Consider the following 71,368-nt stretch of genomic DNA (forward strand, 5'->3'; position numbering starts at 1 on the left):
AAGGTCCCTCCCAATTAAGGATTTTATGATTCTGAGTAATAGACACAGTGCAGAATAATCAAATTCAGAAATAAGTAATAGATAATCAAGTGATCTATATTTAGGGAATTAAATCCAATTTAATGGGTAAAAAAACAAAACCCCCTAACCTTTTTTTTTTTTTTTTTTTTTTATATATGTAATTGTTTTTAAACTGTTTGTACATACGCATTGAGAGCAATCTACGTCATCAGCAGATAGTGCTTCTTTAGAACTTCCCAAAGAAGAACAAGGAGAGGTTGTTCCATTTTTGGAATATTTTCTATAATTTTAACTCTCTTCTGATTTTTTTTTAAATAAAATAGTGATAAAACTCATATGCTTGGTTCTCAGCTGTTTGCAGTTGCATTTTTTTTATAATGTGATTTTGCTGGGAAAAACAGAAACAAAAGATAGATTTTGTTCCCTCTAAATGACACAAAAAGAAGTTTTAAAAAAATCAAAAGATAGACATGAGAAAATACAGTACCATTCAATTTACTTTTAAAAGGGTAAAAGGGAGATCTAGAATATTAGGCATCTGAGTAATTTTCTTCTTACATTTGAAGATATCAGTAAGATCTTCCTAGTAAATAAAAAAATAGTAACAATCAAGGCAAATTCTGTACTGTATGGTATTTGTGAAAATAATTATTGCAAAGAGATTTCAATTTTTGCTTGGTAATAATGCAGTAAAGATGATAAGTTTGCAAAATCTGTCTCTCACCTTCTTAACATTAGGCTGCAGAAGAAAAACACCCTTGTAGATTTATGGCTAGTCTAGTGAATATTTTTTCTTCTCAGAATACTGTATCCCTAAGTACTTTCTTGTTCTTTACTAAAAGTAAATATACATGAGGATGTATGAAAAAGTATATTTTAACATAATATCTAAATGAGAAGTACTTGAAGTATAAGTATCATAAAGTGTTATAAAGATCCATGGAGTTAAGATTAGCAACACAATTCTAGGAAATGTTGATATGAGCTAATTGCTTGTTCGGTTTATGAAACGATCTGCATCATACCTCTGTAATTCAGTTCAGGTGGCCTCCTGTACGACTGCCTTATTTTCTTATAATATTTCAAACGCCTCTAATACCCTAAATTGTATATCTGAGATTTTTAAAGACATAATGATGTATCCATTTTCTTCTAATAATTGTCATTTGGGAATGCTGCTTTCATGGGAAAAAAAAAAAATAGATATAATAAAAAAAGATTATAGGACAATATTTGATAGATTGAATGCTCCAGATTTTCATTCAGTTTTCTGATGTTGAAGTTTATATTTAATTTCTAGGGTAATTTATTACTAAGAATAATATCTTGCAGTTCAGTTTAAAAAGATGACTTTCTGTTCTTGCAGATGTAATTAAAATGAATTACTTAGGTTACAAGGGATCATTAATATCTAGAATTTAATGACATTTTTTGTTGGATCATTAACAATTGGCACTTGCTGCAAATAACTCCCATAAATGTGCTTTAAGAATGTCTTTTATGATTTAGTCACCTTGTATTCTTTAGAGTGTCTTGATGTTATGCAGTGTGACCTGTGACCACGAGTTCTTCGCAGGAACAACGAAATATGGAAATGAAATGCAACAAAGTACATGTAGAAAACACACTTAAAGAAATTGTACCACATTATCCTAATGGCAGGTAAAAAAAGCCAACCCAAAGCAATTGACAGATATAATGTGATCAAAAGATGCTGTGATGAGAAGAAAGTCATTCTGTTGATAGAACAGGCCCTAGAATATACAACACATAGCCACTCTCAAACAAATAGGTGCGGAAATTATTTTAGCTTGATTTCATTGTCTTTCATCCTTGCCCCATTCTTTTCACGCCATTTATTAGAAAATCCTAAAAAGGACATAAAAATCCTAAACTGAGAGGAGAGAGGGAGCAGGAGGAGGAGGAGGAGAGGGTGGGGGAGGAGGGAAAACGTGGGAGAAGGAGAGAAGGAGGAGGAAGAGGGAAGGGCAGGGAATGAGGGAAATGTGTCATCTGAAAGCCAGTTATCTTGATCTAAATTAAATATTTAAGTATTTCAGATGTCTAAAACCAGAAATGTGAAAATTCATTGCCTTGCTCCTAGAAGAGGCAAGTAATAGGCATGATAGAGCTGAATAAAAAAAAATCATTAAATGAACTATTTGTTCTTGTCTCTCCTGTTGACCTAAATGGCATGAAATAATGGAGTGAAAATCTTGTTTTCACACTGATTCAACACAAAACCATTTCTAGCTTTTAACATTCTGGAGGAAAGGTGTGATTTTTCCTGTCATCTTTCTCTTCAGCTCTCTAGTTTATATATATATATATATATTTTTTTTTTTTCCTGGTTATCTACTATTTATGCAATATGTAAATATAAGTGCTCAGTCTATTTCTGTAGATTGAAAGACAGATTTCTAATTTCTCCTGACGCTTTGCAGAAAAATATTATATTTATCTTTGCTGAAAACTACAGCAGTGTATGTTGTCTAGGAGTCCATACTTCTTCTGCCTTACTTTATTATTCTTCTTCCTACATTTTAATGCTATCTCTACTGCATATGTTTTCTTTCCTGTTGGGAAGCCTTCTGTAACAAAGATGATCAAATTTGTTCCTTCACTCTTTCTATCTTTGAGGACTATACCCTTCTATTCAGACAATGGCATTTGATTATTTTAAAAAGTGAAGAAACAGCAGACATCAGCTATTGATAAAGAAACAGATTTATGTTTCAATGAATAATAGAATATCCCAAGTTGGAAGGGACTCACAATATTCATCAAGTCCATCTCCTGGCTTTACATGGGACCGCTCAAATCCAAACTCTGTATCAGAATCAGTGGCCAAACGCCCCTTGAACTGCAGCACTTGGCACTGTGAGCACTGCCCTTAGGAGCATATTCTATGGCCACCATCCCCTGGTGAAGAAGCCTTCCCTGATATCCAGCCTGGCCCTCCTCTGATGCAGTTTCATGCTGCTCCTTCAGGTCCTGTCCCTGTCACAGAGAGCAGAGTTCAGCGCTGCCCCTCCACTCCCTGTGAGGAGTTATAGGCTGCCACAAAGCCTCCACTCAACTCCTCTGCTCTGGGCTGAACAAACCAAGGGACCACAGGCACTCCTCCCTCATACACCTTGTTCTCCAGACCCTTCCCCACCTTCATAGCCCTACTCTGAATGCTCTCATATGTCTTTATATTGTAGTACCCAAATCTATTTGAGGTGAGGCTGCACCAGCTCAGTAAGCTAGCAATAGTCTCTTAGGGCACACAACCCACTGCATAAGCTATTGGAGCTGGAGAGCTGCATTTTGGTCCAGTGCTGTATCCTCAGGTAGTGCACCAATACATGAAATCCAAGTTATATCCCTAAAGGAAACTGCACAAGGGCACTTCACTTAACAAACAAACAAACAAAGTCTGTAGGGTATACTTTTCAGTGAATTGTAAAATAAAACTGTGAGGTGAGAGCAGCAAATGGTTTATGGTATGTAATTACTTACATTCTTGAAATAAACAAGTTGATTAGGTAGGATATAAAAAGAAAGATTTTATCTGGATATGATAACCTAAAATCTGAAACTAATGTGGACTTTTTTTGTTTGTTTGGTTTGGTTTCTTGCCTTTCTCATGTGTTCTTTTTTTTATGACTGGAATAATGTAATCTTATTAAAAAAAAAAAAAAAAAAAAAGAGCCTGAGAGACTGAGATTGTTACAGATCTTTCAACCATTATCTAAGACCTAAATTCTGTCCATGATAAGGGCAAAGGACTAAAAGAACACTAACTGGTCTTGCAGCAACAAATATTGATAAGGGAAAAAAAAAACAACAAAACCACCAAACAAATGATGAAGCAAACAAAGAAAACAAACAGAAGCAACAACAAGCAGAAGAGCACATACAAGTGAAAATCTGTTCCCCTCTTAGTTTCTGCAGTCAAAATATCAGATGCTATCTGTCCTTCCTTTGCTGGACAGGCCATCTGGAACAGAGGAAATGAGACTTGAATCACCAGCAAGTATGATGTACTCACTATGCATCTTGATAAGCAGATCTGAATACATTACAAGTGGAACTAGAGAGCTGACAGTTCCAAAATGATAAAAAGAAAGGTTTTATTGCCACTTTATTTCAATAATAAACATTTCCTCTTTTAATTTGCTGTAGCACAAAATTGATTTAATAGTTATGCATAGCAATATATAATAGATTGGTTTTCATTTGTTTTTTTTTGTTTGTTTGTTTGTTTTACAGCAGTTTTTATATCAGTAGATACCTGAATAAAGATTTGAAAGCATGTTTATGACTAATGGAGGGATGGGATGAGGTGGGGGGAGATGGGGAGTGGGGGGGGGGGGGGGCAGGAAGTGCTTGTCTGCTAGTGGTCCTATCCTGTCTGTTGTGAGAGATTAACAGTTTGCTTTCAGTGCTGGTTCAACTTATCAAGGAATCACAGAATGGCCAGCATTGGAAGGAGACCTCAAGTATCATGAATCTCCAACTCCCTGCCACATGCAGGGCCACCAACCTCCCCATGTAATACCAGACCAGGCTGCCCAGGGCCCCATCCAATCTGGCCTTGAACACCTCCAGGGACGGGGCATCCACAGCCTCTCTGGGCAGCCTGTTCCAGCACCTCACCACTCTCACAGTTAAGAATTATTTGTTTGTTTGTTTTTTAATGAAAGACTGAAAAATATGTATTTGCCATTTAATTCCTGATCTATCAATGAAACCTCTGTGAATATGAACACAATAAAGTTCACTGGATGATAGCAAGAGAGTATTTTCATCTCTTTCTGCAAATCCCCTGTGCATTTAGGATAATGAGAATGGCCTTGGAAAATTGATAGGTTAGTGTCCCCTCTTAGAGCATTTGGGTCATCTGGACTCCTTCTAAACTTAGCAGAACATAAGGAGCTCTAAAATCATCAGCTAAGGATTTTGAACTACTAAGCCACTCTGAATACAGAAATAACCACAATGAAAGAATGATTTTCAGGAAACTAAAGCTAGAAACTGTTTTCTGCTGAACCACAACTATTTCAAATTATAAATAATTGATTTTCTTTATGTTTTGGAATTATTTATTTTCAGATGCTTCTGTATCCATAAATACATGCATTCATTTGTTAACTTCTGCATGAATTGAAGAGAACACAGGAAAAAGAAACTGAAACTGAAGAAAGAGAACAGAAGAAAGCTAGGCAGTAAAAATAAAACTATCTGTGAAAGTAAAAATATCACATCACGTCCACTGAAAAGCACTTAAATAACAAAAAGAAAAAGAAAATAATTAGAAATTTTAATTATTAGACTGCATAGATGGTGGGCAACCATTACAGTGTCGGTTGATTGCCTTGTGCGTAGTTTCTCCTTTTCATGATGTTGATGATGATTATTTTTAAGGGCGATCAGCTGGAAACTATGGGGAGTACCCAGTAAGTAAAAGAAATAAACCGCATGCAAATGGTTAAAGTGCTGAGTTCAATGTAAATCTCAGTTGTTCTAAGTATCATAACAAGATGCGAGGGAGAAGAAAAGGTAACAAAGAAATAAAGACAGAAGGGTTCTAATTTTCCAAATGATACTCAGTACCTTGCATGTTTGGAGCATTCACTGGAATTTGTAGCTACTGTTACAAGTCTTAGGTTGGTGTTTCTTGTGTCAGGTATATCAAGTATCTTTCCCTCCCGGAAGCTCTCATTTTCTCAAGCAGTAATAGTAACACTGTTAGAATCTTCGATACTTTAGTTAGAAATGGTTTTCACCAGCAGAAGTTGGAACTCCAAGAGGTTGGCACATAGAGGTACAGCACAATAACCTTCTAACTTTCTTTCTTCTGGGAAATCAGCTGCAGCTTTTTCAGATGTTCACTACCGAATAAACAGGTGATGTGAAAGGCTATTTCTTTTTCAGAATACAGATAATTGAAATTATGCCCAAATGGTCTTGCAATCTTTGTCTTGGGAAGCAAGAGAGGTGAAAAGCTGGGGAGAGTTCTGTTTTCTAGTTGTTTTTTTTTTTGTTTGTTTGTTTGTTTGTTTGTTTGTTTTTATGGACGGAACTTTTTACTTAGATCTGGGAGAAGTTCAACCCTGGAAAGTCACTTTACACAGATTCTAAGGGATTTTAAGTTATAAGGAAATAAATCGTGATTTTGCAATTAGAACAACAAGCAAAAACAGTCATGGTCAGCATCACTGCCTCTACACAATTGTTGGTAAGCAACTTTTGAATGAGGTTGTGAATGAGTGAGAAAGCATTTATTCATTTTTAGCACTGCCTTTTTGTATACTATAATTAGAAATGAAGCAAAACAATATTTTAGTAAAACACTAAACTGTATTATTTAGCTTTACAGAAGACCAATGGAATTTTCAGGGGACAATAGCCTTTATTTCAGCTCTTAGGAGGGTTCAAACTATTTAAACACTATCTCAGAAACTAGACCAAGCCTTGTATTGAGAGCTGAATAAAGCAGTGAAATTGCAGCTGTCAACTTTGCTAAACTTATCTGTGACTTTTGCCATTTCTAAATGAGATCTCAATAGAAACATCTGTCTTCTAAGACGTAAGACTCTGCTGTCCCTGAAGTCTGTTTAACAAATTCTGATTGCTTTTTTCCTAATTGCAGCAGAAAGAGTGGGGCCAGATTGTTTCTATTCATATGTACAAAGGAATTGCATCTCTAATGATAAGATTTTAGCCATGAACACAAAGCAAAGTCCTCAAGCCTTCCACAAAATCAGCACTGCAGTGATTAACAGCCGAACCACATGATGTGGCTCTATATTCTGACTTCTAAGACTCGAATTAAATCTTCAAAAGTGAGGTTAGGGAAGCAGTCCAATGGTGTAACTTTACCTACGCTCTACTCTTAGGAAGCCTTGATCACACTACCTTTTCAAATGATATCATGCAAAACACTGTATTTGCTGCCTAAAGAAATAGTTATATCCACAGCACTGAAGTTTTTAAATTGTTTAATCTCTTGATTGTAATCCTTACATTACATATAAACGCTTTTAATATGCAATGCCAACACTAGCTAAGACTAGTTATGCCAAAGCAATGACTGATTATGTGATTCTGGGTATTTCATTTTCCTATAGTAACAAAGTAGTTAACTGAGGTTCCTTAAAACATCAGCAGTCAGTAGCATCTATGTTAGTTACTTCTTACTCTCTTCCAATTATGTGAGAAAGTCTAAAAAGCTACTTGATGGCATTTCCCCATCTATACAAATGCTCCAACTAGTGTGACAACACAGGAACGTGTTCTGTGGCTCAAAATCTGTGTTGCAGATGCAAGTGCTAGGCATGTACAGTCATAAAGTTAACTGCAGTGTAAAGATACAGTAATTACTTATAAGGACATATGATAGCTTGAGAAATTTATCTTCTGATATTGTTGAAAGACTCAGCTATATATCCAGAGATCACAACCAATTCTTTTGAATGTTTATCTTCCTTTATTTGCCTTCTTAATATACAGAATTTTGTTAGTGATTGAAAAAATAGCAAATGCTCCTACATGGCTTGGAGAAATTGAATGAACACATTTACATTGTTGCTGGAAAGATAAGACAGAGAATAATAAGATCATCATTAAAGAAGTCATCAAAGTATAAAATTTACAAAAGCTACAGGACATCAAACTTCAGCTCTGCAGAAAAGAGAGTCTGTAAAACATTCTTGTTCTGTAGAGGAAGGGATATATATCCGTGCAAACAGAATCACGCCTGCTCCCAAAACTCTGAAACTGCCAAATTTTTGCCAAGTATCTACAGTTAGACACTCTGCTGCAAAATTAGGGCAATGTAAATTGAAATGCTTTGAAATGACATTCTCAGCATCAGAAACGTTTTCCAATGAAAGTTTTACCAAAGCTGGTGTGTTCCAATGTTTTTGCTTTGACAAACTGTTCTTCTTTTCTGTCGTTGGCAGAAAATTCTTCACACATTCATAAATGGGAGTATTTTAACTTCATTTTTGAAGTTTAAAACTTTTAAGCCCCTTAACTACACACTATTTTCTTCCCAAAAGGTATTACTACAGCATATAATAGTCTAGTATTTGTCTCTTGACTTTATAAAACTGGATGTTTCTAATTGACAGCACAATTTCACAACTTTCTATTTATATAAGGATATATAAAAAAATAGTATATTATTTGTCATATAAGAGCCGGGCTACAGAAGAACAAAAAAATAATGAAGAGGTGCAGCCAAAATTGAGATGTCTCAAAGGCTTGAAATGGCAACACAAGGGCGAATTATTTCTTGCTTGGTGGGCCCATGATGCCTCGGGCCATCAAGGAAGAGATGTGACACATAAGCCGGCTAGAGATCAAGGAGTAGACTTAACTATGGACACTATTGCACAGGTTATCCACGACTGTGAAACATGCACCATAATTGAACAAGACAAGAAGATAAAACCTCTCTGGGAGGAAGGGCGATGGCAAAAGTATAAATATGGGGAGATATGGCAAGTAGATTACATTGCCTTGTCACGAGCCCACGATGATAAACATTATGCGGGTGTCTTGAAACATAACCTGTACACCACGCTACCGCCTGAAACACCATATTAGGTCTCAAAAAGCAATTCCTCTGGTGACATGGCATTCCAGGAAGAACTGAGTCACGTAGTGGATCTCATTTCAAAAATTCCCTTGTAAATACTTGGGCCAAAGATCATTGAATGATAAAACGTGCTGTTAAAAACTATGTTGAAAGCAATGGGTGATGGAACATTTAAGCACTGTGAGAAGCATTTGGGAGAAGTCACCTGATTGGTCAGCACCTATCTACCTGTCTATCAGTCAAGATGGTCCTACCAAATCCAGCTCCCTGCATACTGTAGAGGGAGATAAGGTCCCTGTAGTACATGCAAAGAGCATGTTGGGAAAAGCACTTTGGGTCTTTCCAGCAAGTCATGAGATTGTCTCTTTTACTGCTTCTTTCTGTAGTGTGTGCTCCCTGGCTGTCTTGCCTTCAGCATTAGAGTGAGGCCTTTGATTTTAACATCTTGCTCCCATTTATTTGCTTTATTAGCTTCAACCCCAATTAATTTGTATTTCTTCTATTAATTAGTAAATTAACTTTCCTCCTCAGATCGCTACCACTTTTTTTGTTTGTTTGTTTGTTTGTTTTTTCCCCCTCTTTGTTCCCTTTCTGCTTCTTCCCTCCCCCAGCTCCACCTCTGCCCTATTGGGGCCTGTTGGACCGTTGTCCCCCTGTCATGGACACAGACTAGAGATAACACTGTGACATTATTTTAACAATATCACTTTATGGCTTTTTTTCATGAACATTTCAAAAGCAACCTCATGCTCCAAAATGTTTTTTTTTTTTTTTTTGTTTTTTTTTTTTTTTTTTTCCCTTCTGATTCTTAACTATTCGTGAGAGAAATATCTTTAATTTGGATTACCTGCAATGTTAAAACAACATGAGACCCAGGAGTGAAACCCTTCATGAAAACTAAGCTTTCATGTCACTTTTGTGTGTGGTTGTGTAAGGAGCTGTATGGGACAGCTCTACAAAGAAAAAAGGTTGTGATTTGTAGACTCAAAATTAATAGCATTAGAAAGAATTGCCTTCTATACTCTTTGCTAAGCTTGTCATGGAGGCTTTTTATAAGAAATGGCATCTGGATCTACTTAAAAGCAAAAAAGCAACATCAACTAGAAAAATTAAATATGAGTGAAATATGAACTCTGTTGCTATCTGCTACCATAAGTGCAGATAACAGAAATGAAGGAAATAAAAGACACATGATGTATCATTTTTTTTCTTACATTTGTGAGAGAATGCATGTGCATAAGTTCCTCTTGCTGAGTAATACTCTCAAATGGCATCAACTACAACATGCAAACTAATTTTTGAATAGAGGTCTCAGAGGTGATAATTAGTAAAAAATAAGTTTCGTGACCAACATTATATTAGCAGAAAAATTCCAACACATTCTCTTTATAGTTGCAAATTGACATTTGATTTAATAATGGGATTTTAACTTATGTAATGAGGTTAGTGCACATGAGCCCAATCTCTAGTACTTTACTCTAGTTCTCAGTGTGTTTTGGCATGAGCCTTATGTGTTTATATGCCACAAAGAGAAATGTTAACTTTTCTCGTCATGTCACCCTGTAACAGTGTGAATTAATCCTTGAAAATCTGAATTACCCTAACCTCACACAGACTGAATTCTCTTGAAACTCTCAGGCAGGTTCTTGTGCTTCTTACTTTGAGACTTTTACCTGAAGGCATTTTAATTGTTTGACGGTGCAATAAGGATTACATAGAAACTGTTCCGCGATATTTCGAAATGCTGCTGCCCTCCAGAACAAAATTTCATTAAAAAAAACCCATCAAGCTGCTATGTCTAAATAAATAAAAAGCAAACAAACAACAGAGGTACCAATGAGAAATACTAACAAAGTAACTATTCTCCTGCTACGTGTCATATTAATAATAAAACCACGTTATACTCGTTTATCAGTTTTTATTGCTGCAGTTTACAAATACAGAAAAGGCAAGGAACAAAGCTAAAGTTTGGGGAATATTTGTTGAGTGGAAGAGGGATCTTGCAAACTTGTTGTTGATGTTGATGGGTGATGAACTACCGCCCACGTCACTCAGTTGAACTGGCCTCGCTGAAAATGAAGATAAAGTATCAATCATTAGAAAGCAAATAAATACGATCATTAGATTTTAAAAGCTGTGTATAAGGAAGAGGCAAATGTTGGTACAAATGACTAAACCTGCAGACACAAGGCAGACAGAATGCAAAAGCTGCAAGATTTTTGTTCTCCTTTACTTGTATCTGTTGTTGATAAAATCTGTTTTAAACAGATAAATGACAAGAAAAGATGTGATAGTCATGCAGTGTTTCTGTCTCAGTAATAACACAGGAGAAGGAAGCGGGCAGTTGAAAGACAAATTAGGAATTTTTATCAGAGTGGAGAGACAAACTGAAGACATAATTACATTTAAAAATGGAAATAGCTAGTTAAGAGTTAAAGATGGGAATATACTTCATTCACAGAACAGCAGTAAGAAATAACATGAACATATATCAGTAAATGACCAGGAGAAAAACAAACAGAACAAACAAACAAACATTTTAAATTAGTGCCACAGAATGTAGAACTGCATGCTGTATGGACAGCGCATTTGTACATGTATTGTTGTAACTCCTAATTCTAACAAGTGATTTAAGCACAATACCACCTTCTATTTCTTCAAATAGCAGAAATATTGACTGAGATCCATGATATTTGTGTCAGGAGCAGATTTCATACTCAGTGGGAAAGCAGTTTAAGATTCTTTTGCTAAACTCAGTGTTTTCTGGTATTTCTTTCCGCCTGCTGTCTCACAGTACCCTACGTCCACCATTATAAAGCCACAACAGTTTGTGGTTCTCACTGAAATAGATTCCATGCCTGAGTAGCACACACCAATTAATTTCCAACCCACCTAATGCACCTTCTCGTGTTTGGCCTCTTTTAGTTGATCAATTAGAGCAAAAAAGTAAAAGAGTTCATATATCCAAAGACAGAGAAAGATGTTAGCTTTAACATGTAAAGTGGGTCTAATTTTTATTGTTAGCAACGGTTTTGTGCTTGGCTTTTGTAGGTACTTTGTACCCTTCTCTAAAGAAAGGAGCTGAAATACCTGATGCACAGGATGTTCTTTCCAAGATAACAGAACACTGATAACTTTTGGTGATAATGTGAGACCATTCTGCTGTGCAGGTATTGATTAGTTTTGTTTCACTCATGTACTTTGCATAATATTTACTTAATTGGGTAAAATCTAAGACAGTTTGGACTAGAAGCGTTGAAGAAAATTTTCATTACTATGGCTTTGAAGACATTGTTTTGTTTTGTTTTGATTTCAGTTGTTACTCTTGTGAAATCTTATTTGACTTCGTATTTTCCAATCCACTGAAAATTCACTTTTAGATCATAAGACTGAAAATGGCAATGAGGAATGAGAAAGTTTCTTTTAAAATATCTTTTCCAGAGTAATTTAAATGAAGGACTCTTCTGTGCAAATTCAATTGCAAGATGAAATATGGTAAAGAGCAATATACACTCAATTGAATTTCTCCTTCTTACTATAAGTACATCCCAAGAATGTGACTTATTCAAAGAAGTGGTCTATTTATTGTAGAGTAAGCTTGTTACAGAAGAAAGAAATATTTAAAGAAGATGGAGTGTGTTTTAAGAATTGTTTTCAGAGCAGGTGCTTGGACCTAATCATCTACCTCAACTGTGTGTGAGTCATGCTGCAGGACGCTACAGGAGATTCAGATTAACACGATACATTTATCTCCCAGAATTCCATTTTTATGTTCTTTCACATATATCTCTATTTGTTTAAGGTATTATTCTTGTGCTCATCACAGTAGAGTTTAAAATCTTGCAAAAGTGCACCCAGCAGTCAATACAATTAAAACAAAATTAATACTGCTGAGCTGAAGATTTGACACTTGCTTTTAGATATACACAGCCAGTGATCTGTACATTACCACTTAATATTTTTCTCCACTTTCCATGAAAGTTTGGTCTAATCTTAAGATATCAAGTACTATGAATCTCACTCTTATCTCTGACAAGATTCTGGATTCTTCTAGTTGCCATTGTATTGATATTCTAATGTCCTTCTGTATAGAAAAAAAATTCTAAACCAATATCAAAAACATTAATGAAAGTGAAATACGAGAGAAGCATTGCAAATTCTACTTTAATGTGAGATAATAACAAGACATAAGGATATAGTATTATTTCTACATTTTTTCTTCATGAAACCAAGTCCATGTCTATACGGGCCCTCTGTATATGCATCTGAAGCTTCAAATTTAAATTGTGTATGTATAAATTAGTTCAGTGTTGTATTTTATACTCCGCTCAATAAAGCAAATGACATAAATCAAGTTGCCTAGCTGCTACAGGCATTTCAGACAAAATGAATCACTCAATCTGTCCATCTATCTGATACGCATTGCAACAACATTCGTCAAATTATGGCTTGTATCATAACTAGTATGGCCAGAGCCGGTTGTCTCTCTATACTGAACACTGGTGAGGACACGCCTTGAATACTGTGTTCAGTTTTTTGGGCCCCTCTCAACACGAAAGACATTGTGGCCCTGGAGTGTGTCCAGAGAAGGACTATGAAGCTGTGTGGGGTCTGGAGGACAAGTTTGATAGGGTGAGGCTGAGGGAGCTGGGATTGCTCCATCTGGAGAAGAGGTGGCTCAGAGAAGATCTATCACTCTCCACAGCCCCCTGAAAGGAGGTTGTGTTGAGGCATCAGCATCTTCTCCCAGGGGACTGATGAGAGGGAATGGCCTAAAGTTGTACTAGGGGACATTCCAGTTGGACATTATGAGAAATTTCTCCTCAGAAAGAGCAGTGAGGCAGTGGCACAGGCTGCCCAGGGAGGTGTTGCAGTCTCTGTCCCTGGAGGTGTTCACAAACCATGTGGATGTGACACTGAGGGACGTGGTTAGTGGGCATGGTGGTGATAGCTGATGGTTGGACTAGGGGAACTTAGTGATCTTTTCCTACCTTAATGATTCAGTGATTGTACTGTTAGTACAAGAACTGTTCCAGAACAGGCAGAGCAGAATTCTCTCTCTCATGGAAACAATTACTAGGAAATCCCTGTATCTCTGCTGTTCACTAAAGTGTCAATCACAAAACTCCTCAGTGGTTACAGATTACTAGTGTGTACTGCATTCTACTGTAGTGAGAAACGTCTAATTTCAACATCTAGCAACACTGGGCAGCAATTCTGCGTTTCCATTCTCCTCACCCTACACCTGATGGAGCCGAACACCTTCAAGCAGCAGATCTGGATGCTTATGCAATTCGACTCTGCTGCTCTTCCGGCTGCCCGCCAGCACCTTGGCACTCGCCTCCGTCAGTGGCGGCGCTGTGGGGAGGAATGGCGCTGCCCCTTGTCACTTAGCAACCCGCGGAGGCTGCTCACTAATGCATGAAGAGGAGTAGAGCACCGGCACGGGGTCGGACAAGGCCCACACAGAAGGGAGCAGCGCCAACGGTTCTTCCCGCTCTGCCGTCACATGACACGCACAGGGACCCTCGCGGCCCCCGCCCGGGCGTTACAAGAGCCAGCCCGCGCGGCAGCCAATCGGGAGGATGGGTTCACTTCTCCCTCCCCTCCCATTGGCCCGCGGTAGCAGCAGCAGCAATAACGCGGCGGCATCGTCTCTCCGTTGGGTGCGCGCTCGCCGCCGCAGTTCTGCAGTCCGCCGCTGCCGCGGCTCGCGCACGCTCCAACCGCCGCAGTAGCCGGGGCTCGGCGGGGCGGGGCCGAGAGGCTGCAGGGGCTGGGCGCGGAGGTGGCTGTCCGCCGGCAGCCGGGATGCTGCTGCCGCCGCCGCCTGCGAAGAGGGAGCGGGCGCCTAGCGGCGGGAGCGGTCCCCGAGCCCCGCGGCAGCGCTAGGGGACCCTTCCCGCTCAGGCCGTCGCCTGCTCGGCTCCGCGAGCCCTCCGCCGGGCGGTGGGAGCGGCTGGAGCGGAGCGCAGCCCTCGCCCCCGTCCCGCCGCCGCTCCATGGGAGGAGCCCACCGCCGCCCTGCGGGAAGCGCGGCCGCTGCGCGCCGGGATTGAGGGGAGCGGGCGGCTCTGAGACGGCGGGAGGATGCCCCTGTTCCGGAAGGTGCTGCGCGTCTCCAATCGCTCCATGCTCGCGTTCATCTTCTTCTTCTCCTTCTCCTCCTCCTGCCTCTACTTCATCTACGTGGCCCCTGGCATAGGTAAGCCGGCCCGTTGTTGGGGGAGGGGAGGCGGGCCTCAAGGACCCCCGCTGTACCCGTGGTGGTGTGCGGGGCCGGACGCGCTGCTGCTAACCCCGCATCTTTGTTGTGCTGCCCTCCGACGCTCTAGAAGGTTCATCTGGCGTCGCGACGTGGGCAGTGCTATTCCTGCTTGCCAGGCCAGGAAAGTGAGGTGAAAACGCTTCTGGCCGTAGCGCCGCGCTGTAAGCTAATGGCAGGAGGAAGGAGTGAGCCGCAGGGTTGCCTGAATGCATCTTTTTAAGGCAACAGTAGCTGCGTAAATCCGTTAAAACGTTTGTCGTTTTCTTCTGTCAGTGGGATGTCTTCAGAGGCTTTGCGCTTGGTTAACTATTACCTTTGAAATCGCTGCTGCAGTGGGGAGATGAGTTATGTGAGAAATGCTGCGTAACACAGTTGCAGGTCTGGGTCTGATAGGGAAGCAAGCCACAGGACTGGTGCTGTGTTCTTAGCTCACTTGTGCTCTTCCAGGGAGGGCATCAGGCTCTTCCTCACTGGACGAGTCTTTCAGAACTGGCTTGTGTTTCCTGAGATAAGAAATACTGTGTGTGGTGCTCTGTGGTATTTTGCTGTGTGGTGTGTCTATTGGCTAGGCTGTGCTTCCCCTTTTTCAGAGAACGTTGATGCTATCTCTTGCACCTCTCCGGATTTGTCAGGGCCTTCCCGAGTATCTGTAATGCTGTCTCCCTGTCATCTCTCTGTCTTTTCTTAGTGCTTAAAACTCCTCTCCGCAGTCTTTGCTGCAAAATGTAACTCCTGATTAGGTGGCTAAATCCTTGCAATAATTGTGTCCTGCTGACTGCTGTCCTCTAGCTGTTCAGCTTAACTTTTGTTTCTGATCTAATAGTGGTAGGACAAGGAGGAATGGCTTTAAACTAAAAGAGAGGAGATCTAGGTTAGGTGTTAGGAGAAACTTTTTTCACTCAAAGGCATTGAGGCAGCGGCACAGCTGCCCAGATAAGATGCAGTGCCCCATCCCTGGAGGTGCTCAAAGTTGGATGGGGCCCTGGGCAGCTGAGCTGGTGGGGGGGACCCTTGACTATGGGTCAAGCGAAGTGAAATCAACAGTGTATACCAGAAGAATTCTTGAGGTAGGTTGTTCAGGCCTAATCAACATTTAAAAAAATAAATAAATAAAAAACTTAAACTGCAATCTCAGATGGATCTGTTATAGTCAGCGCTATCAAGTCTTGTTTTGCAATAAAGGAAATCTTCAATAGTTAAATGAGTTTGTGAGATTGCAACTCTTTCCAACTACTGCTCACTGGTGTGCTGCTCTATATAAGAGAGTTCAAAATGCTACCATCTTGTGCTGGTCTTACTGGGGTAGTAAATGCACAAAATGTTGAAGAGAAGGACAGAAAGAAAATTTTACACTGGTAATCTAAATCTGCCAGATTGCAGATGTGATGATTTTCCAAGGATTTGCTCCCAGAAATGTTACTGCGTACAATGGAGAGGAAGAAGATATAATGCTATCTCAGAATAAAGCCTGCAGCCATCCTGGCAGTATTCTTGGATGAATATCTTAATAGTAGCAAAGGAAGATGTGACGGAAAGAAATAGTTTAGACAGGTGATTCATGTAATAATTGCATGTGGTATGCACGTGCTATTTTCAAATTGCTGTACATGCTTTTTGCCTTCCATTGTGTGTAATGGAATAGGTGTATCTAGATCAGAGTTGATTGTGCATGAGGAGGTGAAGCATGACAAAGATTGTTTACTGAAGTTCAGCCAGCAGCATTTTATGAATATGTAACTATGAATGAAAAATTGGTAAACTCAAAGCAAAAGTGAGATATCTATAGAACTTTACTCTGCAGTTATCATAAATAGTTGTAATCTGTCGTAATTCCTATGTGCAGATGTGTTCTAGTGAACAGATTGGTTGGTGGAGGTGGTTGAGTCACCGTCCCCGGATGTGTTTAAAAACCATTTGGATGTGGTGCTCAGGGTCAAGATTTAGCAGAGGGTTGTTAGAGTTAGGGTAGCATGGTTAGGTCATGGTTCGACTCGATGATCTTAAGGTCTTTTCCAACCTGAGTGATTCTATGATTCTATGCTTGGTTCACCAGAACACTTTCTCCCTCGAGATCCAAGACATGGCAGAAGGGAAGACAGAAGTGTTTTCTCTTCCTACTGGAGGTGGGAATTGAAAAGAGAGGGAGAAGTTGATCTCCCAGTTGTATGAGAAGAAGAGTATGTACATTATGTAGTAGAGTGGCTTCCTGAAATGACAAAATCTGAATGAAGACTTAATTTTTACTGGTCTAATGCAATGGAGTTCCCTTCTTGCACGCAGTTCTTCGCTTATCAAAAGGACAAGATGTCCACACAAGGAATTCCTTAGCTCTGGAGAAGTCTTTGGAGAGGTCACTGTCACATTTCCTCTGTTAAAGGGTAGCATCTATACTTTTTTTTTTTTTTTTTTAGTGAAACTGCAGGTTTTGTGAATTTGGGATCCAGGTAGTTTGTTTAGAGGAAAAAATCTCAACCACTTTCTTGAATGTTTTTGCTTATTTCTGCAGTTTAGATACTTTTATTTGCACAGTAATTATATGTATATCACTGATTTCTGTTATTATTTGTAGGGGCCTAGCAGGATATTAGTTCTTGGGGAAATAGAAGCTTTTGTTTTCCTGTGTATTTCAGAATATGAGGAGTAGAAAAGCATTTGTGTCAGTTTTTCAGTCACTATTGTGTTTTTTGAGACTAAGACATGTAATATTCCATACCATATAAAAATTCAGGGCTTACTGAGAAGAATTCATACACTGTTTTTCGTGCACTTCCTCTTCCCTGTTTTACAAGAAGAGAAGATGGAGTGGAGTAGAGATGGTTGCAACCTTACCTCAGTGCTCCTTGTCTGCTTTTGATAGTCAGAAGAACTGAGTTTTGAGTTTACATAGTGGAATGTCTCCAAAGATGAGGAGAATCAGACAAAGATAGAGGGCTCTGATGAACAAGAAAGAACACCTGCTGATTTTATTTCACTGCCAAGCCAATCTGGTAGTTGCCAGAGAGATTTATCTTTTGACCTTTATTTTTCAACTTTCCTATCAGCATCATAACTGAAATCTCATACACTGTAACTGTAACATTGTAATCTCTTGCTCACCACTGAGGGTTTCTTTTTTTTCTGACTTCAGCAGAATACTTCTAGCAGCATCTTACAGCTCTCAGTAGTCAACTGCAGTCTGACTTGGCCAGCTTGGGTGTAATGATGTTATAGCACTTGTGGGAACTGGGTATGAAGCAGTGCAGGGATTGTGGAAGGTATAGTCTGTCTTTGACCTCAGTGAGGAGAAAGCCTGAGCAGTGAATGAGACTGCTGAGGAAAAACACAGCTACTGTTAACCTCCTCTGTCATTCCTAGCCAAGGAGCAGCTTGCTAGCTAGGCAGGACTTTGTAACATCTTCATTGGTTTCAGCATACAAGTTGATCTATTTAATATCTTTCATTCCCCTATTCACTATTAGGAAATGATTTACCTGATAGGAGAAGACTATACCAATCCTTTTCAACTTGTGCAGAAATGGAGGGAAGAACTGAAAATGTGATCAGTAAGATAAATATTTGCCAGTGAGTGATTCCAGGTGCTGAGCACATAGATACAGGCACAGCTTCTGTGTTGCTGGCATCTTTATCATTTGTAATGTTTCCGAAGACTTGCTGTTTGATCACAGAATAATTTAGGTTGGCAGAGACGTGTGGAAGTTATCTGACCCAACCTCCTGCTGCAAGCAGATCATACTAGATCAGATTGCTCATGGCCGTGTCCAGTTGAGTTTCAAATATCTCTTTGGACAACCTGTCTCAGTGTTTGACAACTCTGAGAAAGTTGTAATGTTGTTGGAATTTCCCATCTTTTTGTCTCGTGTTCATTGCCTTGTATATTGTTTTCTATCTAGCTCTGAGAAGCATTCAACTTCATCTTCTCAGTGTTTCCACTGTGTGGCTGAAAACGCCAAAAGTGCACCTTCCCTATAGTCATTTCCTGTTAGGACTGAAAAACCCATGTCATTCAGTTTCTGTTTCTATATTACCTAATCCATCATTAAGATTTTCCCCTGGGCTTGCTCTGGTGTGTTGAAACCTTTCTTTTACTGGAATCCCCATACTAGCTGTGGTATGCTAATACAGTCTCACAAGTTGCTGTACAGAGACTCAGTGCCACTGACCTAAAGGCTATGCTGTTGCTAATGCCACAATCATTTTAAGCTCAATCTTTATCAAAGGCTTTAGTTGGAGGAAATTGTTTCAGAATTAGCTACTGAATTATTTAACTTGCTATATCATCAGCTAATTTTCTGATGATGGAGGATAGAATGGAGCATCCTGAGGTGGAAGGGACCTTCATTGAATCCAGCTCCATGTAAAGCATGTAAGAAGTTGTATTGAAGATTGTTTTGGGTATCACACTTAAAATATTTGATTGTTTTTGTTCTTTACCCTTAAGTGGAGACTTGACCAGTAGGTTGGCCTTTCTTACTGGCTCTGCTAAGTAGATAACTGATGTTTATTGGGTCCCTCAGACTTGGAGCCAGAGGACTCATCCATTAGGCACATTCTGTGACAGTAAGTATACAGACATTGTCTGGAGTAGTGGAAAAAAAACCACCACTGTAAACAATTCTGAAACCTCTCTGTGGTATTTGGTAAAGATATGTCTACGTGCATCATATGAATGATCTCTGTTAACCTCCAGGTACATCAGTCATTGTTGGTTTTCTTACAGATTAAGGTGATCTGTGTCTTTCTAATATATTTTCCTTACAAGGATGTATATGTATGCAAACTTGAAAGCAGTCTCATCACACCCATGAAATAAGTGTTCATTGATTATTAAATTACAAACACTGAAAATTCATTTTAAATGTTCAGCAGTAAATCAGGCCAAAAATAAGTTTCAAGGCCTACATGCTTTTCTTTTGTTGTTGTTGCATATGTTTTAAAAACTTCTGATTAACAACAAATAGTGATAGGACAAGGGGGAATGGTTTTAGACTGAGACAGGGGAGGTTTAGGTTAGACATTAGGAGGAAGTTTTTCCACTCAGAGGGTGGTGATGCACTGGAACAGGTTGCCTAAGGAGGCTGTGGATGCCCCATCCCTGGAGGCATTCAAGGCCGGGCTGGATGTGGCTCTGGGCAGCCTGGTCTGCTGGTTGGTGACCCTGCACATAGCAGAGGGCTGAAACTAAGTGATCGTTGTGGTCCTTTTCAACCCAGGCCATTCTATGGTTCTATGACTCTATGAAATGTAAAAATAAAATCTTGTGGATTTTGAACACTGCTATTGATTTTTTTTTTTTTTTTTTTATTTTTTTTTTTGTTATTTTTTTTTTTTTTTTTAATCATCTGTGTTCTTGATAGATTTGAGTTTGTGAACAGGAAGTGATTTCCAGCAGTCTTAGCTTAGTTTGGTTACCTTTACTGCAAAATTATTTATTACATGTGTTTTAAAGTCCTTGTGCTGTAGCTTGTAAAGTATTCCTAGCACCTAAATTCTTGACTTTTAAGCCATCTCAAGCTGAGTTATATTTGCTATATCTGTAGTTTATATATATATATAGCTTAGTCTTTAGAATTTAATCTGAACACTTTTGAATTTAACATTTGATTGATTTGCCATTCATGAGGTCTGCCAGTAGTGTATTTATATCTCTCATGTTGCTTAGAATAATACAATATAACCTTGAGATGAGAAGAGGTCTGTGTGGGACTTGTTCTAGAAATGTCCCTGTGAGATTATTTCCCATTTGTAGTTAGCAGCTGAGATCTTTCTGTTAACCAGTTTGAATCCACATCAATTTTTATGCAATGTGTTGAATGTGCTTTTTCAGAAATCTTATGAACACAGGTGTTGAATATCAGATGTGTGACTTTGTAGGAAATGGCCATTGGCAAGGCCTACCTTCTGCAGAAGCAGTGTTGATTGCATTTTAATTTTGCAGTGTCTCTGGATTCTCTATCAAGTATCCCCCATCTGAGCTTCTCTGTATGCTGGTTTTGTTTTCTTTTCTTTCTAAGAGCAGGTGTGTAGTGCTGCTGGGGCTGCACTGACAAAACCTAATTTTTGAATCAAAGACTGTTTTGGGTTGGAAGGGCCCTTGAAGATGATCCAACCCCCTGCTATAGGCAGGGACACCTCCCTCTAGACCAGGTTGCTCAAAGCCTCATCCAGCCTGGCTTTGAATGCTTCCAGGAAGAGGACATCCGCAGCCTCTCTGGGCAAACTGTCCCCAAGTCTTACCACCCTTACGCAAATATTTGACTGACTCTTCTTGCCAAGTGCTGTGGAAGTGTTATGTAAGACTTTTCCCTTTTGGTTTTTGTTTTTCAATTTCAATGATAAAACTGCATTTCAAAATGAAATTTATGACCTCCGTGCATTTTATTCTTTTCTTCTTAGGCATCTTAAAAATCCTAGTTTGTAATCTCATGTTTTTCTGACTGTTTTGCTAAAATAATCAGTTCTATCTTCCTCCTCCTGTTCTTCAGAACATTAATCGTTGGTCTACTTTTAACTTAAATTGTTCTGCTGTATACTGTATTATCTAGATTGTTTTGTTTTTCCTTGGTGTAGGTGTACAGAATGATAAATTACTAGGCTTTGATGTAAAAGCAATTTCTACGCTTTTTCTATGAGGGTGGATTAATTTGTATAGTATTGTGAAAAGTGCTTTAACTTTCAGTGTCCTGCTGGAAGAAGCTTGATTCCCTAATGGAGAATGATCTGAGAATGTTACTTTTTTTTTTTTTTTTTTTTTTTTTTTTTCTTTAATAAAGGTTTAAATAGATTCTCAAGTGAATACTTAAATAATAGGAAGCTGCCTGATGTAAAAGTCGAGGCTTTTTTTGCCACATACATCTGCATTTTAAGAACTAGTGCAAAGTTTTTTTCCAACTGTCTTGTTCTTGGTCTAACACAGAAAGCCACTAATAACCAGTTATCTTTTAAAACTGGAGAAAAAAAAAAAAAAAAAGATCCATTTGAATTAAGTATGAGCTTACGCTCACCCTGCAGACAGTTTAGGTAGAGCATTTAGTGCAGTACTTATTCCAAAATGACCTGTATGGGCCTGTTGTTTGATATCTGAACTGCACTTCTGTATAACTGTGTACATTTTGTGGGTTTTGCACATGGAATTTCGAGCACTGTATTTCTAACTTGCTGTGGACTGTGTATCTCAATAAGGAGTATGTGAAGAAAACTGATTGTGAGTGGTTACTTGAAAATTTCTGGTTGGTTCATTGCCTTGCAATGTGACAGGAATGGTGGTTGGTGCAGATGCAGGAAAAAATAATAGTGGAATGAAGTCTTCATGACAGCAAAGGCAGTGTTTCTGGAAGTGTGTGCCACGCTCAGGAAGATGACCCATGTTCAAGTACCTCTGGCAATTGAAAGGAAGATTGCTGTGAAAAGTTGTCAAACTCTAACCCTGAGTATTCTGCTGTCTTATTTCCTTAACACACCAGGAGAACTGATATGTTTTTCTGTTACACTTCAGTTTAAGGATTGTCTTGAATGCTTTCTTGCTGTCACTTCTGGGTAATATGAAGTGTAACCTGTGCCCTTTTTCATAGGGTTTTGCTGAGAAACCTCTGCTAGTAGACCAGATATGTTTTTAGGACTAAGATTTCACATGATGCTTTTAGCTTTTGAAGTAATTAATTGGCAACTCATGCATCTGTCTTGCTTGAGAGGCTGTTGAATGGCAGTAGAATATGAACTCGATCAGGCAATGGCAAGATGCAATATTCTATCAGTTTGGAGGCTGGCTACTGCTTTATTTTTTTTTTCCTGCTTTATCCTCCAGTGCATTTTTAAGAGATGAGCATAAGAAAGAGACAGCTGGGCTATTATGCTAGGATAAGGTGTTCTGGTTTATTGCAGACCATCTATGCCATTCAGGAGAGCTGAACTATGAAAGGTACATTGGCATAGAACTTTATTCTCCAACAGAAGAGCCTCTTGTTGGAGGGTGTCAGGGAGAGGTTAAACTGTGGCTGTGGAAGATTTAAGTATGATTGTGGATTCTGTAGTAGAAACTGAGCCCTGCCTGTCTTTCTTGTGAGGAATTCTTTGGTACAGCTGCTACACAACTGCTGGAGTGTTTGTAATCTTTGTAACTAATTTTTGGCTAGGATCCTGTGAGCTGGCACAAAGAGGGTAAAAAGTGCAAAGAAAGGAAGTCGTTGCATTTTGTGTATGTATTTGGGTAGGAATGAATGGTGGCTTGTCAAGCAAATGGACAAGGAATGCAAGGTGTTGGGCTGGGCTTCCCTGATATATTCATTTAGACATGACAAGGCTAGATCTTCCTCTCAGCAAGAGCAATTTAGGCCAAAGCTGACAGCAGGCTTTGCCTGATTGTTTTGGGAATTCTGACTGTATTTTCATGATGCCTACTTCATGGAGAAATGCCTTTTCTACCTTTGCCTGTCACAAATGTCTGGTGTGTTTATTTTCATTTTTCTCCTTTTCCTCAAGAGAAGCAAGTTTTCCTTCAAAAAAGAAAGCTTGTAGATGCTTTTGCCGAAAATCTTTTTAATCAAGGTTTATGTTTGCAATCTTGCCTGGGTTAGAATAAAGCTTCCCATAGGAATCGAAGGCAGTTATGACCGTCTTGTCTTTCCTGTGGACTTGTTTCAAGGTCTTCATCTTAATTCTGTACTTAATACTTAGCATCAGGTTACTAAAGCTATAATAGTAACATGTTGGAGTAGATTTTTTTTTAAATATTCTTTCTTATGACTTGTGGAATAAATCTTTCAGCCATGGCAGAAGCAATTCTGGAGAATAGGTTTGCTGCCTGTTCAGTGTCCACAGTTTCCATTGCTATTTGTGTACTATTTATTTGTGTAGCAGCTGAAGAGTTTTCAGCCAGTGTGCTTTGGTAGCAGCGAGGAAGAAGAAAAAAAAAAATCCCAAGGCTGGTAAATGTGTAAGCAGAAGAAAAAACATTAAGCTTTCTTAAGAAAGAAAGACAAGAAAGTTGAGATCCTACTTTCAATATCAGCCAAACTCGTTTTTTGTTGCTTATTTCACTTTATTTTTTGTGGCTGTAAGGTTTTGACACAAGTTAACAATCTCAGTAGTTGAGTAACTTTTACACAAGTGAATTCTCATGTGTCAAAACATCCGCTGTTTGGTCTCCATGAAAGTTCAGCAAGCATTGATGAGCACCAGTGGGTGCCATTTTTTCCACATGGAGCAACTCAGTCCTACACCTTTGCTTCATAAATACTTCCATGTCAGACACCATTCTGTCAGACTGCCCCTCAGCTGCCATCTATCACATGGCAATAGAATGTAACTGGATGTTATTGGTGGGAAGGTTCAGCCTCAGCCTCTACTGCCATACCACCAACATCTGCCTCTGGCATTGTGAGCCCTTGTTTGTGTCATGCCATTGGTGCTGGGTCATCAGATCTAGTATGTTTACTTATTTCCTCCAAAATCTCAGAGCATTTTGGTTACAGTGGATTACTAGTTCCAGCAAGCCAAATATCTGCTGTACAAATGGGCGCTTCAAATAGTTGAAATGGTTGAAGTTAAAATCGTTGAGGGATGATCATATGGTCCTTGTTGCTCCGATGATTAAAAGTCATTCTGCAAAATGATTTTTTACGTTGGTTTTTGAGCTCTTTGAGTCCTGGATACACATTTGCTTACTCATATATAAATGCAGCCCCTTTTCCAACTGACTTGCTTTCTGTTTAGGACTGACAATTTTATTGAGGTCAGGTTTGGGACTTTGAATGCAAAGCTGAGACAAATATTTCCTGTTGTTGCTATGATGAGTGTCATAGTCACTTTGAATGCTGATTTAGTCATGCTTAATGCCTAAAATGAATACTTTATATCTAATTATCAAGCGTTAATATTTTATGATTGGCAGTGATCAGTGATTTATAACATTTGCATAATGAAACAACAGTTAGGAGTGAATGAGTAGCAGTACACTTTACTTGAAAGCTGTGTTAACTAATGGTTAAAAAGGGAGATAGTTCTGTGGGACTGAAGAATTTATAGACTTTTTTGTCCTATGTTTTTTTGATGTATGTATTAATGTGTATCCTGGATATTTGAGATGGATGGATGCATCTGCACATGAAAACTTAAGTTAAATTCAATTAGTTCCCTGCACTGTCATTTGCTTTTTGTAAGCTAAAGTGAAAGTGTCATATGAAACACATTGACTTTCCATAATTTTATCTTATAAATAGGCCTGTCACTGAATTTATTTTGTTCTTGTTTTACTGCTGTTAAATTTTACTCTTTGAGGATCTTCATTCTGGAGTATTAATATTCACTAGCTATGAATTCAGACCTAGTAGCAAACAGTTGAGCACACTGTAAGTGGATGTTAGAAAAGTTTTGAAATAACTTTATTTTAATTCAAATCAAAATTGCTTTTTGTTTTCTCAGCAAATACGTATCTCTTCATGGTGCAAGCTCGTGGTATAATGCTGAGGGAAAATGTAAAAACAATAGGACACATGATCAGATTGTATACGAACAAAAATACAACACTGAATGGAACAGGTAAGAAAATTTCTTATTTAATTTCATTTCTATAAGATTTTTGGGGGTCAGTAGGGGGGGACCTACACAAACAAACCTTGATGTCATAGCTTGACTATGAAAACCTAGAAGCATATCCAGTTTTTCAGTGACTGTGGAGAAGGCCGATAAATTAATGTTTATCAATTCATTTTAACAGTGAAAATGTCATAGCTGTAACACAGAGATTGCAAGTGAATTACTGGCATTGTGATAGAATGGTTTTTCATCACGCTGTAAGGAATTTTGTATTTGCAAAGTCAGTGGTGTCAACTGTGTGATACAAAATCATTGGATTACTTAGATTTTTTCACCGGTTGTTCCCTCTTTTTAAGATTATCCTGAAGGAAACAATTCTAGTGACTGTGTTGCTCAAACAACAATGTATCTTCCAGAAAACTTCACTTACTCTCCTTACCAGGCTTGTCCAGAGAAACTGCCTTACATGAGTAAGTTTAAAACTGTTCTTAATCTTATGTAGCCAATTGGATTGTACTTAAAAGTGTAATGTAATTATTTTAATTAAAAAAAAAATTAATTAATTAATACTAAATATTTTAGTTTTCCTACTTTGGGGATGTAATAAAAAGTTCCAACAGCATCAAACATAAAGAATCAGAGAAACTGAGTGATGTTTATGTTGATACAAAAATGCATATAAGCATTATAAGTATTTCCAAGGAAACTTTCAAGGAATCTGATAGTTGCCTGTTGTATGCTTTGTAGAGTTAGACCTGCCATCATAATTGAAATTAATAAATATTTTTCTTCTATATAGGAGGCCTTATTGATGTAAATATGAGTGAAATTAGTTTTGATGAAATTCAGCAACTATTTTCAAAAGACTTAGACATCAAGCCAGGAGGACACTGGAAGCCCAAAGACTGTAAGCCACGATGGAAGGTGAGGTGTTTCTTTGCTTTTTTTTTTTTTCTTGTTTGAATTCAATTGCAAGTACTCAGTCTTCTATTGGTATGGTTTTTATTATATGTAAATTAAAGTGTGTGTATTGTGCTCAGAGACTAAAGCTTGTTGAAAAACATGAAATGGATTGTCATGAGCTGTAATCAAACACTTTGTTATGTAGCCATAAACTTGTCCTATGTGTATGTTGGTTAAAGTGTAACTAGAAGCAAATTATCATAAAATGAAAATTACATTCAGCTTTTACTTAAAGATACTTTCTTCTCACTTCAGCTGCTTGATCAAAATTCGAACTTGCTTTCTTAATGGAAATGACATATTTTAGAACACTGAGCTAATTTTTTATTACAATGGTAGAACAGTTAATCTGTATTAAATAAAGCATAATTAAGAAATATTAACAAAATAATTTTACATAAATAATGTTTGAAGGTGGCGATCATCATTCCTTTCCGTAATCGTCACGAGCATCTTCCCATTTTCTTCCGGCACCTGATACCGATGTTGCAGAAGCAGCGGCTGGAATTCGCCTTCTATGTTGTTGAACAGGTAACAACATTGGCTTGAAAAATGAATCCTTAGGATTCCTTTCTAAAGGAGATCTGACTTTTTTTTACCAAGATTTAGATGAATCAGAAATTTAAAAATTGTCACGCTTGATGTTATGCTTGCTCTGGGTAACCTGCCTGTGGGTGTCCCTGTTCGTTGCTGAGGAGTTGGACTAGATGACCTTTACAGGTCCCTTCTAGTTCTAAGGATTCTATGATTCTATGTTCTAATTCTTTGAGTGAAAAAACAATGTTCAGCTTCGTCCTAAGGATTAGCCTGTGTTGCTTTTTTTTTTCCCCAAGTGCAGGCTAGTATTTTGTAGAGATAATATAACCCATCTTCTTGGAATCTATTGTCATTTTAAGTTTTCAAGCTTAAAAAACCAACCAAACAACAACAACAAAAAAACAACACCCACATTTGTTTTATGGGGAGAGGTTTGGAAATGATCATTTAGAGAAGGCCATTTTACAATATGTACTTGATGAAATCCATTCAAAGCCACTAGCTTTAATGTGTATGCTATCTGGTTAATAGAAGTGAAATATAATGGCAGTGTTGATAGTACAGCATTACTAACTAGCTAGAGACTGAGACTCTTCAGAAGCAGTGAGGAATGGACAGAGGGAAAAAAACAATCAGCCAACAGAGTGTCTGCAAGTCACAGTGAAGGAACAAAGTAGTTGAGATTAATGGAAGAATCTGTGCTGTTGTTGGCTTTAGTAGATAAGTAGATCTCTAAAGAAATTACTGGATTTCTCATGGCTTACCTTATGTGGCGTTTTCAGGTGGCAATTGGAAAAGTAGCAAACAAAGGAAAAGATCAACAATCGTCATTAAATCATGTGGAATGCATTTGCTTTATGAATCAGTCTTATTAGTTATATTGTCTCATTTGTTCAAAATAGAAATACGAAGATTTAAATTTTGAAATTAAAAGAACTTGAATCTAATTTCATTAAAATTTCTCAGAAACTGGAATTAAGTTCTAAGGTGATAATTATAATTAATATGATTAATTATAATTACATACATAATAACAAAAGCTTCACGTACTTCAGGTAACTGATAACATCATGCTATACTGACAAATGCTGTAAGTTGCTAGTGCTGTTAAGTTTTGTGCAAGATGGAAAGCTGTTTCAGACTGCTAAACCACAAAGTACAGTTGATAATGTTAACCAGAGCCATTCCTCTGTTTAACTACAGAAATAACAGGCATCAACAAGTGAATACTTGTTTTTTCTTTTTGTGTGGAATATAGTGTGTTTCTCTGGTGTTGAAAGTATGTCTCTTTCTTCCTTGCTTGCTGTTTGAAGACAGGTACACAACCTTTTAATCGTGCAATGCTCTTTAATGTTGGCTTCAAGGAGGCTATGAAGGATGTTGTCTGGGACTGCATAATATTTCATGATGTGGATCACTTACCTGAAAATGACCGCAATTATTATGGATGTGGAGAAATGCCACGTCATTTTGCAGCAAAGCTGGATAAATACATGTACATGTAAGTAATTAGCTTTATCTGTGTTGTTTCTGGGTCTTTAAGAAACATTCTTGAAGCGTATATAATTCTTTCAAAGTAAATCCAATGGATGAACATTGTTTCAGATTTTCTGTTTCATTAAAACAGACTTCACTGTAGCAGGTACTGAGTGAAGAATGTGTCTATAAATCATGCAAGTTAATATTGATTCTTGATTATTATTATTATTTTTTTTAATAGTGAGGAAATATTTTGAGGACTGGAAATCCCGTTGCACAAGTCTCCTGGTGTATATCTATTGCATTATATAGGAATATTGGCTGCTTTTGTTGGTCAGCTGTGTATTACTTAATAATTATGAGCTAGTGCTTAGTGTATGCTTACTGTAAAAAAAAAAAAAAAAAAAAAAAAAAAAATACATACCTATACATCTATATATACCTTTGATTTAAAAAATTTACTTTCTAAAACCTGGAAATCTAAATTTTTCATTATTAAGTAGATAAGTATTTTACTATAGTTGAATATATACTATTAAACTGATCCTTTTTAACTTTTAACCATTCCATAGAATACAGCTGAGAATTAAAATTACTGAATTGATGCTTTACTGATTGCTGATTTATTATTATTGTTTTTCCATTGCTTTTTTAAGTAAGTGTTTTTTTTCTTCTTGGTTGAGTAGTTTGAAAGATAATTGGAAAGTTTCATTTCATACTTTCAGCTTTGGATCTAAATCAGCCATCTGAAATATGTGATAGCTCATATTTGTAGCATAAGTCTACAGCTACAGATTTGAGACATAAATTTAAGTGTGAGGGTAGCTTTCATGCGTAGAATAGAATCATAGAATCACAGAATCACCAAGGGTGGAAAAGACCTAAAAGATCATCCAGTCCAACCGTTCACCTATTCCCAATAGCTCCCACTAAACCATGTCCCCCAACACAACATCCAGCCTTTCCTTGAACACTCCCAGGGTCGGTACCTCCCTGGGCAGAAATCTGATGCAAATCTAATGCTGCTGTAAACATTTTATGTGACTTCAATGTGTATTAATGCCAGTGATCTGTGAGTCAGTTTGTCTTAGCAGATGCATTCTGCTTCTGTACATGACCTCAGTTATGGATTCTTTGTGTTTTATTGAAGAGTATTTCTCAATAAGAGGACTATTTACCTAAGTCCAGATAAGAATATGAAATTTGTCTTTTTCAGACTTCCGTACAATGAGTTCTTTGGTGGTGTAAGTGGCCTGACAGTGGAACAATTCAAGAAGATTAATGGATTTCCAAATGCCTTCTGGGGGTGGGGTGGAGAAGATGATGATCTTTGGAACAGGTGAACGTTCAATACTTAATGTATCTTTTTTGATTGTTCTACAGTCTCCAATGTCTGTGAACAATCAAAATTTGTTTTAGATTGATAAATTCTGTTGTTTTAAGGAAAAAAAGAATGAGTATGACATTCTTTTTTTTTTTTTTTTCTTGGCCTTATTGGTTTGGGTATATAACAGACTTTTAAGAGAGAGATCTTTTAACATACAATAGATATAACAACAGATAATAGTATTACGTATATTAGTCTCATTCCTCCTAGTCCTTTGTGTGTAGCTTTTTACTTTTAATATGTCTCTACTGCTAGCATTACAGAATAACATGTTACAGGCTGTAGAGTAAGGATGAATTTCAGCTAAATTTAATATCTTAAGAACTGTGAGTGGTAATTTTGGCCCTACAGATGGTCACAAATTAGATAATGGACAGCAGCGTTTGCCATGTTACTAACTGCTCACAGTAAACAACTGTAAATTCCAGTGGACTTCTTAAAACATGAGTTCTTATACAGAGGGGGGTATTTTAAAAGAAGAATTTGTTTTTCTCCTTTCCCTGCTATTCTCGTATTTTTCATCCTGTTGTGCCTTAAACATACAATGATTAATGTTCCCTACTTAATTAGTTTTTGACAGCATTATTATTTGTTAAGACAGAAGGGATTTTCTTAAGGGAGAGAATGTCAGTGAATGCAAAGACTGAGCTTTAAAACGGTGAATGCACAGTTTTCACTTTTGCTGTAACTTAAAAAAACAAAGGCATTTTTGATATTTTGTTTATTGCACTTTAGGGTTCACTATGCTGGATACAATGTAACAAGACCAGAGGGAGATTTAGGGAAATACAAATCCATTCCTCATCATCACAGAGGTGAAGTCCAGTTTTTAGGAAGGTAAGAAAAACTAAAAACTAATCAAACACTGCAGCTAGTGATGTAAAGATTTTCTTACATATATCTTCTTCATGCACAAATAAGCAGTCAGTGCTTGTAAGTGTTGCTCCCTCTTCAGTGCTGAATTCCATGTCTTTTAAATGTATGTGTTTTGTTCAGGTTTTTTTTTTTTTTTTTTTTTTAAACTAAGTTTTTGTGTCAGGAGATGTTATTATCTTTGCAGAAAATCGTAGTTCCTTTATAGTTTGGACACTAGTGTTGGAAGAGCTTTACTACTTTGCTGATTTAGATATTCTGCATAAGGAAGCAGAACAGCTGGGGATGATGATTTGTGTGAAAACAGACTTCAGGACTCCTCAAGGGTTGTTTTCTTCTATTATACATCACTGTATTCTGAGATGAAGGTCGTCTTGTTTCCTGGTCATGTGGACTTCAGCTTTCTGTTTTGTGGTTCCTTTCTCATGCAGAACACTCTGGCTACCCTAGACTAGAATAGCAACCAGAATGTAGCACATAAGCTGCATCTTCAAGTTGTAACATGAAGCACAAAATATAGGGTTTCTGGTATGTTTGCAAATAACTAGAAATCCTGCTCAGTTTTGCTATCAGTGGATGTCTTTTTTTTTTTTTTTTTTTTTTTTTTTTTTTTTTTTGGGGAGCATCATTCATTAAAAGTAATGAATAAAGCTGAAAATGGTCATATACAGCAGGTATGAGTAAATACGTGCTATAAAAATATATGCTAAAATGTACATGTCAGTAACCAATGAGGAAAAAATGCTTTTTAATCTGCAATTTAGATGTTTGCGAATGCAGGAATCTAAAGTATGAAATGTAAAGAAATTCAGACATCTTAAATGTATGCTGATGCACAGTGAAGGCATCTAGACCATATCTCCACAGTGAGTTATCTAGCACAGAATAGTGAAGAAACTGAATGTCTCTTTAAAAAGAAATTTAGTTTGGAATTACAAAAAGTACATGGATTGCCCCAAAAGCAAAGCCACGATTTCCATAAAAACTACAACAGATACAAAGAGCACAATAGCACTGTGATAGAGCAGATTCTCAGCTAATAACCACTATTTTCCAACATAGTTGCTGCCATTAACTATGCATTTTTGCCAGCAATGAACAAGAGCCCCGTGTACCACACTCGTAAAAATCTCCTCAACCATTTGAAACATGGCTTGTCTCTGTCACTGCTGTCAGTGCTGAAGTGCACCAACCTAACTGTGCTCACATCCACTGTTTGGTCACTGGAAGTGTTCAGCAAAAATGAATGGATGTCAAGGAGCGTCAATCTTTCTGCATGGTGGAATTCAATTCCATGCACACTTCCATGTCAGATACCATTTTGTTGGTCTGCCCTTCCTCTGCCATTGCCACATGACAATAGAATGTATTGGCATGGAAGGTTCAACCTCTGCTACCATACCACCAACATCCACCTCTGATCTTGTTATATGGTCTCGAGATCAGCTTGTATGCATAAACGAAGTCGAAGTGTTTAGGGGGGGAAAAAAAAAGCCCAAGTGGCAGCTTTTGAACTTTAGGTAAATCAGTGATTTTAAAAAACTGAAAGATAGTTTCAGAGTTAAAGGTGGTAGTCTTCCATACTGATGTGACTGTTACTGTATCATGCCTAACATAAATTGAATGGTTTCCTGCAAATCTTTCTCATGTTCTCTTCTTCCGACTCTCTCTACAGATATAAACTTCTGAGGTATTCCAGAGAACGTCAGTATATTGATGGGTTGAACAATTTAGTATACACTCCTAAAATACTTGTCAGTAGATTGTATAAAAATGTAACTGTTAATCTTATGCCAGAACTTGCTCCTATTAGAGACTATTGATGGAAATGGTGTGGCAAGCTATCCTAGTGGAGTAAACTTTTAATGCACTGGAAGGTATTAATAGACACTGAAGACACTGTAAAACAAAAAACACAACATCTTAGAATTAGGGGGTTTTGTCCTTTTGATGATGCATATTTGGGATGAGAAGTAAAGTGATTGTATTCGCCATACATTCTGTTCAGAAAGAAAAGCCAGCAGCTACCACTCAGATGTTTACAGCATGAGACTACTGTTCAAGCCTTCGTTCTCTGTATTCTCTATCTTAACCACTCAGCTAAATAAACTGCAGAAAACAGACTTGCTAGCTTCACTGGAAGTAGAGACATTCTTCTTCCAGGACTTCTTTTATACTAAATTGCTCCCACTCTGCCCTCCTGTATTTAAATGAATGCTTTTGTTCCTTTTTAAAATGTGTTTTGTAAATATGTGATGTAAATTAATGTGTGTACATTGCTTTTAAATTGCTCAATATTTTATGCTCCAGTATGTATTTGAGTGTGTTCTTGTTTGAATTCTATAGGAATGTTTTTATTAGCATGAAACAACAAGTGTGAAATGTAAGTATCCTTAAAAAAGGTTATACCTTATGTGAAATGAAGGAAATATTAATTGTTGGCCAGCTATGACTGTAAACTGTTATACTAGTTTTGAGCTCTAGGCCTCCTGCATATCTATATAGAAGAATCAATTTCATATATGAACTTTCTCAAAAGAAAGCTATTAATTTTATTTATTGCCAGCAAAATTATACCCTGCCTGCCATCTAAATCATATTTATATGCCTATTGCATGCGTATTATGGAAAATCTTGCAGTTGTTACATTCTATGATCTACAGGAACTCTTAAATGTTTCCACGTGTGCCACTAGTGTCAATGTCAGGGATTTTAATGCTAAAACAATGTGTCTGGGTGCATACAGTCTTTTGGTATTGTCTTTTTTTTTTTTAATACTATTGAAAAGCACTTTTATTCCTCCAAAATCAGAAGAGCCAAAAATGTGTCTTCATTGGAAGAATATTAAAGTTAGATTTTAAAGAAAATAAGAAAACATAGTTCTAATGCTTGCAGTGTGGGATTTTCAGGAACATGGTGTGGGTCAAACTGTTCCCCTTATAACTGCATAAGTGCAACTGAAATTAAGCTAAGTGCTTTTTAAATTTCCACCTATAATATATTAATCAATATAGCTATTGAAGGGCCTATTCTAGTACAGTGCTGAATGCTTTTATGATGCACTGAGTGTCCTCAAGTCTATGACTTCAGATGAGATTGAGGTTGCACAGTTCCACTAAGAATTGGTCCTGTCTGTTTCTCTGTTTTTGTGGTGTAAAATGTGTGAGTAACTAGCCTCTCTCCTTGGCTTAGAATGAAAAACATTACAAACAAACAGATAATAGGAAAATAATGTTAAGCTACTTATAAGTAACTCAATGCTAAGAATTTTTTCCTAACTTTTTTTTTTGAACATTCTTCTTTTAGCAGTAAGGAAAAGGACTGAATCATTTATTTTCTATGTTAATGCAAATATAGTCTAAGCTCTCCTGAACTGTTTTGTTTGTCGCAGTTATTCAATTCTTTTAGGAACCAAAGGCTGACTTCTGCTCCTGTAAAGAATGGAAAGCAGTATAGGATTGTTTATCCATAGAGCGTTCTGTAAGAGTATAGACAAAAAATACTAACTCATTAATATGTGTTGGTTTCCTGAATTGCTGCCACAAATAGTGTGGTGCTATGTATATTTTGTTTGCCATAAACACTTTTTATTTTCCTTGACATCCCAGCAGTAAATCTTAGTTATTCTTAGGTAAAGTTAGGATTTTACTTAGACATCCCGAATGTTTTGTAGAAATGTAGTGATTTCATTGTAGTACAATTATAGAACAATTATAAGGGATAAACCTTATGGGAATTACCCTGAAATCTACCAGTTTATCTAATATGCATTAGCAATGATATGGTCCAAGATAACGAAAAGTACAAAGTGAACAGAACATCTTTTCAAAAGTTAGATCACCTCCTGAAATATTTTTATAACTGAGTGTATAGGATATTCTGAAGCACATGGATAAAGGGAGGTAATTAATATATCAACATATTTATGTAAAAAAACGTGATCAACAACATCTTCCAAATAAAGTTGGTCTTATTTCGTAACGGACTAATACAATTCTTTAAGAACTGTTGAATAAACCTTAAATTGTCGTAATTTTGAAGTGATTTCTGGTTTTCAGTACAAAGTTCACCTATGATTACCAAACATCTTTGGTATTGTAGGTCTGTACTGTTTTCTGAACCATGCTTTTGTGCCCGTTCGATAGGCATTCTGTGAAATGTGCGATTTTTAACCATTCAAGTGCATATATATATATGCATGGTTACATATATACATAGTATGTTACACATTTGCTGTGGCTGAACTAACATAACTTCACAGCTGTAAGTGATTAATCATGCCTGGTCTTAGGAAAAATATAATTTTAAACCGGGATGTGAGTGGATTATGACATATAGCAGAGTTCTTGAAAAGTTTGCATTTTGGTGCCCCAAAGTGATGGATGTTACTTGATGAAACGTTAACTAACACTCCTCTCTAAATAACTTCGATCACTTTGTTGAGAAGTTTTCAAAGGTGCCATCTTAAATTACATCAAAATAATGTTTGTATACCATCTGCTTGAGCTCAGTACTATTCTGTACTTAATTTTAACCTAGACAGTGCCTTCAAACAAAATAAATGTGGTGCAGAACTAAGAATTCTGTACGTTCCTTTTGATATTTTTCATAATTCTTGTAAAACATGGGGGGAGGCCAAGCACATTGCTGATGAGGCAAATAAAGAGCATCTTCTCTTCAAGGAGTTAATTTGGAGGGGGGGAGAAAGGAATTATTTTTACAAGGTTCTGAAGGTCTTGCAGTTGAGAATAAAGATTTTACGGAAATATTAACGGTTGAATCTGCTTCATATACTCAGATGCTCTTCAGTGCATTTTCCACAATATAAAACTAAATAGGAGAATTTAAAATATAAAATCCATTTCAAAATAGAGGCTATATTGAAAAATGTACAAAATTTCCTTTTTTTTTTTTTTTTTTTTTTTTTTTTTTTTTTCAGATCTTGCCAGTCTATTTTTCTATTACATTTACTAATGACTGTGTTGAAGTGGATTGCTAATGAGCCAGTTAATTTAAAATATTATAAGTACCCACTGCTTATCAGCAAGAGGAAGTGTACTTAAGATTATTTTATTTGTAGAGGTATCTAAGATAGGCTTAATGAAAAATGCACTGAAACATATGCTGGGAATTTCCTGTGTACTATCATCTTGTTTTTTTTTTTTTTTTTCTGTTGTTCATGAGAATGTTTGTACTTTTTTATCATTGTCTTTTATGAAATATAACATTCTAAAGAGTGTGTTGGTTTCGTTATTCTTAGGCTTTCTGGAGAGGTGTTTTGATGATAAAGTGCTGATTTTTGCTGGGCAGCCAATGAATCAGGCTAGGCTGCGGTGGGGTGACTTTTGTTAATTCTCCTAATAGCTCTTCTCTGCTCTTTAAGAGTAATTTTCCTTGTACGTGATTTACAATAGTGTGAAAAACATGAATGAATCCTATCTCTTGGCTGATTTTCTCAGGAACAAGCAGTTGTCCTTTGTACCTTTTCCTTTTATCTTAGAGTTATTATTAATGTCTGAGTACTAGAAGTATGTAATTTTTTGGAGTACTTAAACTGAAGCCAAAGGTATTTGCAGAACTCTATGGATCTTTTGAGAATCCACAAATAACTTCAAGTGTGTTTAATGATTTTAATTTTCTGCAATAGTAGATAAGAATTCTCTTGAAAGTGTTATCAGCTATATTTAGGAGTGGGAAAGGAGGCTTTTTGAGTTTGTGTAGAATCTTTGCATACTCTTATTTACCCTGTTGTCACTCAAAAGCTACTTCTATGTGTGTGGCCCCATGTGATTTCATCCACTGTGGGCTTTAATAATAAGATATAGATGATGGCAAGTAGTGGTTTACATTTCCCATGTGCTCACTTACCTTTCAGGTTTATATTGTTCACTTTCTTTCCGAGGAATGTAGCTTATTAACTTCACAGAAGACTTTGGTCAGTACATTCTTTTATAAACTTAATGTGTTTCTCTGAATGCTTTTATTCACAAGAGTGATTGAAAGCAAAGTCAATACATCTTCCTAAAATTAACAAAAGGAATAAACAACTTGACATTTGCTGTTAGTGATTTACTCTGGGAAGTGCTATGTAAATTCTAAAACCGTTACCGAAGTCAGAAACTATTCGTAGAGTTTATGGAAACTCTAATTTACACATCTAAAGCCTTACGCTTAATGTCGAGTTTCTATTCCACCGGCTCACTGACTACTGCTGTAGTTGAGTAAGAAAAGGGACTGAGGACAGTAGCGATGAAATAATGTCGAAAACCAACATCATTAGCTGTGAATACCACCTAGAAAAAGAAACAATAAATGCAGGACAAATGAGAAGTGATCTCTAGACACAAGCCTACATGTAGGTGAAACCATTGTGGTTGTCTGTCTACTCTGAGCTTCCGCAAGACTTTGGAAATATCTTCTCTTCTTGTAATGTGGTCAGTATTCGTCACACGTTTCCACTGTTTGAGAAACTTTTGTTAAAAGCATAAATGTAACTTAAAGAATATTCTTTATAATTATTAAACATTTATGATCTAAATTGAGTTTTCTTTGTTGATACTGGTAAATGACAAGATTTTTTTTCCTTTAAGATCTAGGTTGAACACTTTACCTCTGGGTTTTTTTTTTTTTTGGTTGCTTTCTTAAAGTTTAAAGTATATTTTGTATAGTATATTTTTTTAAATTTAAAGTGTATTTTCAAGTATCTGAACAGTTTTGTTCTTACAAAGTCCTAAATATTGAGAAACAAAATTAAACAGTATTACAACAAATATATTCAGTCAAAAATACAAAGTAAAGCAATACTACTTAAGTTTCTAGTAGTTTCAGGACTGCATTAGTCCTTTGGCCATGACCTTGTGTAGGAGAGTTATTTACAACAGCCCTTTTAACATCTCCTTCACCTGCTCATCTCCTGTTCTTCAATTCCTCCTTTTAGACTAGTTGATTATTTTGTGCTGGGAGAAGATAGGAGTTAGAGAATGTAAACATTTAGAACAGTTCATTAACACTGTGATGCTTTTGTTCCTTTCATCATTAACTGAAAAAAATCTTGTGAAAATTGAAACAGTAGGTAATAAAAATTCATACGTATTTGAAAGTGAACTGAAGAAAATGCGATTCCTACAAAGGTTTATTCTTAAGAAAGGAAGCTCTTTCACTCTCTATTAAATTTATGTCTATATTCCAGACTGGAAATTAACGTTATGATATATAATCATAACTTGCATGTTATGAATCTTACATCTCTTTCATTTCTGTTATCGCAGAAAGAAAGATTGCCCAGTATTAACATTCACTGTCATCTACTCATTTTAGGGAAGCCAAAACAAAGCTTGATCTGGGTGGTTGCTACCTTTTCTCCAAAGAGTTGTGGAGTAGATGTTTGAGCAGCAGTTGCAAACCATACAGCTATTGGTGCTTACTGATCTGTCATAGACCAGCGAACAGATAGTAAAGATCTGCTGTGGTTATTGCAGTGTAGCAACATGTGAAGGAGCTGATACTATCAAGGGGAAGAGGACAGTCTCCCAGGAGTCCCAAACACTGGAATTGGTTGATACCTGGTTTGGACAACTTCTACCTAGCTAGTTTTTCTGTCAGGAAGAGTCATAGGCTTCAGCAGAAGCAGAAGAATGGAAAACCTCTTTGTAAGTAATGCATCTAAGAGCTCACTGAGAGTAGTGGGGGAGCTGGTAACTGTTTTGTCATGAACATGTTACCAGAATGTTCTGAGACTGCAAACTTTAAATGTTAATGCTAAAACATGTTGAACCTTTTGCTTTAAAATGTGTAATTATTAATTGAATCCTAGATGTATAATGCATCTTTATTCTTTGCAACTGACATACAGAATAAAATAAGTACTTACATCAGCATGCTGATGGAAGGCATTCAAACCCAGTTTCTTCCAGTAAGAGGCTGTATCAAGCTCAATCTTATATATCCCTGTTACAAATTGTTCTTTAGTTGTAAGCTCTTGAAGCATTCCGTTTTCATTGGTTTGTCTGTGTGATGGCAGAAGAACGCACTTTAATATTTCAATCAAAACCCAATAAAAATTCAGCTTTTTAGCAATTGCACTTAAGTGATGTTGCGTAGCTTAAGTAATGTTGTGAGTACTTCCTTTGATCTGTAATGACTTCTGTCCATCTGTATTATGGATGTCTTACAGATCTTATCGTGACGTTTCTTGCTTCCACAATCAAAACAGTGCGTGGCTGCCTGCCATGTCACGACTGCGTGGCCTAGGGATGAGCCAAATGTTGGTATAATTGTTCATAGGCTCTTGGCAGTGTGTTGGAGTTAATTAAATGAAGTCACAGGGAAACATTGCTGTAAGCAATGCAAAAGCTCTGTGATGCACTTAGCTATGCGAGTAGGGTCAACTCTTGATTTTTCCATAGTTGTTTCTCTTATTTAAATATGTTGAGTTGTTTTATCAATATGAGTATTAATGAGTCACCAATTTTAAACTTGAAATCTACTATTGGAAATGATTGTAGGTCAGCCAACAGTGTGGTATTTCAGAATTCTTTGTTGCTTTTGCTGATCAGCTGTTTTCTATCCTCATACAACAGATGATATTTGAATTAAAGGTGCTATCGGTGTTACCCTGGAGTATAGATCTGGCTTGAAACTGTACACCTTGGAACACCAGCCAAACTGGGATGCCAGAAACAATATTGAATGCTGTCTCTCAAACATACCTCTTGGTTGAAATCTATTTCTGTGAAATAAGTTTTATGAAACTATGTTTTTCACTGAGTAGGTTATCCACAAATAAGTTCTGGTAAGTGCCTGCTTTGAGTAGTCACAGACCACTGCATCATGTTCCAGCTGCCAAATCTTTTTTTTCATTCCATGCAGAAAAAAGAATAGAATGTTATTTGTGCCATGGTCCACTGTTACTTAGATTTTGTATTTCTGTGTAGCTTATAGATATGAAGTTATTTGCTTCTTGAGAGATGCTCCTTAGTCAGTTGGCAGATTTTTTTTTTTTTTTTTTGTCCTTGTCATAGCTTGATTACTTTTAGATAAGTGTTTAATAAGCTTTCTCAGGTAAAACCCAACATGTATTTAGTTGAGAATAGTTATTTTTGAATCCCTTCCTAACATTCCATTATTTATAAACAGTCAGGACTGGAGAAATTGACTTAGTATTACTGCAGCTTTCCATACACCTTTGTTTCAACATGAAATGTGTTTTAAGGCTCTGATTAACATCCAGCTGCTCAGCTCTGTATCTTCAAATTACGCAGCTGAGCTCAGACTTGAAAGTAACTAAGATGAACATCTTCTTAATGGAAAATTACACACCTTTCCAGTGACAGAATATGTTTGAACCTACTTTATTTGTGAAAGGCAAATTATTTAACAAGGACAACGTGAATAGATAAAGTTCTTTTTCCCCTACTTGTGCAAATATGCATGACCTTCACTGTAGCTATGTTTGTTAAGGGCACATATGAGAGCCATGTTGCTTCTTCCAGCCCCCTGCTCTATTACACCAGAGTCACATACGTACAATTTCTTGTGAGCTGTCTACAAATGCATCTGTGCCTGGTATACTTCCTGCAGTATGTTGGCTTTTGCACGCATGAGCCCTGTGTCACCTTCTTATAGGTAGAATGTACCATTAACAGAGTCCTGGGAAGAAAGTCTCAGGTGGGACTTTGCAAATATCTTGGATTTTCTCATGTTGGCCGATTACTTTTCCTTGAAATAAAGGAGGCTATCAATTATTATGTGGTATACGTTTAAAAAAATTGCATGTTTTCTTTCTAATGCTGTACTGTTGTAGCAAATGAAAGCCCATCTGAAAAGAAGAGAAATAACAAATAAAGGTAGAATTCTCAGTCACAGTCTTAGTCTCAAAAAAAAGAGTCTGTTTGACTCCTCTGGTAATAATGCAGCACTTCATTGGTGGGTATTAAAAAGAAATACGAGGCTTTGTAATAAAATTACATTATAAAACTGTTTTGGTAGTTGAAACTGTACTGTTAAAAGACAACCTGCAGCAAATAAAATGTAATTAATTCAATAGTGTGTCTTCTCTCCGATTAAAAGTTTGTTAGAAACTCTTGTCTTTCCCATTGCCTTTCCCTTCTCTCACTTCATACTTCGGTATGACTTACTGTGAATTTAACAGTTCCCAAGATCCATCTGCAGATGCTTTATATAACTTAACTGGAACATTTGGAGCTGGACTTCCTCGGACTGAATCCAGAATTCTTACAACAAGAGGATGCTTGGAATCAGAAGAGCCCTTCAGGTAGGGAGAGAGAATTGTTTATATTGTAAGAAAGGTAAGAAATGGGACATAATAAAGCAATAAGGAGTCTTGTTCTTTAGCTTTACAGTCTTCTCGACAAGATTACTGTGTACTCAGAAATACAGCCTGAAGGTTACTTGAGGCTGGAGACAGTGGAACCAAGGAGGAGGATATCAGCAGGTGTAGAGAGTCAAGGAGTTGTGTGCAATATATAGACACAGCAGTTGTGTGTGAAAATGCCTTTTTGTTTTCCCTTGGGGATGGCTCACATACGCATCATTCACAGCATAATTTTTAACCAAATTATGACCCAGACACTAAATAATTAAATCATCAAAAGTAGCAAAAATGTTCAAAAATTAGGCAACTTTTCCTCTACGTTTTGGAGTATTTGCCCTCTATGTTTTGCAGTTTGAGCAGAACTTTCTGAATTTGTTGGCTTCTGATCTAGTCATCTTACTGAAGAATTATCTTAATTCAGCTGTGAACTTGATAACTAGCACATACTGTCTTCCCTAATGCCAAAAAGGATCAGATTTTTTGTCCCCTGGCAGTTATGCATGGGGTAGAAGAGAAACTTTATTTTCAACTATGGGATGGTGATAATTTCCCTCCCATCACATCACAAGGCATGTTGTTTATGCTGTTTTTACATTCTCAAAAGGAAAGTTGAATCAAGGCTTTATCTTTCCATTACCTAATTCTATAAGTGAAAAGTGAGAAAATAAAGCTATGTAGAAGGTGCTAATCAGAGGTCCACTTAGAATAGAGATCATTGATCTCCATTTAATCATTGGAAAATGAATCATGATGTAGATGGTAAAAATTGAGCCCTCTCATACATCCCCTCTTTCATTCTATGCTGCACTGAATATCCCACGGATCAGGAGTCCCACTGTGTCAGATGTGTATCAGAATGTATCTATACCACCATCCATATGATAGAGTTGGTTTGCGTCAATGAGTGTTGGCATCCCTTCTTTCCTGCATGGCAGCAGTAAGAGAAAGAACAAGAAAATACATTACTCCAGCGTGGATTCTCCTCAGCCAATGCAACTAAAACTAATGAGGGAAGAAGTGCTGGATACCACAGAGAATGCTAGGACTGCAAAACTTGCTTGAACTGCCTTGAAATCCCTTGTGACCTTGTTCATTATGTTATAAGGGCTATAGTTCCTTTTTGAGAAGCCCAAGGCCTTTGCATAGTGACTAAGGTATTTTTTTCCCTTTCTTTTCTAACGTGATTTTTTCATGTAGTTGCTGAGTCTGATAGCAAGTGCTACTTCTCTAATCAGAAAGCTCTCTGTTGAGGAGAAAGAAGGACCAGAAAAAGTGCAGTAAGAGAGAACTATAGTCAGTAATACAAAAAAAAAAAAAAAAAAAAATTGAAGTAATTGCAATAAAATGGAATATACTATTTTTTCTCTTACGCTAATTGTAGTATTTAAGAGAGAGATTAAAAAAAAAAAAAAAGAAAAAGAAAAAGAGGCTGGAACTACATCAGTATGAAGGACTTCAACTTCAGTCCTAAGACACTTACCTGTGGTGTAGCTTCAGAGAAAAATGCCAGGCCAGCTAAGAAAACAAGAAATACAGAGCGAAAAGCCATTGTGGCTATCACTAGGAATTCTCAATGGCAGCAAGTAGAAAGTGATGAGATCTGTGATTTTTATATCAAGGCCTCTAAACTAAGACTGTTTATCAATTAAAAAAAAATGCATCTGACTTTGATCATGCTGATTCTTACTATTTACTTAGTAAATAATGAGAAAATAAGTAACCCATACAAACATGAACCTTGTCTGTGAAAATACATCCACTTTATTAATGCCAGTGGGAATAGTGAATATTGCCTAGCTTAACTGCAGCAATCTGTTTTCTTGGAAGCAATGTCTATTCTGTTTTGTTTCTCTTCTCGTTGAACATGAGTTACAATAGTACTGCTGAAGTCTCGTAAAGCTAAGAAAAATAGAAAGATCTTGTTAGTTCAAAATGTCCATTTAATTGAGTATTCCTCTGTGGTAATAGTATGGCATAATCAACTTATCCGTGTTTACCTATTAAGCAATTTCTCTGTGTGGTAAATATGTAACATGTGACCTGCTCGTTTTCTTATGTATTCCCATGGAGAAAAAATACCACATTTGGTTTCTAGCACAACCATTACGTACTTACATACCCATTTCTGGAGCACAGCTAAATAGCATTTTAAATTCTGTTCCTTTAATTTCTGTTCCTTTAGTAGTTCCTTATGTTTCATACAACTTCAGAAGTTTATGTGTATAACTGCAAGTCAGCCCTTATCAGAAGTCTCTTTTTCATTTTAGGTAAATACTATTTCCAGAAATAAGATTGTCTTTTTACATGTGAATGACTACATGCCCAGCTAGGACATTAACTTTTTTTAATGTCTACGGTAGGAATATATTTACATTTTGTTCAGAAGGCTGGCCACAGTCCAGTGCAAATCAAACCTACTGGTTTTCAAGCTTGAATTGCAGAATTCCATGAAATGACATTCATGCTTTAAGATGGGTGCTGTTTTGAAACTGTTTGCACTGTCTGCTATAGTTGCGTAACTGTGGTAGAGTCCAGAAATCAGGGAGAAAAGTAATCAAATAGCAGAATGTTAAAGGCTTTTGTAACCTTGTGAATTCTCTTGGTATAGAGTCATCTCAGCAGGCTCCTATGTAGAGATTAGCTCCAAGGTCAGTAGCAGATTAGTGCTGATAGTTCCGGAATGGCTGAGTTCAGTAATGTTCTGTGTTATTTCTGTAATCCCATTAAACAACAATTCTCTGCTTCTGGATATCATAAATACAATCAGCTATCTTTCTACAGAAATTAATGTTAGATCCTTCAAATGTTTGGGTCCATTTATCAATATTATTTGAATCACAATCACTCCACAATTTACCTTGTCCTTCTTCTAAAAATTTGAAAATAGTATTAAGGTGATGCTTGCATTTTAGGAATTTGTTTTTTTTAATGAACAGATATTCAGCTTACTAGAGGTAGCCAACTGTATTAAAGAGCAGAGCTTTTACAACAATGGAAACTGAAATTACACCAGAACTTCCTAGATTCAGTGAGCAGCAATCCTTCCCCATCAAATCAGCAAAGTTTGCCTTGAAATTTTAAGAGCTATACAGATCTTAGCTCAGCTCTCTGCATTTGTATATCTTAAAAGCCTTTCTATATTGTTTGTGTTGCTGCTAGTTATTCAGAATTTCTCCTATTTACTCCATGACCTAGTTGATAGAGGGATCCTATTTTCTGTGTGTAAACCAAATAACATGAATGAGTTTCACGTTTTGAGTATACTTGTCTGATTTATATATTTTTCAAGATAGTAGAACTCTGTCTTATTTTGAACCAATGCATTTGCTGAGATTTTTTTTTTTAGGACAGTGGGGGAAGTTAACAGAACCAAATCAAGTGTTAATTTACTTCCCTGTGCCACGCACTGTTTCTAGATTTCATTTGTACTTGAACGCAAATCATAACATTTTAGGACATAATAAGACTTGACCAATAGAATCAAAACTGTTTTAAAGAAGTTACATTTTTATTGACTTGTCTGAATTTTTGCCAGGTTACAAAATGAGAAAAAAAAACAAACAAACAAACAAAAAAAACCCAACCAACTAATGTAGCAAAAGGATATGCATTAGCAATAGGAAAAACCTTCCTCCTAAAAACCTATAATAGTCCTAGCAGAGGAGGGAGTAAATGTATTGACAGTACGTTTTTATTCCTGGGGATCACTGACAACAGCAGTTGTTGAGTAAGAGAAAGGACTGAGGAGAGCAGCGATGGTATAGTGGCGGTGGCCAGAATCATTAGCAGTGAACACCACCTGGAAAAGAGAAAACTTGTAATCAAAAGGAACAATGTGTATTCAAATCTAGCTTAACATTTAATATTAGGAAGCATACTCGAATTGCTGCAAACTGCTTTGCCAGTTCTGTTCAGAGGTTTCACCCTTGCAAATGCTCACCGTTACTTTGTAACATTGAAGACTGAGAAATTAGTGGGACTTGGACTCATGTCCTCGAAAGTTCAGTAAAGACACCTACCACCTGAATCAGGTATGCACATTTCTAGTTTGTAATGTGGAGTAGGGGGATGAGAGGTGGTAACTAAACTAACCAGTAAGAAAAACAGAGGTGAAATACACTAACTCAAATACAATGTCTGTATTTAAACGAGACAGGCAATGGTGATGGGTCAGTTTTTAATGCAGGAAATGAGTTGCTAGACTTGCAAGAACAGAAAGACCCTTGTCCAATTCACATTTGGATATGAATTCCAATTACTTCCTGGAAGTTGGAATACACAGCTCCCAGGAAAGTGCCGTCAATTGGATTAAGCTCCTGCATTCTTTGGCTTTCTTTAGTCTAATACTTGAACTACTTTCGCATCCATGGTTTATTTCTCATGTGAGAACTAGAGAGTTCCCTCCTGTATCCATCTTGTCAGTCTCCAAATGGATGGAATGTGAGGACTGTGGGCTACCTTTTACTCATTTGCTAAACTTTGTCCACTTCCCAGGACAGTGGAATGACTTATGGAATCATAGAACTAAAGAATCACCAAGGTTGGAAGAGACCTCCGGGATCATCCAATCCAACCATCCACCTACCACTAATATTTCCCGACTAAACCATATTCCTTAGTACTACATCTAAACGTCTCTTGAACACCTCCAGGGACAGTGGCTCAACCATCCCCCTGGGCAGTCCATTCCACAGTGCTTGAGCATTCTTTTAGAGACAAAATGTTTTCTAATATCTAACCTGAATCTCCCCTGGCATGACTTGAAGCCATCCCCTCTAGTCCTGTCGTTAGTTATGTGAACTGAGAGGCCAACACCTGTCTCGTCATAACCTCCCTTCAGCTACAGTAGTACATCAAAAGAAGGCATCCTCAACAACCTATCTGGAACAATCTCAACCACGTGCCTTTAAGCACCTTTGGAGGTGAAGGTCTTAGGCCCCATCTGTATTTTCAGACATTCAAATGATTCAGGAATATTTTCAGGATTGTCTGTTTGACCTAAATCGCTCAACTTGCTCCTCAGGCTTCTATAGATCTGGGTCTCAGTCATTTGTTTTAGCCTTCCACAGATCTTAAAATTGCAATTTAGCATGTTTTACGAAGAAATTCTGTAGCTGTTCCAGAACGCTATGTATATAACATGACAGTGCTCTGCTTTACTGCTCTTTTGGTGTGAAAGCGCTGTATTTTCTGCGTCCAGCTGATACCACTACATGGTACGTGGGTTATTAGGTGTGTTCTCAAATACTTACATCAGCATATTCATGGAATGGGGAAAGGCCAAGTCCCTTCCAGTATGAACTGGTGTCAAACTCAACTCTGTATACTCCTTCTACAAACTGTTCTTCTGTTGTGAGCTCATGGATCTCGCCATACTCTGTGGTTTTCCTGCAATGATAAAATACCCACATAAATATTTTGTATTGTCCTTTAAATGCTAGGCAGAAACAGTCAGTGTTGAGTGTTCAATAGCACAGGTGCTGCACAGCCAAATTTGACATCGAATGATTTTTAATCATGTGAAATAATTCCTTCCTGTGTAGCCTACACTTCCATGCTGCAGAATCTGTCTCAGCTACCAACTTGTTCACGTATATCACAGTTGGTCATCTTTTTTTGCTGTTTGGTCATCTTTACTGCTATGGCAGGATTACATTTAAGGCCTCTGCTTTAATATCACGTTTAACTTGTACCAAGTGCTCTCTGGAGACAAATGTCAGTGGCTTACGAAAAGGACTGTCATGATGAAAGGCAAGATGCCAAACATCAAATTATAATTAGAGAAAAAAGATTTTAGTGGAAAATGATTTTATTCACTAGATATTAACACTGAGACTATGGATTTTACATCTAAACCCTGACGGATTTTTATATGACCCTGAATGGTAATGTCTTGGAACAGCAATTTAGCATCACAAGATTTCAGTAATTTGTATTACAGCGCAGTGGTCAAAGAGCAGGGACTGCTTCCACTGGGTGCCGTGTAAATCAGAAATAGGAATTCCCAGCTCAGAGAGGCTGTTTATTCAGTTTGTAACAAAATACTGAGTGGATAACATCCAGAAACAAAAAAGAAATATAGCTGGTTTTGTACAGCACAGTCTGAAAAAGACCAGGCTTTGTATGACAGCTGCAGAAATATTTAGCTACTGAGCTACTAAGCTGCTTTTATGCCTCTACTTTCGTATTCTTCCCTCAATCTTTTTAACTTATTTTACTTTTTTACTTAAAATGTTTATATAATATCACATTTCATAATCACTTGATGTATTTGAAGGAAACGTTAAAACCCTGACATGAAGAACAACCTACCCAATCTACAGAAAGGAATAACTTTCTATAAATGGGACAGAAGAGCATTAGGAGGAAGAGAGAGGGGATAACACAGTGACCTACAGCTTCTTATCAGAGAAACAAACCACTGTGCTGTCACAGCTTTTCTTTCCCCACCTCCTCCACCTCAGCTGTCTTTAGTTATTGATAGTGCATAAAAAAAGTTATGATAAATTAAGAATTAAGAAGTCATTTTAACTCCAGCACTTTGAAGACTGACCAAAGCATTACAGCATAAGTCTAGTCTAGCTGAAATCAGCTGTATCCCGGGAAGACCAAACTTGTACTAAGCCAAGCCCTGATTGAAACATGGCTCCAGGCAGTTTGTGAGAAATTCTCTTTTAGTTTAATTAGTACTTCCAGCCTTAATCTATCCTGATTTAAGAAAAGGCAATAGGCAAAATGCTGAATAATTCATTGGTGAGTGTTCATGTGTCCTTGAACTTGTGAAACAGAATTGCTGAAATTCTGTAGAAGTGTTTAAAGTGCAAATTAGCAATTCAGGTATATCTGCTTAGAAGCTGGACAGTTAAGACATAAACCAGTTAAAAACAAACATGATATCTGACCGAAAAATCTTTGTTCAGGTAATACATTTCAGACACTGAATTTTAAAACTGAAAATGAGATTCCTCTTCACTACCAAGAGTTTGTGGCACTTAAAAAGAAAAAAAGGCTAATATGGGGTAGCTATTCCTTGCTAGTGGTCTCACCAACAAAATGCTTAGAGCTGTTGTTGCAGTGACATCCAAAAGGACAGTACATGGTTCAGATCCTGGATGGGATTAGCACAAGGCAGAGGGCTCCCTGCCATCAGCCCTGGTAGCAAAATGGTTCAACTCATTCCTTCTGAGCAGCACTTGTATTTCTGTCTGAGCATCTGTATTTATTTCAGATACGCTGTAGCTTTCTTTTTCTTTGATGATCCACAACTTAGGTCACATGAAAAGTATTTGACAAATGAAACTCTTGAACTTCATTGTAAGGCATAGATTTCCTAAAACATGTGAGGAGTAAGTCAATCAAAGCTAGTCATGGGAAGAGCTCATATAGAACACAGATCACATGCCTTCCACGTCTCTGTACCCTCTGGCCTTCCTCAGAGAATGTCTCTGCTGGACTTAAGCTTTTTGTGCATATTTTGGCCAGACTAATTTTGAAATAACCCTCTTAATAAAATCAGCTGTTGTTATGGTAACTTCTTCCAAACTTTTTAAATAGCAATTATCCACATTCATGAGTGGCGAGGTGTGTTTGCTTAATTTCCTAAAACTTGTTAGAAAAAACTGAGCAACGACAAATAAACAAAAACAACCAAACCTAACAAAATATTTCTATGGACATCTGTAAAAAAGGGAAAACTTTTACAGTTTTCCTTTTCTTTTTCAGTTTCCTTACAGTACCTAGCAGGTGCATATGGAACTTCATAATAGTAACCTGACAGCTTCAGTTACAGATTGTGTTCCTTGATTGCATTTTGATTTTCAACATATTTATTACAGATAAACTCTGCTTTTCCAAAATAAAAACATCGAAAGGGAGCTTGAAAAACTATTTCAAATAAGTGCTTTCAGCTAAAGTCGGCGGTGTCACTGAAAGCAGCCTTGGTTAAGAAGGAAGTCAAAGGAGAGGTCACAATCTTTACCTGCAATAAAAATGGTGGTTTAATCTTCCTTTACTGCTTTCCCTGGCAAAAAAAAAAATAATGCTTCTTTCTTGCCTACAAATAATCTCCTCATTTATTTATTTAATTATTTTAAATACGTACTTTGATTTTTCTCAGATTTTCTCTGTGACCCAAAGTGCCAAAACAACAAAGGCTAAGAACTACCACACGACTTGGCTCCTTGAGCTTCTTAAGAGCAGCCTTGCAAACTGAACTGTTACATTCACAATGTGACTATTCTTAACACTGATGTTGCGTTTATCTTATTACAGTGTAGATTCTATTGTATATTGCATATTCAAGACCAATTGATGAAGCATGCAAAATAATCTCAATTTCCTAACAGCAGCACAAATTCTTGTTAAGAACAAAACCATAGCATTGTTTCCACTTCCCCTGAAAGCAACCTGTCAATTTTTAGAGTTTCTCTGGTTTTCTCCTTGAAGTATGTAAGACTATTACGAGGGCCATTTATTCCCTTATTACCATTCAGTATTTCATAGGATTATAGAATCACAGAATGACTTGGGTTGGAAGGGACCTCAAGGATCATGAATCTCCAACCCCCCACCACAGGCAGGGCCACCACGTGTAATACTAGACCAGGCTGCCTGGGGCCCCATCCAACCTGACCTTCAACACCTCCAGGGACGGAGTATCCACAACCTCTCTGGGCAGCCTGTACAAGCACCTCACCACTCTCATAGGAAATATTCCCATATTTGGAAATGAAGTTGTTCGTTTCTCCTCTTAACTTTTCTGTTCCTTTTCAAAGGGGAAAGTTTTCTAGTTTTGTTTTGAATTTTATAAAATAAACCCTTCAAATGGAGAAAGGCGTATCTCTCTTTGCAGTCTTTTCTATTTCCTTCTGCAGCTTTTATGTAAATCAAGCTATAAAATCCCACTAGAAAAGCTGGATTCTCTAGTGGCTGCTGTCCATGCTTGTGCTTGTCATTCTGTATTCGAACAACCTGCTGCTGCTAGAAACTTCTCTTAATTAAAAACCTGATTTAGTGAATTCTTAGATTGAAACTTAAATTGATGGGGTGTTCAGGCATTTGAATTTTAGAAAACTGTGTCCCTCTGTTTCTTGTGTTTTTATAGGAAGGAAAGATAGCATTGAAGCAATGAGTAAAATGTGTTTATTAAACCTACACCCCTACAAAGGTATGACAAGAATCTTGACCCTTTTTTTTGCAACTTGTATGTATTTCAGTGACAGGTAGGTTCCACTTGAATCTGATGAGTTTTAGACCAGAATTCATGTGCTGTTAATGGTGACAGAAAACTTCAGCAAAAAAGATTATCAGAGCTCTGTTCCCTTTATTTCTCTTCTGTTTATTCAAGGCCCTTTGAAAAAATATCTCAGTAAGACCACATGAATAACTTACCCAGTAGCAAAGTCCTGCCAGGTTCCATCTGCAGCCTTTTTAAAGACTTTAACAGCTACATTAGCTGCAGGACTTCCTCTGACTGCATCCAGCACTTTCACCATGAGAGGGCATTTGGAATCAACAGAGCCGTGGGAGACCTGGGGGAAAGCAGGAGAGGTTGTAAAGGAGCTGCTCACTAGCCCTGCAAAAACCTACTTTCAAAGAGTAGATGGATTCTTATTGCAGAATTAATGCTGACTTGGAAGGAATTTCTTTGCCAGATGGTGTGCAAAGCCAGTCCCCAAGATTCTGTTTTGTCCCCCATACGGAAGAGTATCTTCAATGTTTATACAGATCACTTTATTTTACACACATACATATGCACACTATTTTAGAACTATTTAGATTTGCATATAATCCTGGAAAAAATGTTATGGAAGAGATACTTTTTTAATGAGATTGCAAATAGTAAAGTAGTAAGTTAATATAAGTGCAGGCAGAGTATGTTAGCCTAGGCAGCCAACAGCAAATACCTACAGTATCATTAAGGGTGAAAAGATGTTGCTTCCTTAAACTTTGCTATACTATAGTACATTCTTAGTCATGCTTTAAAAATATTTAAATTTCTTTAGAGGAGCACTTGTTTGGTGAAGAAGCTGTCTCTGTTCTGAAGATATAGGATGCGAGTCACAAGCTGACAGAAAAAGAAAAATGAAAGTTCATATCTTCTATATACCAGGCCCTTTTGTAGTATCCTAAAATAGATAGGTAAATGGTGAAATAAAAGCTGTGTAAAAAAGTGGTAGTAAAATAACACTTCAGGACTGTCTAGTGGTTGCATAATTTCATGGTTGAGGAAGATGATAGTCATCTAGAAAATAGGGGTTATAACTCTTGTAATGATTGAGTTTGAATTAAAAAAAAAAAAAAAAAAAAAAAAAAGACTCACCAGTGGTGCAGCTTCAGAGAGAAATACCAGCCCAGCTAAGAAAACAAGAAGAGTAGAGTGAAAGGCCATTCTGCTTGCTTTTAGTGAGTCGTGGTGCCAACAGCTAGGAGCTGATGAGATTTGGGATTTTATACCCAACCCTACAAGAAAACAGGCTGCTTATTGGGTGCCCATATGACTACAAATCTGCTGATTCTGATTATTTGCTTAGTAAACAGTCCAATCCTAGAGACAGTCCATGAATAATGCTGCCATTGCAGTCAATGGAAGAACTGCAGGATCACTAGAGTAAAGAGAATAAGTAACGGACACAAACATGACCCTTGCCTGGGGAGATTAAACTTGTAAAAAGCCCTCCACAAAATAATGTAAGCAACCTTTCCTTGCCTAGAAGTCCAGCCAGTTCTAGGAGACGTTCTCTTGCCCCCAGATTGTGCATGATAGTGCCCCAGTGTTCTCTCTGTATGTGTTTTGTGCTTCTTCTCTCTTTCTTTTAATGCTTTCCAAAGACTAGCTCCCAAATATAGATGTGGAGTCAATATGAGTGATGGAGTTCGGTTGCTGCCTAGCTCAGACAGCATTAATGGTCTAAGCACGGAGACAGATTCCCATGTCTGATCCCGTTTGTTTAAAAGGAGCATTGTTTCTTTTTGCAACTTACTCAAGATGTCCCCAAGGATTCATCATACCTAATTTTCAGGCAGATGCTGAAGCTTCCTCTTTGTCACTGGAGAGAGACCAAGAATGACCTGTCCTTCTGGGAAGACAGAGGTTTAAGAAAAGTGAGAGGAGTCCTCTCTTTCCTCATGGCACACCAGAATAAGCAAAGCCAAATGGCAGAGATCAGCAGCTTAAATTAAAATCTAATGGTCAAACTCTTATCATCCTGGCAGAGATATTGTTATGCTCTACAATGTACGTTTTGATAAGAGTAGTTTCAGGGGTGAATTTGGCCCCAGTGTAAATTGGAAAGGAGATTGCTGTTGGAAAAATATGCATGGGATAGCTGGTTTTTTTTAGCTACATCATATAAAGCTTGTCTGTATTGCCTGTGCTTGTTGAATGAGAAAAAAATTTTCTTTTGGCATTTCCTTCTTCCCATGTCCTAAAGAACTCTGACTTTATATTTCTGCTCTTTGGAGGTGATAAGCCTAATTCTCATTTCAAAATATTCAAACAAAAAACATTTTTGCCTTCTAACTTTGGTCAGATTATGATGAAGAGCGAGTGAGTTTGTGGACAGTGTTCTCCAGAGATTTTCATGCTTTCAGATGGCAGTAGTCTGTTCTCTCTAAGCAAAGTTGTTTTTTGGAAAAAAAATCCATATTACAGTAATCTTCCAAACTGAAATCAAAGTACCCTTTGGACTCTTTGCAAAGCAAGCTGATACGTAGGTAGGTTTCTATGTTCAATTTCCATGCATAGAAGTTAGTGCAAGGTGACCAGCAATAACAAATTATGCTGCAGCCTAGTGCTTGTGAGTTCTCTTCAGGCACTGGAGAGGTAAATACTGCTCTTAGATTGGTGCATCAGTGCTTTATTTGCTTACTTTGCTCTCTGTGGTTTGCAAGTATTTCTCTGAAGCAGTAAAATTTTGTACATCAGGACAATAAATGATCTGTGTTTTAATTAAAAAAGACTTTCCTCTCATTTGCTATCTGCTTTTCTGCAAGGGAAAAATGTCAAGGAGCTAATGAGCCTAATTAAACCTAGAATTCCTTCTTGTGGGAGAATGACTTTAAAAAAAATAATCATTTTTACTAGGTTTTACTGCAAGATAAGAGTTTCTGAAAAACTAGGTCTAAAAGGACAGTATATTTCATCTGTCTGTATAATCTATTTTAGTTTCCTCTTACAAAACGACCTTTTGGTAGCTGGTTTTTGAAGCAGATGAAATAAGCATAGAAAATTCCAAACATTATTTTTACTTTATTTTTTTTTCTCCTCCTTCCATTACAGGTTGGTTTTGTTTTTTTGTTTTTTGTTTTGACTCTTCCCATCCCATCCATAATTTAAATAGGGATTCTTTGACTATTAGCAGGGCCACCATTCTGAAAGGAAAATAAACTCTTGTGTTTGTGATTCTCTTTGAAAAGGTAAACACCTTTAATATTCCTCCAATCTGGAAGGTTACTGAACATCTAGAACTTACACAGAATTCTATTAAAACCTCATTTGAACCTAATTTTAAATTAATATAGAGTAGTGAAACGAATGATAGTCAGACCTTCCTCCTTCTCTTGCAGTATTGACACAAATACTGCAAGTGAAATAGTTTTGGTAAAATGCATGGGAATTTCTGGAATATACATATATTGAAATATTAGCTGAAAGAAAAACGCATCTGCTTGGAGTGACAAGAAATGAAGACGCCAAAAAAAGCCCCAACAGATAGAGGCTCCTACTTGGCTGGATTTAAAAGGAGAAGGGAGGGGTAGTTCTTAAAGGACATGGCTGCAAAATTGCTGCCATCCAGGTTCATGTGTGTTTCTACTGGGGAGATTTTGACATTTGCATCCAACTGAGCTCTAACATTTTATAGAATTTACCCACCTCAGTGAATGAAATCTTACTACCTTGAGCAAGAATCAAAACACTTGACTGTAAGGGGTAAGAAGGAAAAAGGAGATGAGTAACTGCTGAACATCTGAAAGTGATGACTGACTGTTGTCTATCGTATCTACATCCCCTCTCTGTAATGGGAGTCTGAAGTTTATAAGCAGAATATTTTTCAGCTTATAAGGGAAATGAAAAGAAGCTGAACATTGAGGAGCAAGCAGGGCTAAGAGCAAACAGACTTCTGAAGCAGTAGGGAAGAGCAAGAGATTGGTGGGCAATACCCAGAGCCTCCGCTAGCAGGGTATGTGCTACAAGAAAAGGGGTGCAACACAGAACCTTAGGCATGGGGCAGTAGCATAAAAGCCCCACTGCAGGGAGAGAGTAAATGCAATCACTGAAGACACCTCGAAAGAAAGGTATTTAGAAATCCTAGCGTGGAAGAAAAAGTAGGGTTATGTAGCTAACATGGAAACAGAAAGAGGCTATTTGGGACTGAAGGGCACTCAGAACCCAGAGTAAGGAAGAAACGTGCAGAGAGATTAGAAAGCTGAAGGAGAGAAAGGCAGAGTCCCTAGTGTACACAGTAACCATGATCCTATGGAAACCAAGAGGTATGAGATACCCCCAGCTGTGGAAAAAAATTAGATAATCCTCAAATATGTAAATACTCTAAAGCTTATCTGAATTCCAAATCAATTGAAGCTCATCTCTGAAGAATTAGAATTAATGCCTATTTTTAGAGAAAAGCGCGTTCCCTGCTTGGAAGCTTTACAGCGTTCAGGTCAAGAACAAACATGTCCCACTAATACTTTTGTTTGTGTCAAGGCTTTTTCCAACTGCTTTGCAGTATACCTTTCTCTCTCTTCTGCATAGTCTCGTACAGTTATGTTTATTTTACACAGATAATCTCTTTCCTCTCTGCTCTGTTCTCTTCTGTTTGATTTTATTTAGTAAGCCAACTGTTTCTACATGGCATAATGTTCAGACAGGACGGTACTGCTGACTTTGAGAATCAAGTACTATAAGCTACTCGTTTGATACTGGGGGGGAAGGGGCTGATGGTAATCTGGATAAATTTCCCTAGCATTTTTTCTAAAAAAAAAAAAAAAAAAAAAAAAAAAGGAGTCTATAGTATAGAGATTTCAGTATGGCACTTTTTCCTGCCCCACTTTTCTGGGGTTACTTTCCATTAGTACTTAAAAGGAAAAGACCTAATATTTACTTCTTGACTAAGTTTGCCTGAACATTCTAGGACAAGGGGAATTGGTTTTAAGTTGAGGGAGGGGAGATTTAGGTTGGACATCAGGGGGAAATTCTTTACCCAGAGAGTGGTGAGGTGCTGGAACAGACTGCCAAAAGAACTTGTGGATGCCCCATCCTTGGAGGTGTTCAAGGCCAGGTTGGATGGGGCCCTGGGCAGCCTGGTTTAAGCATTAAACGTGGATGTTGGTGGCCCTGTGTGTGGCAGGGGGGTTGGAGATTCATGATCCTTGAGGTCCCTTCCAACCCTGGCCATTCTGTGATTCTGTGACTGAACTAGAGTCAAGGACTATTAGCAGGGCCACTATTCTAAAAGGAAAATAGACTCTGTATGCTTGTGATTCTCTGTGAACAGGTTTTACTCCAGGCATCTGCCAGTGAGTTGCTGTGGCTGAACTCTGGCACATTAGGGTGCTGCTGGGATCAACGAGAGATTTTCCACTGATTTTGCTATTTGCTAATGATGCACCATTTTTCCACTCTGCAGAGCCAGGAATAGTACTTTGCTGATTAAAAAATGTGCTCAGAGAGATTCATGCATGAGTCTGAGTTTTCAAAGAATTGCTTTAAAAATAGTGTGAGTTCAGATGTGCTTGCTGACTGCATGTTTGTTAGTCTGCTGTACATTTTGATTCTGTATAGGGAATGTGTTTAGAGTTTTAATGATCATTCTCCAATTACCTTGTTCCTAACACTGGGTCATTAAGTGGGAAGGAAATATTACTGCTCTGAAATACAAAAATAAGAAAATCATTCTTACCTTATACACTACACGAAACACAATTATTCTGTTAGCAAATGACTTAGATGACAGATGTGTTGGGTTAAGTTTCAGGTAAAAAATCCCAGTTTTTGGTCGTATCCAGGTTACATCCCAGGATGCTCCTTGCACATAGCCCGATGTCTAAAAAACTGAAACATCTAAGTAGATGATGCTTGCTCTGGGGCATTTGTGATTTCTGAATTCACCTCACACCTTCTCATCGGAGCAAGCTTTCAGTCTGAAGTGTTTCAGCTCCAAAGGTGGCTGGGCATTGATCAGTGCTACTTTGTTAGTTTCCTCTAAAACAAGCTTCTGTTCTTCAACTTCAGTATGTATTCATGCTTACATACCAATCCGTCAGTCTAGACAAGTAATTGTGAAAATAAACCCCATCTCAATTTACACACAAAACTAACTTCAAAATTCTTGCGCCAACCCTGGTGCCTTAGCCTCTTGTAATGCTGAAAAATGCTTTGAACTTGCCACGAGATCAATGTTTTTTAAAGCTCAGTTTCTTTGTTAGCAAAATGGTGAAAGTTGTTTGTTTATTTTTGTCCCCTCCTTACAGTAAGAGATACACAGGAAATCCACAACATGAAACAAGTGTTTTTAATAGCATAAAAAGCAATAACAGAGAACATGAATTTCACAGTGCCTTTGCAGGGCTAAATTTTTAAGGGAATCTCCACAAACTATGGATCACTGGTGACAATGAAAATCTTCCCCATACCTACTGTGATCATTAGAAAGATTCTGTAGAGTTAAATGATAATCTTTTCTTAGCTTACCTATATATTTACTGAAGGTCCTGTGTCAGCTATTACAGCTGTGTACTTTGTTCTGCATCTTGCTGTTTAAGATTGTAAAATGCTGAGTCTAAGGCTTTATTCCCAGACACTTCATTCTGGTACCTGAATACAAATAGATGTGTGGAAATGCCTGTTTTTCTAGCATGCAGGTCCACCTGGGTAGGCTCTTGAAAAGCTTCTTCAAATTTGCACAGAGCCAAACTAGCCATTGGTCAATGCTTAATTGTCCTGCAGAGTCATTTAAATTCTCAGTTTTTTCTTTAGTGGAGACCAATATAGAGAGATCATCACATGGACTCCTCTGGATGGAGCTTTGAGGTGAAGTATACCTGGAGTGCATACCATGCCTGTAGTGTGTGTCCTGGGCTGCCCAACCCCTTTAATCCTCCTGTAGACCTGCCCAATTCGTCTGGGTGACTGTTTCTTTCATGGACTTCACTATTCTAGTGCTGCAGAACCAGCAACAGCATGATGCGTAAGCAGAAGAAAAGGAAAGAAAAAGAGCTGATAGCTGTTGGAAGTCAGTCACTGCTCCTAAATAGGCTTACCTGAGTGAAAAGCTGTCTCTAACTGCAGCAGACAGTTAGCAGAAAGCTAACTCTTTGAATAAGATGGGAAATATGGGCTGAAGGAATACTGCAAAAATAATGAGTAGCTTTGGGATTCATAGAATCATAGGGTCACCAATATTGGAGAAGATCTACAAGGTCATCCAGCCCAATCGTCTACCTATCACCAATAGTTCTCACTAAACCATGCCATTCAACACAATGTCTAAATGTTCCTCCAATGCCTCCAGGATTGGTGACTCCATCACCTCTCTGGGCAGCCCATTCCAGTGCCCAAGCTGCTAGTAAACTGTGATAGTTTTATACAAAGCAGGACAAAAGTCATTTATACCTACTTGGCAATGTTGTGGGTTACATGAGTTAGCATGGCTTGATACACTGTAAGGGAAAATACAGCTTGTGTATGTCTTCATATAGAATCATAGAAACATAGAACGGCTTGGATTGGAACAGACTTCAAGGATCAAGTTCCAATCCCCCTGCCACAGGCAGGGCCACTAACTTCCTAATCTGGTACTAGACCAGGCTGCCCAAGGCCCCATCCAACCTGGTTTTGACACTTCCAGGGATGGAGAACCCACAGCCTCTCTGGACAGCCTGTTCCAGCATCTCACCACTCTTCCTGTAAATAATTTCCCCCTGGCATCCAATCTAAACCTTCCCTCCTTGAGCTTAAAACCATTCCCGCTTGTCCTATCACTGCCAACATGTGTAAACACAATTTATTTTCCCTTGGACATTCAGCATGAAATGCTGTATATTCCACATCAGTGCAAACACAGATTGCCATTTTAAATGGACCAACAGATGCTACATGTTCAGGTTTTCAGTCTGGGGCTTATAACCTCTTTACCTACTGCCAGCCAACTTGGGAGACCAAATTCTAATCCATTAGCACATACACGCTCAAGTTTTTAGAGTGCAAGCTTGTCAGTAGTTCAGCATAACCCTTGCTAAGGACAAACCATCTCTAAGTTGCATTCAGAACACTTCCTGTAGCACATAAATAAAGTACACAGCTGCTGAGGCTTCAATTTATTTATAGGTATGGCTTTTGCACCACTGCTCTAAATTCACAATCACAGCAATTACAAGTCTGAAATGCATTTGGGTTATGCATTTCATCTCTGATCTGCGTCTGTGCCTGTTCTTCCTGGGGAATGTATACCTTGTTTTTCTTGGTCTGCACAGTGTTTGGTACAGCCACATACCATTGCTGAGAAAAGTTCCATTTTACTCTATATCCAAGGATTCTTTATCAGTAAGAATAATGGAGCAGAGGCATGCTCCATGTTCAGAACAAAAGCAAACAGAATTGAAGCCACCTTTCACCTTTGACTGCCAGAGCATCATGAAGGATGTAATACCCAGGGAGCAAAAGAATAGCAGGCAGTCAGATATCTGCTAGAGATATGAAATGATGACCTGTGCCCAAGTCAGAGAGGCAGACAGTTTTAGTTCCAGGCTCCAACATCTTGCTCAAGGAATGTGAGTCCACATAGTGATTTTAAATATTGTGTATAAAACCACAGTGCAAGTAGAGTGATCTGCAGCACTGGGTGAGCATGGGGCTATCTTGGGGTCTTATTCCCACTGACTGCTCTCATGAGACATGGAGGTCTCTAGTAATTTTCTCTGAAGGCTCATTTTTTTTGCTTGCAGCAATTTGAAGTAGAAGCAGAGCTGTTCAAAGGTCACTTGATGTTAAATGTTGTTCACTGAATGCTATATGTCAGTGACTTCAGTATATCCCCTTTTTGCTTGACTCTAAAATCTATAAATTCTGTAATGTAGGTTGTACTGCAGAAACCTACCAGTGAAACATGCCAAAGTTTTGTTTGTTTTGCTTAAACAAAACAAGGGGCATTTTTTTTCCTTCAGAAGTTGAGTTTGTTCTTTTAAAATATCTGAAGAACTCAGTGTCACCTTAGTAAAGTCATCCAAGAAGACCTGGAAGTCCTTCTCGTTCAGACTGTGGTTATACTGTCTCTTTTAGCAACACAGACAAGGCTATAAGTCATGGATCACTCTTGCTCTGGACATCTCCAGTGTTCCTGCATAGCCCAGAGGCAACTGGTGGGTGCTACTCACCGTGTACAACCCTTTGCTGATACACAATGAAGTGCACAGCACTCCGTGTTTTCCCGAAGCTCCATCACAAGCACATAACATCACAGCCACAGGAAACTAGCTTAGGGAACTTATGTGCTGGTAAACTAAATTAATTTAATCCTCTTCATCTGTGATTTTCCCCTCTGAATGTGTTTCAAAGGAATTTTAATCCTCTTTTATTTTGACCATAGAAAGTGGTGAGGCTGAAAGCTTGTCCATAACTAGCAGAATAGTTAGCACATTTTATGTTCTCACACTGCCTTAAGTAACTGTCAAGTGTAGCCAAAAGTCCTTTGGATCCCTTGGAACCCTCAAAAAGTTTTGAAGTGTCAGGTTGAAATCCTTATCCATTCTTGCCAGTTAGCATTCTTCATCAACACAGAGGACAAGAGACTTACCTGGACGATATCTATATTCTGCTTTCCCTCATTCAATCTAAAAGATTCCCTCAGTCCTCTGTTTAAGACTTCTCTACACTACTTACTACTGCTTTATACTGATGACCGAAGGCTCTGGGAAGATCTAATAGCAACCTTTCAGTATGTAAAGGGGAGCTATAAGAAAGAAGAGGACAGACACTTTAGCAGGGTCTGTTGTGATAGGACAAGGGGAAAGGGTTTCAAACTAAAAGAGAGAAGATTTAGATTGGATATAAGGAAGAAGTTTTTTACTACTTATTGTAAAGTAGCGTGGCACTGGAACAGGTTGCCCAGAGAGGTGATGGATGCTCCATTCCTGGAGACATCCAAGCTCAAGCTGGATGGGGCTCTGAGCAACCTGATGTAGCTTGTAGGTGTTCCTGTTCATTGAGGGGAGTTGGATTAGATGACCTTTAAAGTCCCTTCAAACTCAAACAATTCTATGATTTGCTATGAACTTCATATTGTCAGCTATTGGGTGCTGGGTGACAGGGAAGAAGCTAATTTGAGCCATTTCTTTAAGATGATACTTTGCAGGTAGGTGCTTTAGATCTTGAAATAATGATGAAAGAAGCATAGCCTAAGATGGGGAAAAAACAGCAAATAATACCAGCACACCAGTCTACAACTCTTAGCTGGGGAATATTTGACTGCAGACAGAACTGTAGATCTTTCCTTAATTAGTATCAGCTTGATGGGTCTATTGAACTTCCTCCACAAATTGCAGAGAGTCATATAAAAAGAGGAACATGTACTATTTTTGCTCCTTTTTACCATTGTATGAGGAAGGCTGTAAATAGCAGGAGAGTAATTGCTTGTCACACTCCTTTCTTTTGAGCAATTTGTCTTTTTTTTGAAAATGAAGAGTTGGCATGCAGAAGTTGGGAAAAAAAATGTGTAAAAGCACATATAAATGGCTTATTAGAGGGTTGGTTTTTTTTCCCTCTCGCTTGAAGTGGTATGCATGACAGAGTGCATAGAGTAGGCTTGTGGATGGCGTGGTTACTTCTTGCAGACATCTCTGCGTACTCCAGTAACGTCTACAGGTGCATTTGCTTTGTGAAACCATACCCTGGGCTGTTTGAAAAGCCAGAATTCCTCTGGCTGTCTCTTTTGTCCAACCACCTCAAAGAGGAAGAGGCAAAGGAGCAGAGTTCCCAGTTCTGTCCTTCCCATTCATCAAGTCTCTTATCTCCTTTCTGAGGGGAGCCCATGACTTTTTGTAATCCCAATGGCCGGACATATGCCTTCATGGTTAGTTTGGACTGTGAAATCTGGATGAGAGTTGTGTTGTAGGTTAAACAGGGTGAATGTGTCTGGCATAAAAAGAAGGTCTTGGCTGTTCAGTCTTGGAGCAAAACAGTACTGTAAAAATGAAAAAGAAATAAAAGCAAACATGTCCTTGACAAAAGATAAACAAACCTGGTGAAAGTTAATCCTTTTAAATGTAAATATTAAACGAAACTTTCATTCTGACTGTTTATTCTGTTGCCCTTTGACTGGGATACCTCCCCACTCTTCTCCAGTTCTAGTCAACACTGTGGGTACAGGAGCCTATCCCTCCTGCAGTACTGCAGGAGGTGCACAGTGCTTAAGGTGGGAAGCAGCTGTTGTTACTGGAGCCTTGTCTCTGAGAACCAAGCCACGTGCAATGAAACAGACATCTGAGATGGACTATGAGGGAGAATCTGCCCCTGGTTTGAAGAGCAAACAGGGCATGCTGTCCTACCAACTGCTCAGAAATGGCCCGAACCTGGCTGCCATGCAGATCATAGCATGTCTTTTGCCTGCCTCATTGGACCAGATCCATAGAAACATTGCAAAAGATCTCAGCTTGTGTGGCTGCTCCAGGCCCATTAGCAAAAAAGCACAGTGGCAGTAAAAAGGTAAGAAGATTAAAAAAAAAAAAAAGAGGTAAGAAGGAGAACAGAAAAACAGGCTGAGATGTAAAGAATTTTCTGTGCCATTCAAGAGAACAGCTGAGTCTAGGAAAGGGCTGAGGTAGGCTAGCACTGCTGGGTGGGTAGGATGATGAAGGCCAGTTGCCCTGGATAGAGTCCGAGGCCACAGGGTGATGCCCTCCTGCACCATTCCCCTAACATCCCTGTGGCATCCTGCATCCCACAGATGTGGGAGGTGTGAGGGCTGCTGTTGGCCAATAAAGATAAATTTCTGGTACAAGCCTCTTCCATGTTCCTCCTGCTTACAGTATATGACCTTACCACTAGTCCATGGATATATTTGTTTGAATTAATCCCATGTTTTGGCAATAAAAGCTTCCTAATTGTTATAAAGAATTTTATTTGCCCAGCAGAGCTGGACTTTAGGCAAATTGGAATTCAGGTTTCTGCATAATAGTGATGAAACACACAATACAGCCTGCACCTGAAAATGCTGCTCTGCCTGCTGGGGGACCTTTTCTCCCCTCTTCCAAACCAAAAGAGGAATGTTAAGTCACGCTGGCTTTTTGTCCTCAATTTGCGATTCTGTTGCTAAGTGGCAACCAAAGCAGATTATGGGATCACAGATTAACAGAAATCTCTATTCAGTGCTCTTGTGTAATTACGCATTTCATTTACTTACTTGAGAACTGATTTTTCATTACCATGCCCCTACCCCACCTTCACCCCTCCATAGATCTGTTGTCCTTGGGGCCTGTTCAGGTCCTGAGCAGCCTCAGTATCCAAGGTGGGCTCATCCTGATGGATTGTGTGGATGGTCTCTGCTATTTGGAGGTCTCAGAGAGTAAGATCGTACTCTTCTGAATGGTTGCGTTCAGGAGAAAATGGGATGGAGTGAGTAAAATGGCTTAGAGAGTTCAAATCTTTCAGAGGTCTCCTACTTGCTCACATCTTTGAGAAATTTCCTATTTCTATTTCTCTTTTCCCAGCCAACACAATTTCACTCTCTCAAGCAAAAGTGCTCAAGAAGCTTCAGAAAGGGAAGGAAGAAACAAACCCAAGTGGTCAAGGAATTACTAAATGTTAAACTAACATTAAACCCTAACAAAAATTTACTTTGAGGGAACCAATGGAAAATGCATGGAAAAATCAGGAAGCTGCACAACTGGTTAGTATTACTTTTGCAGACAGAAAAAGAATGGGAAGGGGGGTTAATTATCAGCTGGGTCTTTTATGGTCAAGCCTACCAGGGAAGTGGGAACTGCAGAAAAAATAAGGCTGAAGTCTCTGTGTTTTAAGTTGACATTCAACACGTGCTGCCCATGTGCCTCTTCTTTATGGGTACCCTGATGGAATACCTTGCAGAGGAGACTTTGTGTGCATGTGTTTGAGAGATTTTAGAATGAACAAAAATGCACCTTTTTTTTCTGAATAGCATGTGCAGTTCTGCTGCCTGCCTCTGCCATAGTTTTGGGTTCAATTTGTCTTTGGAGGTAACTATTCTGGCTTTGCTGAATTGAGTTTCAGCTCAGCAGCCACTGAACAGAGTTGGTGGCAACCAGAGGAATAAGTCCAAAACTGGGAACTCCTCTTATTACGATGTGCTAGTGCAGCTGATTAAGCACAAGGCAAACATTCACTTTGCATTTCCTACCCTAGAACAAGTTTTTCCTATGCTTGTTATGGGCCTCTTGAATTAGTTTTCATTTCTCCTCATTCTTAGCATCCAGCTGTGCTCTGCACAGCACCATGAATGAGGACAGGAGGCATCTCCCTGTCTTTCTTCCTGGTCAGAGTCTCTTCTATTGCCCACCTCTGTGACACAGCTTTTGGGGATTTCATTCTGAATAAGTGCAACTGACTTTGTCACAGCAGTGTTCAGGGACTGCTCCAGCATTTGCAATATGTGCAATATGGACATGGAGGAAAGCAGAGAAAGAGAAGGAAGAGCAGCATGGATTTCTGAGTGATGTGCAGCCTCTGCTTTTGGCTGCTGCCCATGTGAACAGTCTACTTTTGTTTAAAAAAAAAAAAAATCATGTAGGATCCTTTGTCTGAATTTGTTCTGGAAGGAGGAAAAATACCCTCCAGAAATAGAGCACTTTCTCTTTTCACTCCTACAGTCATCCTACAGGCTTTGTGACTTGTCATCTCCAGTCTGAACTCCATCTTTGACTAGAGCAGTCGAAATCTACTTTTTTGGGACCCAAGAAATCCACATTGTAGAATCACAGAATGGTTTGGGTTGGAAGGGACCTTTAAGATCATCTAGTTCACCCTCAGTAAGTTTGCAAATGACACCAAGGCGGGAGGACATGTTGATCTGCCTGGGGGTAGGAAGGCCCTACAGAGGGATCTGGACAGGCTGGATAGCTGGGCTGAGGCCAATGAGATGCAAAACCAAATGCTGGGTCCTACACTTTGGTCACAACAACCCCATGCAATGATACAGGCCTGGGGCAGAGTGGCTGGAAGACTATGTAGTGGAAAAGGGTCTGGGGGTGTTGGTGGTTGCTTGGCTGAACATAAACCAGAAGTCTGCCTTGGTGGCTAAGGAGGCCAGTGACATCCTGGCTTGTATCAGAAATAGTGTAGCCAGCAGAACTAGGGAGGTGATCGTCCTGCTGTACTCAGCTTTGGTGAGTCTGCACTGATGTTCAGTTTTGGGCCCTTCACTACAATAAAGAAACTGAGGCCCTGGAGCGTGTCCAGAGAAAGGCAACAAGTTGGTTAGAGGTCTAGAATACGAATTGGTCTGTCCCTGATCTTGTGATTTCCCTATATGCCTGCCACAATTAAATACAGACCTCCAGCTTAAGGTAAGTTTCACTCATTTAACATCCCAGACTGAACTTTGCTCAGAAGGAAAAGGAATGGCCAGACTGTCTTGGTGCCTATGCCTAGACACAGAGGAATATATGAAGTAAACCATGATGAAGAAAGCATGGACCATGATAGGCCTCTTTTCTAAAGGTGTCACTGATGAGTTGCTCCTTTCAAACTAGGATGAGAGTCAAACAGAAACCATCACACTCTGACCTGGGATGATGGGATGTCTTTTTTTCCCCCGGTAGCTTTGCTGATTGCTTGGAGCAGCCCAGCACATTGCAGTGCTGCCTCAGTGTAAAGCTATGCACAGACAAGGGGCAGAAGAGTGAAGGAAGGGGGGATGGAGAGCTGCTGCTGGAGTCTTTGCTCTTGAATTACTTGATGACAGGAACAGTAAGAAAACTCTTTGCTTCCCTAGGGTAACCTTTGTCAGTTGCAATTCCATTTGTCAGAGCTGTGATTTTCTTTTCACTAAAGAAAATCTCATAATTTGTGAAAGGAAAATGCCATAAGTCCATCCTAAGTGATCTGTGCTTTGAGAACAACAACAACAAAAAAATAGCGGTGTGTTTTCAGAGAATATCTTGCTTAAGAGATCAGTGACAAAGGTGGGAAATTGTTCTTGGCTACTGACATAAAATGAAACACAAGAAAGCAGAGGCTATATTGCAGTCCAGGAGCTCTTTATCCCCTTGGGCTTTATTAAGCACCCCTGGTTCCATTTCAATGCCAGTTAATGACTTCTTTCTAACTGAACCAAAAATCACTGCATACATTCCCGTGGTCTGGCTAACCCTCCCCTAGTCCGTTGCCACCCAGCGTTTTGCCGGCAGGGAGGTGCAGCAGCAGCAGCAGGCTGCCACCTGCTGGTCGGAGGCCCTCGAGGCCTCCAGCTCCTACCATTAGTTTTGCTCAGGGAAATGCCTTTTGTTCAATCTTTGTGCCTGGGCAGGCAGGAGCTGGATATAATGGGCTCTGCTGCGCGCTCAGAGGCTGGATCAGCTCAGGGCTTCAGGGGCTCTTCCCTTGGGTTCGGGCTTCTTGCTTTTCTGTCCAGAAAGAATGATGTTAATGGTTCTGTTTAAAGAAACACAGTAAGCTGATGGTGTTTCTAAGGAACTAGCTGCTCATCCACTGGTAATAAATGTAATGAACCGATTCTTTTTCAGTTACACTAGGGAAAATGCCACACATTCATTTGTTCCTGTGCTTCAGAAGCTTATCTGTTGTGTCAGACCGAGCCAGCCATAAAAAACTAAGAATTGTACAGTCACCAAGGTGGAAAGAAAAAAAAGAAAAATAAATGCTGAAGGCAGTTTCCCTTCTCTCTGAAAGCCTGGATCTCTTTCCTAATGCTCCACAAACCTAATGCACTCAGATAGCTCAGGCTGTCAAACTCTAAACAAAGCAGCAAAGAGCCGTCAAGGGGACGGCACAGGAGGGTATTGCAATTCTTCTTGATCCCTTAACCTGCTTTAGAGCACAGCAGGAAAAGGTATATGTAGGAGAGAAAGAAAGAGCTGTCTGAGCCATGAGGCCTTCCGGAGGAGGCTCTCTCTGCAGTGAGCCCCACTCACACTAAATGCTGTTATTTGTGGTAGAAATTCCTCCCAGGGCAGCACACATTCCTCACAGAATGTTTTTGTGTTTTTTTTTTGTTTGTTTGTTTTTGTGTGTGTTTTTTTTCCCCCTCTAACGCACAGCAGATGATAGTTTTGTATGCTCAGATTTAGAGTTGCATTCAGCACATCCCCTTCCAGAAATAACTTTTAAAAGAACAGCCTATGTCCTCCTTCCGTGCCATCACTTACAGTCATAATGTCCTTCTCCACTAATCCCAAACTTCAGCTGATGCAATAAGTCAACTTGTAAGAACATAAAACCATGTTTATAGAGAACATCACTGCTCCAAAGCTTTCTACCCCATATTGTTTTCTTGGCTAGGTTGTAACTTACTCCTAACACCAGTCACCTCAGGTGTGTTTCTATTTGAGTCATGTCCTTCAGGGAACACTGAATGCTCAAGATTTGTTAGCAGAATATTTGCTTAAATATCTCCTCTAAAAGACTCTTATCACTGGAGAGCTAACTGCATGCCTTCAGTGGCCTGGAAAAATTAAGAGGCCGGTTTTTCTGTGGCTGCTTTCTCAGCACCTAATGCCATCAGGTTTTATGCTCAACAGGTGCTCAAACACTTTTAGGCTTTGCAGGGATTTTATTGGATTTGAAAGGAGGAGGGCACAACTTGAGTGCATGAGGACTTAAAGGCAGCTTTTTTTTTTTTTTTTTTTTTTTCTATAAAAAACACTATATGTCTCCAACAGAAAGATTCTGAGTGTCATAGAGAGACCTCTATGACTATTTCACACTAAGTATTTTATGAAATAATATGAACGGAATGAACCAGAAAACTGAGCAGGATTTATAATGACCTCCATTCAAGTAATAAGGGAAATCTTCATGTGAGGGAAGACCTGTGTTCAGTTCCACTATTTTTGCTTTCTTTCATGAGAACATCCTAAGAGCTGCAAGAATGCTGTGAGGTCGCTCTGCTTGGATGTGTTTCATGTGGCATCAAATATTTAGGTGCTCATTAATCCAAAGAACAGGAGTGTCAGAGCAATCCTCCTGTCCTTGGTTAGGGCATGTCCTTGAGAGCTGCTCCAGGTCTTTACCCACTCCAGTGTGTTTTATCTGCTTCAGCTACAGCAGTTCGTTCACTGCACAGGAAGCTCATTGAGAGATGCCATGAGCATTACTCATTATTGTGTTTTCTACATTGGAGAAAGGAGACTAAGGGGGCAGACACACTTAGCCACCTGATGTTCAGCCTGATTTGCATGCTTGTTTGATGAGATGCCTGAAATCCCTCAAGAACTCTGAATAATGATGATTTTCGTTTTTCTAAATATTTTAATCCTGCTGGGCAGAGTATGGGGAGGAGAAACAGCCCCACTCCTTAGCAGCAGTATGGAAAATCCACTATTTGTAGGGATCCTTACTTGAGCTTGCATATGACTTGTTCACAGGAACAAAACGAAGGTAGGATGGATAGATAACAAGAAAGTCCCTGTCTTTAATTTTCCTGTTTTGGCAGCATTTGTCTGAAGCCCTGATTCAAGACTGAGAAGCCTTCTGTCTTTCCTGTTGTTGCACAAGTCAAGCTAGCTGACTGCAGGACAAAGTGTTGGGTGTATCACAGGATGATAAATAGCAAAAGGGTGGGTTCCCTTTAACAAAGAGCAGCTCTCTCCTTGCCAGCAGGAGCTGTGCTGTCAGATGAGAGTTACATCAGGTGCAATGCATCATCTGGGAGATGTGATTTGGCTCCAATAAAAACCTCATGCTGTAAGTACAGGATTCCTCGCTCTGCATTTTTTTTTTTTTCATTTTTGTATTAAGAAAAGAAGAAAGAGGCAATTGGTAATATTTGTAGATTAAAAAAATAATGCGACTCACATTAGAGAGACAATGTTGGGAGTTTTTTCAGGAACTGCAGAAGTCAAGGGAAGTGAGGAAGGCAATAACCTTACTTATGTCAGCTGCTGGAGAAGGCAGCGATGGCAGCAGGCTGCACATAAAGCCCAGTGCTTCCAGCTCCATGTCCCAGCCTTGCTGCTTTACCTCTGCATGGTCTGAGGCCTAGCCTCACCTTTCTGGCACCACATTGCTGCCACCTGCTCCATGTTCCCCACCAGGTGTGGCCCCCACCCTGCTCCCAGCAGGCTGGCAGCCTAAGGAGGCAGATTTCAAGGCCTACAGGAGACCAAAGATCTGGGATAATCATTAGCCAGAAAATCAATCATGGTCATTACTTAATCACCGGGAGGAGATAGCTCGTCTCTGAGTTTTATTTGCTAGAGATAACAGATCTAAAAGAAATAATCTGATGAAACAGTTGAATCATAGGTCAGAAACCAGCATGATGATGGTGTAGGAGGGGTTACAAACTTTTCAACCCCCAGCATCCTGCAGGACCAGCTGTTGGCTGGGCATTTTTCTTCCCCAGAATGATCCCAGCACCTTCTGGACCATTCAGCTAGACACTTTTTGTTATATATCCCAAGAAAATGAGTTTCAGGGGAATTTTAATACCGGTGCCATCACTTGTTATGCATACTTCAGTAACTAAAAGTGAATAATGACTTAACTATAACATCTGGACAGTGCATATCTCCGTCTCCCTGGGCTTCCCCAACTAATGCAAGGTAGTTGTGGAAGTCCCCTTCAGCCTGTGGCAAGTCAAAAACTTTCTTAGTATTAAACAAAACCACAATTTTCTGCCATGGCCACTACCGTGACAGGCCTTCCATTACAGCCTCAGTAGCTGCATGAGTGGGGGCCTGTAAAAAAGGCAGATAACCTTCCCACAGACTGCACTTGTGTAATAGGGGAGAAGAAACTCAGCCCTGCGCTGCTTCAGAATTACATTTGTGGCTTTTTCTACTCTGGTCTTTTCTCTGGCTGCAGAAATAAAGACGCAGTGCAGTGAGGGAGGCAGCATAGTCTCTGCTACCGAACGTTGGTACAGCTTTTGTCCAAATACACTCAGGGTGCAAAAGCACTCTGACCACCAGCACTTGAGGAGTTGTCTTTCCTGGCAGGGACCAGCAGAGAGCTGGGGATGTGGCACCACTCTTTCCAGCAGCTTCAGAAGGTAAATGTCCCTGTTGGGAGCAGCTGCACAGCCTGCATCGCCATCTGTTCTCCTCTTGTGAGAGTCCTCCTGAGTTTGATTTTCAGCTGCCAGCAGGCTGAGCAATAGGACGTGCTAGGGACACCACCTGCACCTGTTCCAGAGCCTGAAGCACCAGCTTATGTGTTGAGGCCATCTGGTGAAACTGGGAGCCGGAAACTGAAACCTCTGTGATGAAAGGGTGGTGAGGGCTGCGTTTGTGTAGCTGTTTCTTGGTAGAGGCTCTCATGGGAGGGCTGGAGCACTGGGCATGGTTTATTCAGCAGCGTGGGCCCTACCCCAGGTTTTTAATTTAGTGTGAGATCTGCAGAGAGCTGAACCTCCATTTCTCCTCACCGCCACTTCTCCACACCACTTCTTTTTGCCTCAGGAGGCTGTTACCCTGCTCTTCCTTGACACTTCACCTGTACCATCCCAGGCTGGCAGAGCATGACATTCAGACTCCTGAAGAAAAGGCCCCGATCCCCCAGCCAACCACCAAGCTCTTGCTGAGATGGGTGCAGGCAGAGCAAGGCAAGGCTGGGGAAATGCAGCTCAGACCAGGTCCGGGTAGACAAGCCTTCTGCCCAGGTTGGTTCCTCTGGAGGAGTGGGGGCAGGCTCCCCTTTTATCATTCAGCAGGCAGGAAGAACAGATGTTTGTGTGTTTTGAGCACAGGGCAACCACAAAGGCCACCAAGAGGGTGAAGGGGCCAGTGAAGGGGGCAGCCAGCATCTGCAGCTCGGCTACCAGAGTGCTGCAGGAGTGACGGATTGCTTGGATTCTTAAAGGCCATAAACACTTCCCAGCAGGGCCAGCCTCCTGGGGGGAGCAGCTGATTATTTTTGTCTTTTAAGTGATTTACTGCTGATAACCCGACCAAGCTTTAAGCGTTTGATAGTGGGCGATGATCAAACACCCAGCAGACTATGGAGCTGGAAGGAAACACCCTGTCTTTCAAAACCCAGCCTGACTCCAAGCAAACTCACAGAGAAATGCTTTCTTGTAGATGCTGGGGACCAGCACCCCTCTTGCCCTCCTTGGCTGGGCTGCACCCTCACTGCAGCATGCCGGGTTGTGCTCATGAAGCCTGGTGCACTCTTCAAGGTTTTGCAGGAAACATAACTCTTGCAGAGCAGCAAGGATGCAGTCAGTCCCTGTCACTCTGGTATTTCAGCCCTTGCCTAAGCGTGCTGTTATTTTTAGATAGAAAATTACAGACGTGATTTTTCATTTTGAAGCCAGAAGATAAGAGTCTAGGGCCAGTCCCAGGTTTACCTACTGGTTGGATGCTAACCAGGCACTTCCATTAATTTGGGTCTGTGCATTCTTCCCACAACCATGTGCAAAACACAGCTCCATTGAAAAATACGTTTAATCAGATGGATATTCTGCCAGCACTTGCACATGCTGATATGATCTGAAGTGTTGATGAAAGTAGTTGGTTTTTTTTTGGTGTGTTTTCCATTAAAGGGCATGAGATGTGGCAGACATAATGCCGCTGCTCTCCACAGTCACCGTAATTAATGACAGAGAAAACAGATTTAATTTATGAAGTCACTCAAGATCCTCGGATGAAATGTTGAGTAAGTGCTAAGTATTATTTGTCTTCACTATTCAATATTAATGCACCAGCAATTAAACTCTTTCTGTACCATCTGCCTTACATACTGGAATTTCTTACAGAGAGGTATTAGTCTAAACAAGTGAAAAGCTCTTAGAAGATTGCTTCTACCTAACCCCAACATAACATGCAAAATTAACTATTAGTAACAAGCCTGTTTTTTCTTTTGACCAGTAATCTCTTGCCACTGGAGTCACCGTTAATGAATCTATTCTAATGGATTTGTTACAGCACTAGCACATTTGTGATGATTACAGAGCAAGTGAAGTTGAAAATAAACAATACTTAGTAAACTTGGAATTTTCATGTTCCTGAGTATTACAGCCCCTTCTGGGTCTCAGCTTTAGCAGCTATAAAACAGGCAGTATCTTTGTGCCATGCCATGTGCACAAGAGGTGTAAATCAATTTAAAGAGTATGACTCAAAAGCCCAGTAAATCTGCGTAGGGCTGCTTTTATCTTGCTTGTAGACTTAAAGAATTCAGTGCTTTTAAGCAGCAGGCAGAATGAATGTTTGGATCCCCCCCCCAGTCCCTCATTCATA

At 38.7% G+C, this 71,368-nt stretch overlaps 3 protein-coding genes across 3 annotated transcripts; 1 reads left to right on the forward strand and 2 right to left on the reverse strand.

The window, feature by feature from the left end:
* The first annotated feature begins 14,641 nt into the window (after positions 1 to 14,641).
* B4GALT6 (beta-1,4-galactosyltransferase 6) lies at positions 14,642 to 35,890 on the forward strand. The gene is made up of 9 exons (XM_042808912.1): positions 14,642 to 14,819; positions 25,299 to 25,415; positions 25,769 to 25,882; positions 26,212 to 26,336; positions 26,790 to 26,906; positions 28,226 to 28,413; positions 29,608 to 29,730; positions 30,514 to 30,615; positions 32,327 to 35,890. The coding sequence occupies exons 1-9, from the start codon at positions 14,705 to 14,707 to the stop codon at positions 32,472 to 32,474; spliced, it is 1,149 nt and encodes a 382-aa protein (XP_042664846.1). The 5' UTR covers positions 14,642 to 14,704; the 3' UTR covers positions 32,475 to 35,890.
* A 722-nt stretch (positions 35,891 to 36,612) lies between these two features.
* On the reverse strand, positions 36,613 to 42,603 carry LOC122155137 (transthyretin-like). Its single transcript, XM_042808914.1, has 4 exons — positions 42,465 to 42,603; positions 40,788 to 40,918; positions 38,522 to 38,657; positions 36,613 to 36,944 (listed from the first exon to the last, which is right to left on the reverse strand). Exons 1-4 carry the CDS (start codon positions 42,531 to 42,533, stop codon positions 36,837 to 36,839), a joined length of 444 nt encoding a protein of 147 aa, XP_042664848.1. The 5' UTR covers positions 42,534 to 42,603; the 3' UTR covers positions 36,613 to 36,836.
* A 1,868-nt stretch (positions 42,604 to 44,471) lies between these two features.
* On the reverse strand, positions 44,472 to 51,423 carry LOC122155136 (transthyretin). The gene is made up of 4 exons (XM_042808913.1): positions 51,306 to 51,423; positions 50,375 to 50,514; positions 46,237 to 46,372; positions 44,472 to 44,783 (listed from the first exon to the last, which is right to left on the reverse strand). The coding sequence occupies exons 1-4, from the start codon at positions 51,372 to 51,374 to the stop codon at positions 44,676 to 44,678; spliced, it is 453 nt and encodes a 150-aa protein (XP_042664847.1). The 5' UTR covers positions 51,375 to 51,423; the 3' UTR covers positions 44,472 to 44,675.
* Positions 51,424 to 71,368: the final 19,945 nt, after the last annotated feature.

This window comes from Centrocercus urophasianus, unplaced genomic scaffold (genome assembly GCF_019232065.1).
Source record: "Centrocercus urophasianus isolate 14NV4802_14NV808 unplaced genomic scaffold, USGS_Curo_1.0 seq_11, whole genome shotgun sequence".
Taxonomy (NCBI): Eukaryota; Metazoa; Chordata; class Aves; order Galliformes; family Phasianidae; genus Centrocercus; species Centrocercus urophasianus.

Bases quoted from the DNA above. Each gene is read 5' to 3' on its own strand.
- B4GALT6 (XM_042808912.1), top strand. From the start codon at position 14,705: ATGCCCCTGTTCCGGAAGGTGCTGCGCGTCTCCAATCGCTCCATGCTC. The intron at 26,337-26,789 runs GTGAGGTGTTTC...TAATGTTTGAAG, and splicing joins ACTGTAAGCCACGATGGAAG to GTGGCGATCATCATTCCTTT. The intron at 28,414-29,607 runs GTAAGTAATTAG...TGTCTTTTTCAG, and splicing joins CTGGATAAATACATGTACAT to ACTTCCGTACAATGAGTTCT.
- LOC122155137 (XM_042808914.1), bottom strand. From the start codon at position 42,533: ATGGCTTTTCGCTCTGTATTTCTTGTTTTCTTAGCTGGCCTGGCATTT. The intron at 40,919-42,464 runs GTAAGTGTCTTA...CCCTACCTGAAG, and splicing joins TCTCTGAAGCTACACCACAG to GGCTCTTCTGATTCCAAGCA. The intron at 36,945-38,521 runs GTAAGTACTTAT...TTCTTTTTCTAG, and splicing joins CCTTCCATCAGCATGCTGAT to GTGGTATTCACAGCTAATGA.
- LOC122155136 (XM_042808913.1), bottom strand. From the start codon at position 51,374: ATGGCCTTTCACTCTACTCTTCTTGTTTTCTTAGCTGGGCTGGTATTT. The intron at 50,515-51,305 runs GTGAGTCTTTTT...GCTTTCCCCCAG, and splicing joins TCTCTGAAGCTGCACCACTG to GTCTCCCACGGCTCTGTTGA. The intron at 46,373-50,374 runs GTAAGTTATTCA...TTATCATTGCAG, and splicing joins TGGCAGGACTTTGCTACTGG to GAAAACCACAGAGTATGGCG.